This window comes from Pogona vitticeps, chromosome 6 (assembly GCF_051106095.1).
Source record: "Pogona vitticeps strain Pit_001003342236 chromosome 6, PviZW2.1, whole genome shotgun sequence".
Classification (NCBI taxonomy): domain Eukaryota; kingdom Metazoa; phylum Chordata; class Lepidosauria; order Squamata; family Agamidae; genus Pogona; species Pogona vitticeps.
This window is the reverse complement of record NC_135788.1, coordinates 99,633,372-99,705,115: the sequence shown is the minus strand read 5'-3', so window position 1 is coordinate 99,705,115 and position 71,744 is coordinate 99,633,372. Positions and strand designations below refer to the sequence as shown.

The 71,744-nt window shown below is 42.8% G+C and overlaps 2 protein-coding genes across 5 annotated transcripts in view; both read left to right on the top strand.

Moving 5' to 3' along the window:
- The first annotated feature begins 31,029 nt into the window (after positions 1-31,029).
- On the top strand, positions 31,030-63,697 carry ETV4 (ETS variant transcription factor 4). 3 transcript variants are annotated; one of them, XM_020794076.3, is made up of 15 exons: positions 31,030-31,189; positions 32,243-32,305; positions 32,504-32,605; positions 32,727-32,823; positions 35,600-35,647; positions 46,908-46,961; positions 48,546-48,672; positions 50,098-50,160; positions 53,851-53,925; positions 56,422-56,672; positions 59,711-59,785; positions 60,450-60,518; positions 62,230-62,396; positions 62,720-62,821; positions 63,180-63,697. In XM_020794076.3, exons 3-15 carry the CDS (start codon positions 32,546-32,548, stop codon positions 63,390-63,392), a joined length of 1,401 nt encoding a protein of 466 aa, XP_020649735.3. In that variant the 5' UTR covers positions 31,030-31,189; positions 32,243-32,305; positions 32,504-32,545; the 3' UTR covers positions 63,393-63,697. The 3 variants fall into 3 exon arrangements, with proteins under 3 accessions (XP_020649735.3, XP_078234089.1, XP_020649736.3); XM_020794077.3 differs by lacking the exon at positions 31,030-31,189 and adding an exon at positions 31,395-31,513; XM_078377963.1 differs by lacking the exon at positions 32,243-32,305 and having other exon boundaries at positions 31,058-31,189.
- A 5,368-nt stretch (positions 63,698-69,065) lies between these two features.
- Positions 69,066-71,744, top strand: part of TMEM101 (transmembrane protein 101) — a 6,856-nt gene continuing 4,177 nt past the window's right edge. The window contains exons 1-2 of one of the 2 annotated variants that reach the window (XM_020794058.3): positions 69,066-69,207; positions 70,555-70,735. In XM_020794058.3, the coding sequence (XP_020649717.3) occupies positions 69,107-69,207; positions 70,555-70,735 (282 nt within the window). In that variant the 5' untranslated portion in view covers positions 69,066-69,106. The other variant, XM_020794057.3, reaches the window with a different exon arrangement.

Below are 71,744 nucleotides of genomic sequence, written 5' to 3'. Positions count from 1 at the left end.
TGAAGACTTGCACGACTCACCTGGCAAGCCATTCAAAAAGGGGGAGATGAAATGCCACCTCTCACTGGGGAAATTAATGTGTTCAGCTTTGTTTCCATCTCCAGACAGAAGTTGGGGGGGGGGGGAGGTATGATCCAATGAGCTTCTGGATTGTCCATTATAGTGGTGTTCGGTGGGCTAGTTTTGAAAATATCTGATCTATACAGCTATGGTCAGCAAAATAGGTAGCTCACAAACTTGTCATACAGATAACTTAGAGGGAGACAAGTTTTTATAATATTGGTTCTTTGGAGAGGCATCAACAACACATCTCTTCTAAAGATGGAAAAAAAATATGAACACATGGGAAGCTGAATTGTACTGAATTAGACCAGTGGTTCCCAAACTTCTTTGGCTCACAGATTCCTTGACTTGTTGACCACTGGCTGTGGCTTCTCAGTATGATACTTTGGGTGAGAGGGGGAGATGGGAGGGAGGAAGCCTGGTCTGAGTAGTACTTCTATGGATTCTGCAGAAGTACACCTGAAAATTCTGTGGTGTCCCGGTTGGGTTTGATGGTGCCCCAGGGCACTGCAGTACACAGTTCAGGAACCACTGCATTAGACCATTGGCCCCTCTAGCTCAGTATTGTCAACTCTGACTGGCAGCTGCTCTCCAGAGTTGTGGGCAGGATTCTTTCCTAGTCATTCCCTCTCTCTCTCTCTCTCTCTCTCTCTCACACACACACACACACACACACACACAGAGAGAGAGAGAGAGAGAGAGAGAAAGAGAGAGAGAGAGAGAGAGAGAGAGAGAGAGAGAGAGAGGAGAGAGGGACATCCTTGATCATAACATGGATCTGAATAAAAACTGTAATTGCAGATTTGTGGATTAATGAGATGATGAAATTTATGTGGCAACACTGAAATGCATTCAGGAAATGTACACATTTGGAAAACCTTTTGTAAGCCGCCTTTGGTGCTTCTTGGCTAAAAGGTAGGGGATGAATGAAGTAAATGAATAGATACAAATAAAAATAACAACGTACAGTATACATCAGGCAAAAAGTGCACAAACATACATTAGTCAATGAGACAAAAGGCACACACTTTTACAATATGCTCAGAACAAGTACTGTATGTTTGAAAACACCTGAATAGGAAACTGCACAAATATCTCATGTGTTGAAAATGCTTGCACATACATTTTGCAGCGTCACACAATCCATTTCCACCTGCACTGTATAAGTTTGTACAACAGCTCTGAGCCAGACCTTGAAAAAATGCCTTTTTTGCATAACAACTTTCAAAATCCTCATGCAGGTCATGTAGTCAAAACAAAATGTCCCCCCCCCCCCCCATGTTTTGAGTTGAATTCATTGGCCATGTGCTACTTTGTCCTACACTGGATTCTGAAGCTGCAGTTTGGCTAGTCAGTACAGTATTCATAAACTCTGATTCCCTTTTATCTCCTACTCCAGAACCTGTAATGTTGCAAAACTGGATCTGGTTTTAACAAAAGATCTGCATTTCACAAAACGTCCCTTGCAATATTTACTATCTGGCTATTAGTAATTATGTGCTGTCAAGTCAATTCTGCCTGATGGAGACCCTTTTCAGGATTTTCTAGGTAGAGAGTCCCCGGAAGTGGTTTACCATTTCCTCCTTCTGGGGGCATCCTGGGATTGTGCAGCTTGCGAAGGACTGCACAGGCTGGTTTTCTGGGATGCGCCATGCAGAATTGAACTCCCAGGTTCTGGCTCCACAATCAGGGTCAGAGGTTGGGACCTAAATCACTGAGCTATCTAACTACTTGTCAATAAACAAAAGTTGAAGAACATGGACGCACTACTTTGTTGTGTTCCCTTTCCTCCGCTGTGCCCTCCCTCTAAATGAAGATGCATCCTCCCAGTATTTTTTGATGATATGCACATTCTCCTCTAACATACACATTCTGTGCACACTGTTTCCTTATCTATCCATAGCTCTCCACACTTTGTTTTGATTGTGCAGAAATTGAAGGTATACAAATGAGATCAATTCACATCAAGATGTCAATTGGATGACATTTCCCACATCCTCCCCCAGACCACATTGACTCTCTTTAGGAGACAAATGGCCAAGAAGAGGATGGGATCTTGTGTCTTCCAGCGACATCATTCGTTTTAGCAAGCACTGTCCCTCTTGCTGATGTCACTGGAGAGACTAAACTCCCCCTTCTCCCCTTAGATATGGATCTGTCTTATCATATGACTGTCAAAGGCTAATGTTTAGTTAAGGAGGGCAAAGGTTAATGTGCAACAGGTGCCCACATATTTCTAGAGAGAACTGATCCGCTCTAAGTATGCAAGGCTCAATGCCTGAGGCAAATATTAGTGCTGCCCTTGAGTAAGAGGAAAACCTGGCTGCAGATGAGACGGTCAGACCCGTTGTTGATCATCTCTCCCCCATACAGCTAACAGGACACTAGTCCTCTTTGTCCTCTTCAAAGAGATGCTTCTTTATACAAGCATTTTGGTCCTTCTTCTCAGCCATGCTCCTAACTTAACAGAGGTTGACTGAAGGCCTTTCTATTACCTGAGGTAAAGGACAAAATGGCGCCTCTCAGCCCATTCCAAGCAAAAAACCTGACTAGAAAGAAAAGTTAAATCTTACCAACATGGGGAATATCTTGCCACACCTAAGGCCTACTCAAACTCTCATGGGGAGAGTCCAGTAATATCTGGAGAGTAGTGTGATGTTTATCTCTGAGTTAAAGGGAAGGCTACATAGTTTGGCATCAGCTGAATTTGCTGAAGTACCTTCAGGATGGCCCTACGGAGAATATGTTACAACAACATCACACACTGGTTGTGAGCATCCTTATAGCATCTGGACTGGCTAACTGCAGCCAGAAATAGAGTGGTAGAACGGCTGGAATGATGAGCGTGGACTATCCTTATGTCCCAGTGAGTGGCAACAGCAAGATCCTTGGTTTTCAGCAGAGCTCAAAAATAACATGTTGCAAGTAATTTGATGTCCCTATGTGCTTTTAAGCCACTTTTTCCTTATGGTGACCTTATGAATTACTGACATTCCAAAGATCCTGCTGTTTACAGTCCTTTTCAGGTCTTGCAAACTAAAGGCTGTGGTATCATTTATTGAGTCAATCGATCTCATCTTTAGTTTTGGAACAACTTACCTCCTGAGATTCGCGCCGCTCCCTCACTGGGCATTTTCAAGAAACAATTAAAAACACTTAGTTATAGGCAGGCCTTCCCAACAGCTAACCCCTGACGATCTTTTTCTTTCTATATTCTTTTGACCTTTATCTTTGTTTATAATGCTTTTAGAATTTACTGTTGTCGGTTTGTAAGCCGCCTAGAGTGGTCAAACAAGACCAGATAGGCGGGATAGAAATGAAATAAATAAATAAATATAAAATTCCTCTTTTTCTGCTGCCCTCAATTTTTCCTAGCATTGTATTCTCAAAGGGTTTCACGGCCATGATCTAATGGTTGTGGGGTTTTTCAGGCTCTTTGGCTGTGTTCTGAAGGTTGTTCTTCCTAACGTTTCACCAGTCTCTGTGGCCGGCATCATTGTCTTTTCCAGTGAGTCTTGTTTTCTTATGTTAAACCAAAGTACAATAGATTCAGTTTAGTCATTATAACTTCTATTGGGAGTTTAGGCTTGAGATAATTTTGAATGAATATATTTTTCTTTTTTCAAAGTCCACAGTACCTGTAAGGCTTTCCTGCAGCACCACATTTCAAATAAATTGATTTCCCCCATTCAGCCTTTTTTCATTGTCTACCTCTCACATTCCCCAAGTAACAAAGAACTTAGTTACCTATCAAGCAAGTGATTTAGCAACGTATAAATCATTACCTTTTTCTTGTAATGAGTGTGAAACCAGGTTAAATTTCAAAATAAAGATTATGAGTGGGGTGCAGGGGTATAGCACGCAGTTGTTAGGCACATTTAAAGACCTTATGAATTAATTTTTTTCCAGAACTTATGCCATTCTCCTACAAATCTTAAACAGTTTTCTTTTTGAAAAGCAATGAGTAAGGTGATTTAGTAACATAACAATTTATGCACCTCCAGATGGCATATCTTTCCCAAGACTAGACTTCTGCAGATTTACGTATGTTTTTGGACTACAACTTCCAGAGTTCCCCAGGCAGGCTGGTCAGAAACCAAATCCCCAAAAACACACATCTGCATAGATCTACCTAAGAGTATTACTCCCCTCGGCATGCTACTGATACTCCCACTCTGAAACGATAGACGATTGCTCATGCCACAGCTTCATGGGTTTATTAACCAACGAGTCAGTTCCAGGACAGATGAAATGATAACTTGACTCTATATCCACTGGGAGATTCTGGGAGCTGTAGTTCAATATATATATCCATGACCTCCTGAAATCTTTGCTGAAGTTGAACCCCACAGAGCTGCAGTTGGACATGCTGAGAAGTGAACCCATGACCTTCTGCATGGGAGACATGGACTTTTGTTTAATGGCTAAGGTCTCTCCCCCCAAGACAACAGAACCCAGAGAGGACAGACATCCTGTGCATGAAGGGAGGGTTGTAAAGAGGCGATGCACCTGCACACAGATTCTCCTCCTGCCCCCATGATCCTGCCATGTGTGAGGGGGTTCAATTTCCTTACAAAACCGAACACCCTCTAGGTCGTGCTCCGGCACAGGTGCCGTGTGCTGGTTCTTCAAGAACCGATTGTGGCAGAATGACCTCATCTGAGACCCGTCAAAGCCTCTGTTTAAATCTGATACCCTGGGGGTGGTACTGGAAGATCTTGCCCATCTAGGCAAGCGATGGAATTTTCCACTACTCCTACCAATATTATTCTGCTGCTGAGGGAGAGACCCCTTTTTCCTTTCTCCCTGCATGTCTGGCCCCTGTTTTAATATGATGTCACCTGAAACACTAAATCATACTGGGACTATAATTCTTTGCCATATGTCCACCATCGCGTTTGGGGGTGGGGAGGAGATAAGGCCCTCTTGGGAAATATACGGCTTTTGTCTCTGCTGGCTGGCGGAGATCCCTGTAGCCCTGTGTAAGGCAGAGGCAGGAAATTCCTTTCTCTTCCTTCTTTTTCACAGCTCCACCAGTGGAGGGGTTTCTGTCTGACTCAAAATCACTGAAAATCCAACCCCACCACCTTCCCACCTCTGGACAGCTGCTCTGTGGGCAGAAAGGTCTGAATCATAGAGACAATATGGTGGGTATCCATTGCAAGGTTGAGCTGAGTCAGAGGCAAGTTACGATGTGTCATTTCCTTTCCTTACACAAAGACATTTTGTCTTATATTTCTCGGTGTGTGTGTGTGTGTGTGTGTGTGTGTGTGTGTGTGTGTGTGTGTGTGTGTGTGTGTGTGTGTGTGTGTGTGTGTGTGTGTGTGTGTGTGTGTGTGTGTGTGTGTGTGTGTGTGTGTGTGTGTGTGTAAGTAGCAGGTTCTTCACCCCTGGGTCAGGTTTCGGCTTCTCCCTGTTTCTCTTCTCTGCTGTTCCTGAACATTTCCTCTATCCTTTAGGAGACCTGGGTTTGAATCCTCACCAAGCCATGAAATTCACTAGGTGAACTTACACTCTTTAAGCCTGACCTTCCTTTCTGCATGTCTGGCCCATGTTTTCATACGATTTCACCTGAAACACAAAATCATACTGGGCTGTTGCAGGGAAGAAGAGAGCTATGCATGCTGCCTGGTGGTCATTTGAGGAAAGGCAAGATATAAACAAACAAATAAATACCCCCATACAGTGCTCTTTATGAAAGTCCTTTATCTGGAGACATCCTTTATTTCAGCAGTGGGCAACTTGTGGCCTTCCAGATATTGTACTGCAACTCTCCATGAACATGGAGGATCAAGAGTAGAAACAGAGAAGTCCAGGTCCCCTCTTATACCAGTGGTTCCCAACCTTTTCCAAATTGTAAGATAAAGGTAAAGGTTCCCCTTGACATTTTTAGTCCAGTGGTGTCCAACTCTAGGGGGCGGTGCTCATCCCGTTTTTCAAGCTGTAGAGCCAGCGCGTGTCCGAAGACAGTTTCCGTTGTCACGTGGCCAGCGTGACTAGGGAGCGCTGTTTTACCTTCCCACCGAGGTAGTACCTATTTTTCTACTCGCATTTACATGCTTTCGAACTGCTAGGTTGGCGAGGAGCTGGGACAAAGCAATGGGAGCTCACTCCATCTCGTGGATTCGATCTTACGACTGCTGGTCTTCTGACCCTGCAGCACAGGCTTCTAGCCAAATAACCTGCCACCCTCCTCTACCATGTTTGCGTTAAAAAGCCATTTTAATGGGGTAAAATCCTCCCTTATCAGAAAATACAGGCTTCTTTCTGTCCCAAAGGGTCTGTTTCTCATACATAAACATAAACTCTAACTTTAATATCGGGTTCCGAAAGGTAAAGGAAGAAATTATTTAACAAGGCCTACAACACAGGTAAGGTGATCTGCAACATCCCTCTCCCCCCCCAAAAAAAACATTTTGCGACCACCTTGGTGGGCATTATCACCAGGTTGAGAAACACTGCTTTATGAAAACAAAGTTTGCAGGTGTCTATTCTGGTCTTTCTTTCTACTAGTAAAGAATCAGAAGTTATTTTTAAAGACATTTCAACAGAAAAATGTAGAAATGTATCAATTAAAAAAAAAACCACCTTGCAATGTTGCCAAGATCTGATTCAGTGTGGAAAGTTAGCATCAGTCACTCTTTTCTTGGTTAAGACGTCTCATATGTCCGTGATAAATAGGGATGAAATTAAGGCTACAGACCTTAATCCCATACGTTGGGCAGGGGTCTAATCTCTGCTAGTCACCCGCAGATGGAGGAGAAGACCAGATGGAAGGGAGAAAGTAGGCAGGATCTCTGGAAAACCCAGAGCTCTTGGGCTTTAAAAAGCAGCAGCGTGTCCAGATGTTCACAGAGGCTGTTTGTTGTTCTGCCATCTCTCACATAAGCCAGGAAAAAAGAAAGGATGGAATGCAGCACTTGGAAAACAATGTCAAGTTTATAGCAATGGATTTGGACTCAGAGTGAAACCAAAACTTGGCAAGTGAAGCACATTCCTAGCCTGGAACAATTCAACAAGCATAATTCTAGCAGTGCGCAAAATCAGCTTGCTTTATCTAGTAATAAGACTGGAAGAAGGGAAGGGTTGTTCCGATGGGCCAGCATTCGTAATACAGTAAACAGTCAGACTGGAATATCCATGTGACCAGAGCTTAGCAAAGCATCCATCAACACTGGCTGGGAATATCTGGAGGTTGCTACCCAAGCAAGCAAACTTTTAAAAATTAACCTACCAATTAAATGATGTTCTTTTAAAACTTACTACTGCCTGCACTCTGATTGGCAGCAAGTTTCTAGAATCTTTTGACAGCCCTGCAAACAGACGACGGTCCTCTGTCAAACCGAACAACACAGAAAGCCCTAGCCATCCTAAGGGTGTGATTATATGTCAAAAGAAGAAGAAGAATAAGAATTCTGGGTTTGAATCAGGTTTAACACACTTGAAATCGATTTTAAAATATCTGTTTATATGACATACAGTTGAGCATGCATAGTTTTTTGCTGGTAAATGTGTTTGTTTTTTGAAAGTGAAGTATTTAAACAGACTTGGGGCTGTTTATTTTAACTTAATTGTAGACACAATTTATTTTGAATTGTTTTGGCACTTATGTTTGCCTGTGCTGGCATAAATTGTGTTTGTGGGGTTTGTCAAGTAGTAGATGCCAGGATCATGGGTTTTGGACTGCAGAGAAACCTTGCAATCTAATCTGTTACATACATATATTTCTGTCTGCAATACTGAAATAGCACTATCCCATTGGAAAGAAATGGAAAAAAAACAAATATTAAAAATTACACTGGCAATGGCGGCAGCAAGTGGATATGAGAGGCTGCCAGTATGAGGGTGAGGGGGACTGCAAACACCTTGCATTTGAGGTTTTGTTCTGCACCTGCCCACTGTCATGCTTGCTACCTCTCACAGCCAGTTCCTGCTGCCAGTGTTATTTTTAATATTTGTTTAATTTTTTATTTCTTTCAAAGTGGTATAGCACTATTTCAGTACTACAGATAGAAACATAAGGATTTCCTTGCAGAAGAAAACATATAATCCTGTCATCCATTACTTGATAAACCCCATCCAGATGAGCACAAATGCCAGTGCAAGGGCAGGCATAGGACAAAGCCTCAACTGCAATGTTTTTTAAGCCCAAGTGGCGCCCTTGACCAATATACAACACATCTGAAAAACAGATCAAAAGCTGTGCCAATTTGCAGGAACTCAAAGCAGTATCTTAAGGGTATGGTTACACAATTGAATAAATTGGATAATGGATTGGGGGTTTGAAGTTGCTTTAAAGTCATGGGGTAGTCACATGGGTTTTTGGGTTGCGCGTGCATGCAACCCTTAAGATACAGCTTTGCGTTCCTGCAAATGACATTAAAATCTGTATCCATTTCCTTTAGGTGCTGCATCTCTCCTTCTTCTTTGTCTTAATCTTCACCTTAAGGCATGAGTAGCTTTTCCAAATAGATGAGTGTGGGCTAGAGTTTTTGGACTACCGGTCCCAGATTTCCCTAAAGCAGCACCTAGACCAAATCTCAGCTGTCTATACTGGCAACACTCCTAAGCAAATTGAATTTATTTCCTTCCTGGCAGATGGCTGCAACTCATGTTCCAGGTGCTTGGAATACAGAGTAATGTTATATCAATGATTTCTACTACAGTATCATATATTTTTAAAAAGTTAGTGGGTTGGCTCATCGTCATCAAATCCCTGGCACTGAAAAGTAGCATGAGTTATATTTTTCCATAGAAGAATAAAGAGCAACATGTGATTTGGATTGCTTTGAATAGGAATTTTTTTAAAAAAAAAATAAAACATGTGTAACAATATCTCCATGTCATTCAGGCACAGAAGTACAACCTGATACTACCAGATAATTGTGTGCGTGTGTAAAACCTACTTTTTAAGACTACAACTCCCACAATTCCTAAGCTACCATGGTCAGAGGCCATACTATTTGTAGGATTCTGGGAGCTGTAGTTTGTTTAAAACTAAGTTTTCCAGGCATTGCTCATCTGGCAACAATCTAAACGGTGTATGTTTTGTCTACAAGTAACCCTGGTGTGATTCGAGACAGTGTGATATATCAGAAGCCAAACTTGAAGAGTTCCAGCTGCTGAATGTGCTAATAGATTCAAATCTGGGGTGTTTAAGCATCATGCATAAGAGCTCTGTGCGATCCAGGTGGGTGATCTGTAGCTTGGGAACATTGCTTTTCTGGACTACATGTCCCAGAATCCCCCAGCTAGCATGGCTGTTTGTGATTAGGATTCCTGGTGTTATCATCTAAAGAAGTAACTTTTCAGGTAAAGAGCTCACAATGAAAAGCATTAGCATTTGCTGCACATCATCCATCCCTCTGCAAATACAAACCAGCTGAAGGAGTGCAAAGGAAGGTCTTTGTCTGCCTCCCTCTGGCCTGAATCCCAGCTGCTCCCCCTCTCCCACCTCCATAATACCCCAAATCTCAATGGCCCATCATCTTTCCTGTTAGATTCTAGATGGATGACATTTTCCTGGCTGAAGCCACCAGTCCTGGCAGTAGCCGCAGCACCTCTTCTCTAAACAGCAGTAAATTGGGGTTTGAGGTTTGATTGACGGACGCCCACAGATCTTGATCTCTGACTGGGGAGGTTTCCATAAAAAGGAAAAGGGGGAAGGGGAGCGGTAAGGGGGAGCAAGTTGGCATCCACCAAAAGGAATGAGACCATGGCTGAAGCCCAGTAGTGAGTCACAACTAGAATGGGGCCATGGAATCAATGGGACACAAAGGGGAGTTGACTCGCCAAATCCCCACTGTTTCAATGGGCCTCCTCTAGTTGTGATTTACTACTGGGTTTCAGCCAATGACATCATTCCTAGTTGTACTGTATGGGGGAAAAAAAGATCTGGGCTCCATGTTCGTCCTGTGCAGAGCTTGGAAAAGTTTTCTTTTCCGGGTGCAATTCCTAGAATGTAACCTTTTCATGCTTATCATGTTCCAATAAGCTATTGGAACCAGCCAACTATCTCCTGACATGGCCCTATCCATGGCACTTACCCTATTTCCCCCTGCCCCCCTTTTTGCCAGGTGTGGGCAGCTGGAATTTTGATTTCCCCCAATGCCTTGGAGCAAAATTATCTAGATGTTCCTATCTACCTGCTGCTACTGGGATCAGCTGTAGTAGGAGAAAGCCTTCCAGAGCGCCCATGGCAAGGAAGGCTTTCATGCCTGTATTGGCTCTCATTATGGTAGGAAGAAAGGGACGTGGTGGTGCTGTGGGCTAAACCACAGAAGCCTCTGTGCTGCAGGGTCAGAAGACCAAGCAGTCGTAAGATCGAATCCACGCGACGGAGTGAGCGCCCGTCGCTTGTCCCAGCTCCCGCCAACCTAGCGGTTCGAAAGCATGCAAATGCAAGTAGATAAATAGGGACCACCTCGGTGGGAAGGTAACAGCGTTCCGTGTCTAAGTCGCACTGGCCATGTGACCACGGAAGATTGTCTTCGGACAAAATGCTGGCTCTATGGCTTAGAAACGGGGATGAGCACCGCCCCCTAGAGTCGAACACGACTGGACAAAAATTGTCAAGGGGAACCTTTACCTTTACTAATTGCATGCCACCAAGTAAATTCTGAATTATGGAAACCCTTTCCCAAGTTTTCTAGGTAGAAAGTACTCAGAAGTGGTTCACCATTCCCTTCTTCTGAGCGCTTGCACTGGGACTGTGCAACTTGCCCGAGGCCACACAGGTTGGCTCTACTTCCAAGAGGTACAGAGGGGATCTGAATTCTCAGATTCTGACTCTGCACCCAGATAGCCTAACTCAGTCACCTATCCAGTACATGGACATAGAAGACCCCGTTATGCCTGCCATTTATATAGTTTTAGAGATCAGAAGCCTGTTAGGAAAAAGAAAAGAAAAGTGTGTGTGTGTGTGTGGGGGGGTAGCAGTAGTCCTAATTCAGCACCACAAAAATGATCCTTATTTTTAAAAGACAGCCCTCTGCCTAGGTGGATGAATCAGTAAGTTTTGCTTTCTCTGTGTTAGTTTTTCCTCTCTTTTTCTTTCCATGTTAATTCAACTAATTTCCATTTAAAAAGAAACTTGCACATTTTGGAAAGTTCGTAGACATATACAGGAAGTGAAGAGAATTCTCAGATATTCCCAATTGCAGCTCATAAGTAAAGGGTATGCACAGTAGCACAAAGTGCATTTTGCATCGCTGAGAAAGCTCAGCCCACCCTTTCCGTTAAGAGGGCCACCCTGTGACCAGAATTAGGAAAAGAGGCTTGTGTGTCAGGACACACAGCCTCGTGGCCTTCTGCTTGGCAAGGATGTGTCCTGCTGCACCTACCACTGCTGTTGGCAGTACTAAACCATGGTAGCTATGACTGAGTAAGTGGTTTGTTTTGTATTACATTTGCTTTACTGTTGACCTAGAGGCATTAAACTGCCTTTCAGTGACTCTGTATGGCCACAATGTGCCGAATGCTGGACTAGACTGACATTTGATCTGTTAAAGCAGTGGTTTTTAACCTTTTTGAAAGAATCACCCCCTTGAGCCATTGAGGAAGTTATAATCGCCCCCCCCTCTCCCAACATAATAGCGGCACGGCGGCACCAGATCCGCTGCCAGCACCAGCTGCTCTCGATCCGCCTGCAGGATCCGCTGCCAGCACCGTGGCTGCAGCCACCTTTTCAGGTTTGGCTCACTCCATCGCCCCATCTCGCCCCCCTTCTGTTCCTTTGCCCCCACATCACCCCTTTTTGTTCCATCGCTCCTCTGAAAAATGAAATCGCCCCCTGGGGGGCGATATCACCCAGGTTGAGAACCACTGTAATACAGCATGGCTCTTAAATTCCTCATCAACAGAAGTAATTTGTGTAACATGTTAACTACACCAGAAGTAATTATTTATAAACAACCAGTTACTTGCAACTGATCCCTTGAGTGTTGCTTAGGGAAAGGGATTACTTCATTCCCTTTGTCTTGTAACTATAACTATAACTTTTAGTTACTTTTATATTTATGAGGATATGGCCTCAGTATGTGGTTCGGGAGGAATATCAAGGAGTTCATTTGTTGGCTTCTGCTATGGGGCTGGTATTGAACTGACAACGAATGGATTGAGAAGAGAGTCTGCTTTATCTCTCAGACCAGCAGCTTGTGGCATTTGGATTTATAAAAAGCAAATAAAAATAAGTTATTATTAGGGACAAGTTCCTAATATTAGGCCCTGTATAACAGTGGAATGGAGTGCCTTAGAAGGTGATGTTTTTTCCCCCCATTAGAGGTTTTTAAACAAAGAATGAATGGCTGAATGTCAGGGATTGTTTAGCTGTGGATTTCCTATTCTGACACAGGACTGAAAACTTATGATCCCTTTCAGCTCTATATCTCAGTGATTTAGGTATCCGGTTGTGGAGCCAGAGGCTGGGAGTTCAATTCCCCCACAGTGCCTCCTGTAAGAAGAGCCAGCCTGTATGACCTTTTGGGCAAGCTGCACAGTACCAGGACTCCTCCAGAGGAAGGGAATGGTAAACCACTTCTGTGTATTCTCTACCTAGAAAACCCTGAAAAGGATCGCCTGAAGTTGGAATCGCAATGACAGCGCACACAAGAGGCCAGAAATATATTAGTACTCTTAAGAAATGGGAAAGTAAATACCTTCAAGAATTGGGAACTAGAACAATTAAGTAACTGCTTTGGAACTATAAGCATAATAAATTACTTTCTATCAATTGGTTTCCAAACTTGTAATTAGCGATCTGTGAGAACAGGGGCTCTCCAGATGTTTGCACAGTGGAGGGACCCCGGTGGGGCTGTTTCTTTCTATATAATTAATCCCAAACTGCAGCCTCAGACAGAGACCTCCCTACCCCTGGAGGTCTCCTGCTGATGGAGCCCATCTGGTCTGTTTTCATAACTCCTTCAGTTCCACCTTGTGGCCCAGCACAGTTCAACTCAGCAGGCAGGAAGCCTATTTATTCAGCTGCTGACCAAGTGCCTATGCCCTGGCATCATTAATCATGTTGGTTTCCTTCTCAAGGGAACCTGAGAAATTGTGGGGATGGGCAGGGAAGTGTCGTACCGGCATCTTAAACACAGGTAAAAACTTACGTGTTTCCTTAATCTGTGCTCATTGGAAGTATCCCCTTAACAAGGTGGCTGAAATCCTGTTGCTTAATGCAGTAAGTCGCAACTGGAATAGGAACACCGAATCAGTGAGGATTTGGTGAATCAAGTCCCATGAATTCAATGAGTCGACTCTAGTTGTAATTAACTGTGCTAAATAACAGCATTTCATTGGATAACATAATGAAGCATGGCTCATGATGCCATCCAATGAAATTAAGAACTTCCTAGTCTTTCCCACAACCCATGTTCCAGGAGTCCCTAGGCTTATGCTTTGTCTCGGGAAAACCTTTGGGAGATGTGGAACAGGGTAGGGAATGATGTAAAGCTACAGAATTGCCACCACTGATCCTAGTCTGATCCCAGCAGTGATTTTTGCACCGTAAATTGTTCCCTACCCCACTCTGTGACTCCTGACGGCTTTTGCAGAGGATCCTGGAACCTAGGGAGAGAGAGAGGTCGTTTTTAATTCCCCCAGGACAAAGCATAGCCCTGGGGTTGTGTGGCATCTGTCTGTCTCTCTGTTGAGTTGTGTGGCATCTGTCAGCCAACAGGACTTCAGCCATTGTCTGCCTGTGTACGTTAAAATAATAAAATATTCTCCACAGAGCACATCCGCTTGCCTTCCACCCCCCTTAACACCTATGTTTCCCATCAGTCAGGGTAAGAAATGTTACTTTCTGAAACTACAACTCTGAGAATCCTCAGTATAATTAATGGTCTTGGTGGCTGTGGATTCTAGAAGTTGCCAAATCAAAAGGAATGTTCCCAATGTCTCATTTAGCCAAATAATCCCTCTAGAGCAGTGGTTCTTAACCTTTGTTACTCGGATGCTTTTGAACTGCAACTCCCAGAAACCCCAGCCAGCAGAGCTGATGGTGAAGGCTTCTGGGAGTTGCAGTCCAAAACTCCTGAGTAACTCAAGGTTAAGAACCAGTGCTCTAGAGCAGTGGTTTCCACCTTGGGTAATCCAGGTGTTCTTGGACTGCAACTCCCAGAAGTCTTCACCACCATATGTGCTCGCTGGGGTTTCTGGGAGCTGCAGTCCAAGAACACCTGGGTTACCTAGAGCTGGGAGCCACTGCTCTAGAGCCACATAGGTACATTCATCTACCCTCCAACGTTTCACATGGACATAGTTGTAACCCCTATAGTTTGTGAGTAACTCATTAGTTACAATGAGTTGCCTGTACTTAATTTCTTCCCCTTTTCTATTTTGCCAGTATGTTATGATTGTAAGGTAAAAGGACAGCTAACCACCCTCCTTCGAAATATAGGTGTAAATGTTTTAAAATTTCACTCATGCTTAAAAAATAGCATCACCATTTAGATGTGTCTTCTAGCAAAAACCATTAGCTTGCAGCATTCTAATTTTTTTATACAACTAACATTACATTCGAATAAGAAAAAAAAGTTTTCATTTTATAATTGCACTTATAATGATAGCCAAATATTTTTGAGTGTGTATGTGTGTGTGTGTGTGTGTGTGTGTGTGTGTGTGTGTGTGTTTGTGTGTGTGTGTATGTGAACTGTGATCCTAACAAATTCCTTTCCAAACTCTGATAGGAGCCAGGGCTAAGCCCAAGCAATTTTGCTGCCTGAAGGTAGAGCAGCAGTTTTGCACCCCCTGTTAAGTCAAGTGCATAGTACCTAGAATCAGTCAAGTTATTTTTCTACATTTTGTTCCTACCAGTAGACATTATCTTGCCCTGCCTAATGGTAGTCTCAGTTCTCTCCTAGCTCAAGTGGCCTGTAGTATGACCATGTCCCTCAGATAACCAAACAAGTCTAGAGGAAAACCATCACACACAGGCAAATATTTTTTAAAAAAACACTTCCTTTAAAAACTGCTTCCACTTGCTTCCAGAGCTGCCACCTACTGGCAACAGAACATATTGCTGGAATTAGAGCCATACTGATAGTTACGGTCTTCTTCAGTTACGCTTGGCGAGGGGTATTTTGCTTAGGTAGAACAGCAGATGGTACCTTAAACTCCTAAAATCAAGATATGTAGCTTATACAGATAGCATAGATGTTCTGCTCCAGCAGGTTGTAGTTGATCACAGTTTGGGGCAAATGCAGGCAGATCTGCATTTGTGAGCAAACCATACTGCAAAAAGACACAATTCTGAATTTGCTTCTCTTTAGGAACCCTTTAAAATATTTCTATAAAAGCCTTTGAAATCCCACTTCCTGCTGGATTTTTAATTCTAGAGTTTCTCTTTTTGGTTTCAGGTTTTTTGGCTACTCTGTTAGTTACTTGAAAGATTCTGATTGGGCTCCTCTCTGATGGAAAGAACTTCTGATTTAAAGTGCCATAGCATTAATTTTCCCCAGCCCCCTTGGCCAAACTTTGGAATGAAATAAGCCATTGGTTGGTAGGGAATAGAAAGGCAGGGGAACAGCCATTGCCTATATTGACCCAAGTATTGTGTTAACTGGAGGGGGGGAATACTAAAATACTGAAATAGTAAGATAAAACATTGTATTGCAATGGGGGAGACAACCCACAGATGACTTATGGATCTGCTCAGTTTTGGTTGCTGTTTCCCCCTGATGAGTACTTTCAAAAGCCCTGCCTGCTCTCCCCTCTGATGGCTCTTTATTTTTGTTTTTACCAGAGTTGGATTGGGTAGCCTTTTGAGATTAACTTTTAAGGACCCACCCTGAACAAAGCGCATAGGTCTCCAATCTACAAACCCTCATCATCCCCTCAGAAAAAAAGGTTTTATTTCTTTCAGCAACAGTTTCCCGAACTCCTCAGCTGTAAGAATGAAGTCATGTCTAAAATAACTAACAACTTTCCCAAGCTCTGAAACTGACTGAGGGACAAATGCCTTAATCGTGTCTCTTTCTGCCAATCGGGGTTTTCTTCCTTCTGTTTGAGGAGCCTCGTGGCACAGTGGTTAAACTGCAGTACTGCAGCCAAAACTCTGCTCACTACCCAGGTTCAGTCCCAGGTAACTGACTCAAAGCTCACTCAGCCTCCCATCCTTCCATGGCCAGTAAACTGAGAACTCAGCTTGCCGGAGGAGGGGCAATGTGTAGCCTGCATAATTAAATTGTTAAAACCACCCAGAGAGTACTTTAAGAGCTGTGAGGTGGTATATAAGTGGCACACTTTGCTTTACTTCTCTGAACTGAGGACTAGCCAACAGGGCATCCTGTGGTCTTCATATTTTCTTTAGAACAGAACATAAGCTTAGGATGCAAGCTTCCCCCTCCTCTTGGTATGAATTCTTTCCCCTCCTTCCATCTGAAAGAGAAAAGGATGTTGATAGATCCATGCTTAGAAAGAGTGAGAGTGAGCAAGCAGCATGAAACCATCATTGTTGGGACAGTGCCCTCTTCTGGACAAGGTGTGGCAGTGCAAAATCCCCAATTCTTTTTCTTGGTTCTGCCACAGAGCATATTTGGTTGTTTGTTTAAAATGTTTTTAACACACCTTTCTCCTTTAAAAGGACCCAAGGCAGCTTGCAACGCTTAAAAGACAGTATTTAATATTAGTAGCAATGAGTATATAATACTAAAATGATCAATGAATACAATGAAAACATAAGCAACACCAAAATACGTACAACAGTCCATTAAAAAAAAAACACCCACTCAGCAGCCATTCACATGTTTAGCACCCCATTCAGCTCTGGAAAAGAAAGATTAAAAACAAAATCTGGATTTAAACATGAGAGTTTCTGAGGTATGCAAGATATTCAAGGGTAATTTGCTCCTTGCCACCCACAACCCTAGTGAAATGCTATGGCTGAGCAAGGATTTGAATCCAGGTCTCCTGAGTCTTAGTTCCACATTCTATTCACTATTCTACACTAGTTCTCCTACTTTACGGTTTTCTATTTGAAGGTGTCCTGTGATGGAAAGGATGGAGGGCCAGAGTTGTTCGCCCATGATTTATACTGTGAACAGAGCCAGATGGTAGGAATCAGAGGCACTGCCTTCTAAGAAACGTGCTCCAGTTCTGAGAAAGCAGTGGGAAGAGCCTTCTTGTACTTTCTTGCCCAGCCATCATCTCTCTGGTTCTTAGAGAGTTAAAATCCTCCTGCACACAATTTGGTGGCTTCTTTCCAAAAAAGAAAAGAAAAAGAGAGAAAGGTTGCTGTTAAACCAAAGGTTCTTCCCCCCTCACCAATGGCTCACTCTCCTTAATAGATTTTTCCCATTGATTTCTCCCTTTTATTGACTATCACTTCCTTTTTCTGCAGGGGAGCTATTAGCTGGGTCACTGATCTGTTGCAACTTAAAAGGCAGTCCATTGATTAGGTTTTATTGGTGGCTCCTCCAGTGAGGAGGGGAAGCATAGTTGCTGGAAACTGGACTGCTCCTGGATCTTGTTAAAATGTCTGTCTCCCTGTGAAGGTGGCCAGGTGTCCTACTTTACAAAGAACAATCCTTGATTTTTCTTCTTCTTTAAAGCTCTCTATTTGAAGGGCTCAGTGCAACTTGCGATAAAGGTAAAGATCCATAGGAAAGGAGGCTTTGAAGTTGCCATCAATAGGTAAACACCTGGATATTAGATTAATCACAGTCTTTCCCACTGGCTGGGTGGAAGGAAGGTATATTCTGTTTAAACTTTAATCATTGTTCATTATTAAATTAGCATCTAAATTTTGCAAGCTTACAAGATTTCAGTTTTTACTTGCAGGGAGAACGGGATGAATTTGTTTGTTTTAATAACTGTTCCCAGCATGGCCACAAACAGGCGTAAATATAAATGTATTTGAAAATAATTACTATAATTTAAGCAGAAATGCAACACACACATCCTTTTCTTTTTAAGGTTCTTTATCTTAAAATGAAGATCCGAGCTGGAGACCCCTGCAAACAATGGATACCTTCAAGTATGATCTGGTAGCTTTTCAAAGAGAGGACTGGTATCCAGAAAGTAAGACACATGGCCTTTCATCGATTGGACATGTAAATATTTGCTTTGTCTCATTCTTGCATTATGAACGGGAAATCTCCATTTCTTTTTCCTGTCATATGGCAAGATTTTTTTAAATGCTCTTTCATTCATTTAAAATCTGATGACAGATTTTAAATTTGCAAGATCATTTTTTGTAAAAAAAAAAAAAAAAGGCGATCACCCCTTCCCCTAATGCAACAGTTGTTTCATTTTGTATGGTTATTTGAAAAGTAGAAGTACTAAATGGGTTGTTTGTGTCCTTTTGATTGTTCAACTTGCCTTTCTCTGCTTGCTCTTGGCATGTGTTTAATTTCACAAAGGGCAAAGACATTTGTTTTGCACAGGGACGTTTTTGACAAAATGTTCCTTGTGGAAGGTCCACAGGAATTGAAGAGTTTTGAAGGTGATGCCAATTCCTAACCAGGCCTGGACAGCATTTCTTAGCAAAGAACAAGAAATTTAGCAGTTCTGTATGTTTTACATACCTAACCTCGGTCCTGTCCAGAGTTTGCAAATGTTACTTGGCCTACGGCCATGTAGCTTGAGAAGTCTGCAAACTGTAGGCCAAAAAAGTCAGCAATTCCAATCACTGACCTTAACCATCCAAAAATCTTATCTACCTCCACCTATTGAGCAGTGAAAATCTATCTCTGATCCATCCACTGACGAGGTATTCTTAAAATCACCTGCTGGCATCTCTTGCTTTGGAGCAAGACTACATTCTTGACTAATACTATTGCTGCTGTTGTAAATTTCAACTCATATGCCACCCCATAGCATTTAAGGCACTCTCTTTGGAGTTTAATTATGCAGGCTACACATTGCCCTCACCCTGCTAACTGGGTACTCAATTTATCAACCTTGGAAGGATGGAAATTTGAGTCATCCTCAAGCTAGCTACTTGTGCCTGTCAGGATCAAACAGAGGTTGTGGGCAGAGGCTTGATTGGAGTACTGCAGTTTAATGACTACACTAACATTTGAGAAAGTACTTCCTTTCCTAGAAAGCTAATGATTTATGCTGCATTCAATATCCATGTACAAGTGAAATACAGGAAACTATCTAAGGCCAACCTTCATCAATCTGAAGCAGAGTTAGTTGTACCTTACTTTTTGGGAATACTCAGAAAAAGAGAGACAGGGGGGAAATCTTTAATTTCTAAAAATTGCCCCCACCCTCACTGGCAGTAGATCATTCAGTGGTGGTGTTTTTTGATAATAAAATATTTTGCCTTCCGTCTCTGAGCTCCCAACAGTTTCCCTGTGATGAAAGGGATCTCAAGACAGCCTCAAGACCTTTGGGATGGGGAGATCAGAGAATATTTAATGTATGAAGAAAAGCCAGGGTTGATGACATCCTCAGCCTTGCATGATGTAAGGTTGTGCAACAGGATTTCTTGCTATTGAACACAGAAGGATCCAAACATAGATTAAGCATCCAAGCGCTGGACCTGGATGGAAAAATCTGTCAATCTCCATTTCTTCCCACATTGGGATTTTCTAAATTTCCAATTCTTACATCTTTCCATCCCTAATATGATTTTTCCCATGTGTGCACATTTTGGCAAATTCTTATTAGAAAGGAGTGGAAATGAAATTCTCACCCAGCCTGAAATGGGGGTTATAGAAACCAGCCGACTTAGTACTTGGGATTTTGAGCCTCTCATTACATGTTTGCAAGGAAGAGAATGGAAGTCAGATTTGCCAATCACCTGATCAGATTTCATTTATTAGTTTTTGTTGTCAAGCTTCAGGTTGAGTTTGTAAATTGCAAAGACTTATAAAGACTAGAAATGCTACATGAGTGAATAAAGATTTAGGTTCAAAGGAATGGATCTCCTTTTGCACCTCCTGCCTTTACTCTCTGCCCCTCCTCCCCCAGCCGGGTAATGATCCAAGAGGTCATTTTCTAAAGACACTGGTTATTTTCTAGAGACTTGCTTCAATTTCCTTTTGTCTAATTAAGGAGGGCAGATCTAGGCAGTGCTTAATGAGTGCCAAGATTTCATTCAGAACAAACATTGCGTCAACATGCTACAGCCTAGAAACTGCATCTTGGTATTGTCCAGAGCTTGGAAGATGTAAATTTCGAGAGGATGCTAGCTGGCTCTATGCTGCCCAGTGGATTCTGAAAGCTGTAGTCTGAAAAGGTTTTGGCCAATCTGGCTGGGGGATTGGGGGAAAGTGAAAAAAGTAACTTTTTTCCAAGCTTTGATGGTGGATGGAATAGGCCCCAACCCCTCTGTCAACTTGTGGGCTTGCTGGAGTTCTCTGTAGGGCTGTTTAATAGTACGGGGTAACAGATTTACCTTTACTGAACTCAGGAGAACTGAGAATTATTGAGGATTGTCCTGTGATTGCATGTTTAAAAATTCACATATTTGGATGTAGATAAAACCACAGCTCCTTTTCTTTCTTTGGCATCCTAGCTTTGATTTTAGGCAAAGAATGTGTGTGATAAGATTATTGCCTTCCCTCTTCCACCTGTAAAAGCTGACAAAACGTGCTTCAAGAGTGGCCATAAGATAGCATCTTTCACAATATGCACAGCCAAGAAGCTGGCTGCCCAGAGCAGAACTTCAGCCCTTATTGGATAAATCACTTCTGGCAGACCTTTGTCAATTCTATTTATTTATTCATTACCATATTGCCGACTGCTTATTATTCTTTTATCCCTCCCATCAATTTCTGCTGTTACTCCTTTGTTTTTCATATTTTTTACATCAGTTCATATTTCATTTTTACTAATTCAGGTATATATTTTCAGAGTTCACATTTATAATTCTTCGTTGTTCTACAACTTCCCCGGGTGGCATCTGTTTAGATAGTCCTTCACAGAATGTTTTCAGGAACTCTTAATATTTCTTCCCTATCTCTGGTTTCATTTCCATCTTTATCCTTTATAACAACAATATTTCTCCCTAATGATCTTCTTGTGCTCTTCATATTTTTTATTCACTCTGATCACTGTTTCAATCATTTCTTCTGTTTTCTTTTTATCCTGTTGATTTATTTCAATGTTTTGTTAGTTCCAATATATTCTGTCATATTTTGTTTCCCTTGGCTGAGTAGTTCTCTTTTGTCAAACAAATATTTCATTTTAATGTTCTTTCCTCTCTTTCTTTTGGGAGCTACTGTATAGATAGCTACGTTTGGGCCTGTTTCTAACATTTTTTGTATTTAAAACACTGTTGGTGTAGTCTGTAGTGGCATGCTTGGAAATTTTTATTTTCTTTCTCAATTCACTTTCATATGCTACACTTTTATCCTGCATGATTTTCTTGCCCATTTTGTACATTGATTGTGTTTTTAATTTTCTTCTCTCAAATGTTGTGCTTATTTTACTTTTGTTTGTAACATTCTATGGTCATTTCCTCAACTAATGTCATTCAGTGCCCTACGCTCTTCTTAGTTCTTCTGCTTATGGACAGAATATAATCAATTTCATTTGCATGCTTACTCCCTATTGCAGCCCATTCATGTTTAGATTGATTTGTGTTCTTTTGAAAGAATATATTCATAGCATAAAGGTTTTGCTGCTTGAGAAATTGTATCATCCTATGTCCCCTTTCTCTTCTCAGTTACACAAAAATACAAGGGAAATGTCAGTTAAACATTGGGGGAGACCAGGAAACTCAACGAGCTGAAATCTGTTTTTAATAGCATTAGAAAATGTGTTTAAGAAATCTAGATTGGGAACATAAGGGAATCAATATCAATGTAAGACAATGATGCAGCAGTAATAGTAGATAACACTGATGACTTATGAAGTATGTTCAAAGAAACTGAAAACTGAATCAAAGAAAGTTGGCTTAAAGCTACATAAACAAACAACAAACATAATGTCAAATCAAGAAGAAAATATGAACGTTATAATTAATGGCCATCCTATAGAATATGTACAAGAATATATTTATCCAGGGCAAATAATACCATGTGTGAAATAAAATTAGAGAGCAGAAGTGGGGAAAAGAAAGTAAAATCCTTAAAACCAAAACAGATCTCTGAAATTAAAAAGAGCAGTTTGCCGTCAATGTGAGTTGGTAGTTTGTCCTATGCTGCTGCACAGACCTGAGCCCTAAAAATCCATAATGGAAAAGTGCACAACACTCAAAGAGCAATGGAAAGACAGATGCTAATAGACTAACAGATTAAGTGAGAAAATAGGATATTTGAGAAAAGACAAAAATAATAGATGGAAAAGAACATTCAACATTGTTAAAATGGAGACGGGCAAGCCACACCATGTGACAAGTAGACGGGTGATAGAATTGTTTTGTCTTTGGTCAGAAGAAGGAGTAGAAGAAGAGCGCAATCTAAATGCATGAATGACTTAAAACAATCAGCAGGACTGGCGTGGATCAGAACAGCACAAAGCAGAAATTTATGGAAGCAAAAATGGGAGGCTTCTCTCCAACAGTGGTCTGCCAATCTCTGGAGGGTTGCAGGTTTCCTTGCTTTCCCCCGCCCCCATCATTTTAGAATTGCTACTAACAAGGTATTTTGCAAATCTGAGAAACGAAATAAAATATCACATCATGTACAAGACAATACATTGACAACAGAGCAAAAGAGAACAGCACTGCTAAAACGTTTGCATCAATAGTCACACCAGGACATCCAGGTTAAAACAATTAACAAAAGACCTTCCTTTAAAACAGAAACATATGAAGAGCTGGCAATAAAATTGCAACTTATAGACTTATGGCATCTGTGTCTATTTTAATGAAAAAGCATGTCACTGTTGCACAAATTCCAAAAGCAAGGGTGGGTAATATCTTTTTTGAACTAATAAAGTAAGAGTTTTCAAGCCAATCAGAGTTTTAGACTCTCTTGGACCATTAGAATTTCAGTAGTGCAATGAACTTATTATCCACTCTTGCATTTGGAATTTCTATTTTAATTACAGTACTTTTGAAATACAGGAATACAATCATTCGACTACAAATTTTGTCGGGGTGCCTTGGTACTATAAGTGTAACTAATTATCTTAAATGTAACTTTCCAAGTTCTGGGAAGAAAATGCTATTGTTGTTCTGTGTCACTTTCTATCTATGGTGACTCAATGAAATATTCACTCACTCACTCACTCACTCACTCACTCACTCACTCACTCACTCACTCACTCACTCACTCACTCACTCACTCACTCACTCACTCACTCACTCACTCACTTTTTTCGTTTAGTCGTTTAGTCGTTTAGTCGTGTCCGACTCTTCGTGACCCCATGGACCAGAGCACGCCAGGCCCTCCTATCCTCCACTGCCTCCCGGAGTTGTGTCAATTTCATGTTGGTTGCCTCGCAGACACTGTCCAACCATCTCATCCTCGGTCGTCCCCTTCTCCTCTTGCCGTCACACTTTCCTAACATCAAGGTTTTTTCCGAGGAGTCTTCACTTACTTACTTACTTACTTACTTACTTACTTACTTACTTACTTACTTACTTACTTACTTACTTACTTACTTACTTACTTACTTACTTACTTACTTACTTACTTACTGCCCATCTAGCCAGAGACCACTCTGGGTGGTTCACAACATGGCACAGAACAAAAAACAAACAACAAACAAAAAACACAACTTCACTATTAATTGAAAAGTAAATTCAACATAATAAAACATAATGAAATATCACAACATTTGCATATTTAAGCATTTGAGCATTTAAAGAGGTGGTGCAATAATTTTGCGGGCTGATAGTTTCATCAGAATTCTGTGGATGGAACAGAATAAAATACTGGTTGGAACAGCCACTGTTTTAAAAGCTTTTTAAAAGTAACCAGTAAGGGGGCCAGGTGGATAGCTTGAGGTAGTGGGTTCCAGAGTTGGGGTGCAACCACCGAGAAGGCCCGGCTCCAAGTTTTCTCCCTCCAGGCTTCTCTAGAGATTAGCACCCATAGACATTCAACCTGGGATGAGAACAGTTTTCACTGGAAGAAGGTGTTCTGCCAACTCCTGACTACTTAGGGCTTTATATGTTAGAACCATCACCTTGAAGCCAGCATGGAAGTGGACAGGTAACCAGTATAATGTAGCCAGAACTGGGGAGTTATGCTGATATTTACTAACTCCATCCAATAGTCTGTCCGTCATACTCTGGACTTGCTGATGCTTCTGTATCAGCTTCAAGAGAAGCCCCACGTAGAGGGCATTACAGTAGTCTATTCTTGAGACTACTGGTGCATGGATCAATGTGATGAGTGACTGCATGTTCAGGAATGGGTGCAGCTAATCCAACCAAGATGAAAATAGGCGGACCAGTCCACAGAGGTTATCTGGTTGTCCATTGACAGAGTTTAGGGTCAGCTCCATTACTAGCAGAGAGAGTAACCCCACCAAAGGAGAGGGAGGCACCCAATCTGCAGACACCAGGTGTACCCACCTGGAGGACCTCCATCTTTTCCTTCTTCAGCCTCAGCACCTCCAGGAGAGAGGACAGAATGCATAAAAGTGAAGGATGGCTATCTGTGGTCTCATGGATTTTTTTTTCTGTGCATGTTCAGAGGACATATGACAACTTTACCTGATTCTAAATATGGAAGAAACTCCTGGGAGCCAGGCCCTGTATATAAATATCTTCAAGTAATATTTATCAGAATATTGAGTATGGTGTAGCGGATAGAATAATGGACTAGGATTCAGGAGACCTGGCCTGGATTCCCCATCTCTCTCATGGAAACTGACTGGAAGGAGGAACTGGTAAAACCTTCAATATCTCACCTACGTTGAAAACCCTATTAAAGGTAAAGGTAAAGGTTCCCCTTGACAATTTTTGTCCAGTCGTGTTCGACTCTAGGGGGCATTGTTCATCCCCATTTCCAAGCTGTAGAGCCAGCGTTTTGTCCGAAGACAATCTCCCATGGTCACATGGCCAGTGCGACTTAGACACGGATTGCTGTTACCTTCCCACCGAGGTGGTCCCTATTAATCTACTCGCATTTGCATGCTTTCCAACCGCTAGGTTGGCGGGAGCTGGGACAAGTGATGGGTGCTCACTCCGTCACGTGGATTCGATCTTACAACTGCTTGATCTTCTGACCCTGCAGCACAGGCTTCTGCGGTTTAGCCCACAGCGCCACCACGTCCCTGTGAAAACCCTATTAGGACCATTTTAAGTCAGTTGTAACTCAATGGCACCTAACAACAAGATTTGCCCATCAGGGTGGGCACCCAGTGCTCCAGCTTTGGTGAGTAACCTCACCATGTACCTCAGACATGCCAAGATTCAGGTGGTGGTTAATTAATTTGACTCCCATAGGGTGAAAGTTAGATAAGGAGTGTGGAATCTAGAAAGCATGCATAAAGCAGGAAAAATCCACAGCAAGATACAAGAAATGAAAAGGATGACCCTTCAGGTTCTTGAAGTAAATGATGTTTATCTGCTAGGATCTGGCCATGTACAGACGGGCACTAAGCTATCCTACTTCTAGTCTCTGACACAGAGTAGACCTATTGGGCCAATTGTTTAATGATAAGTCAACAGTACTGTAAATTCCACTAGGTCAACAGTCTGGTTGGGATTAGCAATAGGATAGTGGACTATGTCTTGTGAGATCCTGATAAAATCCAGTGTACTCCCACCTCCAGTAAGACAGCAACAAGAAAAAGAAGAAATAGGACCTGGCAATGGAAATGTTTGATCCTGAATTTCTTATGGTTCCTTGTTGAACTAAAACTCCCACAATGTCCTCAGCCAGAAGAAGTAAGTTTTACAAGGTCTGGTTTGACCTGTTATCTGTCCAGTTAGTCTCCTAATGATGGTGTTTTAACAAGATGCACCCTTTCCCTTTAATCTCAGTATGTATCTTACTTTCTACACCACCCTCTGTCATCAAACACGGAGACACACACACATACCAGTGATGGTTCTTTGCGCTTCCTGAGCGATTGTCATTCACCGCTCTGCGTCTCTAGCCCAAGCTTACAAGACGGCAATCAATTAACTGTGCACTCCATCACAATAAAACTATTGCCCACCCTTAGATAACTCTTTTTAATTGTTTTCTTACATTATAACATTTTGCAGAAACTTCAGCGGCCGTAAGTTATGGCATTTAATCTCTCAAAGTGCTAAGACATTTAATGGCTTCCTTCCTGCAGGGAAAGTGCCTCGGGCGACTCCCACTCAGAATATGATTTTTAAAAGGTCTGGCAAGGAATACCAAGAGAGGTTGTCCTGCAATGAAAGGTGGGAGGCTGGGATGCAAGGATGGCGGTGGTCAGGATATATGACTAGGCTGCCCTTTGGGGGCACTGAAGTCATGTCTTGGTGGCAGAGTTCTGCTTCTCTTGATGCCAATGGTGAAGAGCTGTCAACTGCCTTAATGGGGGACCGATGGAGGGGGATGTCATTCAGTGATACAGAACTTGTTTTGCACTTCGAGTTCTTGATAGGGCTAGAAATCCTGGACAGCTGTTGCCAGGTGGAGTCCAAGAGCATGCCAAGGGCTACATTCGCTTGTGAGTCTGCACAATAATTTTGCTAAGGTTCTGAACTGGTCGTTTGTGCAGATATTTGGAAACTGGGTTTAGACAGGGACACAAGTGGACTGAGGGCTGTAGGATGTCTGCCCCTGGCAACAACAGTATCAGGGCCTTCCCCAGTCTTCAAGAGCTTTAGGCTTCCAATCCCAATAGCCACACCAACTATGACCAATGGCTAGAGAGGATGGAGCTGTAATGCAGGACATCTGCAGAATACCCGGGGGGGGGGAACATCTCAGCTAGAGGCATGAATCTCAGTAAAGTTGAAAGGAGCCGGAGATAGAACAGGGGATAAATGATGGTAAGGTCCCTGACTTAGGCCCCGACTATATGGTCAAAGACTGTGGGAATTGCTGCGGGTGTAAAATAGATGAATTCACATTTTTTAAGCAGATGACATGATGCAAAAACCCATTCAAGTCAATCTGGCCCTTTTTGCTTCTGACACAAAGTTTATTTCCCTGCTGCTGGGGGCTTCCACTTTTTTCAAGCTGGAATGTTCCAAACAGACTTTTTCTCCAGTGAATTCATTCTTCAAAAGAATGGGTAGGTGTGTGGGTGTGATGTTCTGGACAGCAGGAACAAAGTACAGTAGTGATAACTCAGAGTAAAATTTAATAGCTACTTTTCATTATTAACTGACCCCAAAGCTTATTAGCAAAATCTGAGCAAACACAGCACCACCATTTTAATAGACCCATCCCAACATGCACATTTTAATAGACCTCTGTTCCTTGCTCTCTCTCTGTCGCCCACCCCAGTCTGAAGACAAGCATTGGCTCAGTGCTAAAGCAGATGAAGAGGGGCCCAGGTTCAAACTGCAGGTAGCGCTGTGGATAACTTCCATCTGAAACCCTAGAGCCGTGGTTCCCAACCATGGGTCCTCCGATGTTCTTGGACTACAACTCCCAGAAATCCTGGCCAGCTCAGCTAGTGGTGAAGGCTTCTTGGAGCTTTGGTCCAAGAATACCTGGGGACCCAAGATTGGGAATCACTGCTCATGCTCAATAATACTGGGTTACTCATAAAAACAATTCATGAACAAAACAAAACACTGGGCTAGAGGGACTGCTAGTCTGAAACGGAATAAACAGCATTCTATATTCATTAACAAATCACTCTAAAGTTTAGCAATAATAGTACAAAGGCTGCTAAAAATCCCTGTTGTATCCTCAGGGGACATGGAAGGTAATTTTGAGATGTTTGGGAAGTCCCAGCACCCTCTCCCTTCTTCCACTGAAAAATGTTTTTTGGGGCACTGAAGGGCATGAGTAGCCTTTTTAGTTGTTTTTTTAAAAAACCTTTTAAAAAGAAGATTATTTTTGGGATGTGCAGGGAACAGTAGGGGATGTAGCTTTCCAAGGTCTTGGATTGGGTGTGTAGGCAACAATTGTTCCTCAGAGGCTACTCATGTCTGATCCAATGTTGGGAGGAAAATACCTTACTTACAGATCGTACAAGAACAACAGTGCTGGGAGGAGAAACCCAGGAAGCATCTGGCTATACATGTGACCCTGGCACCCACCTGAGCAACTTACGAAGGCCAGACATTGTCATGCTGATTAATTTATCCACTGAGTCACTTCTCCACTGCTTGAAAATATTAAATAAAAACCCCAGAAATATGTATTTATATGTATTTCGATAGGATATTTACTAGAACTAGGCACTAGAAAGAGCCAGAGAAAATGCTATATACTGTATAGTGTTCACTACCTCTGCCTTTTTTGGTGTCTGTGGGGGAGGGGCACACTTGGAACTGATCCCCCATGGATACTGTGGTCCTATTGTATTGTGATCACAGGAAGAATGAGAGCAAAATATTCCACCTTAGCCTGAATCTTAGCCTAGAAAACAATATGCTGCCATGCAGAATGACCGAGAAAGAGGATCTGATGAAACCAGATCCTTTTCTAAAATGCAATTAATTTATTATTTGGCTTTTTACTTTGTTCCTTTTAAATGCTGTAAGCTGCTTTGGATCTTTCAGGCGAAAGGTAGCGTATGAATATTATAAACAAACAAACAAACAAATAATGCACACACCATGTTGGTCTGATTTACTGATTCTTTTCTCCTGTGTTTTCATCTGTCCCCTCTGACTGGATGTTCTTCTTGAGGGATGGCTCAAGACATTTTGCTGCCTGAGGCAAAGGACTAGATGGCACCCGTTTCCCATTGGAAGTACAGAAGTGGATACATTGGGGGTTTGAATTTTACTTCAGACCTGGTGATGGGAGCGTGTCCTCCAGGGCATGGAAATAGCTACTTACAATATAGATACTTGTAACTAATTGCACTGAAGTAACAAGTAATGTACATAAAAAGTTACTTTGTAGACATAAAGACTTAACTGTAATGAGCAGCACCTAATAACTTTTTTTAAAAAGGTAATTTTGGTGCATTCTAGATACCGTTCAACATGTGTTTTTCCCCGGTATAATGCCATTGTCTTAACAATCATAAGCAGCAATGGAAATATTAGCACATTTAGTTAGGTCTCTGGCTGTAGAACCAAAGGCTGGGAGTTCGATTCCCCGCTTGACTCAGTGATCCGCAGAGTCCCTTCCAGCTCTGCAGTTTGAAGATTATTATTAATGAACTGCGGGATGGCTCAGTGGTTTAGGCATTTGGCTGCAGAGCCAGAGGTTGGGAGTTCAATTCTCCACTGTGCTTCCTTGACAGGTGTTGGACTTGATGATCCATAGCAGTGGTTCTTAACCTTGGGTTACTCAGGAGTTTTGGACTGCAACTCCCAGAAGCCTTCACCACCAACTGTGCTGGCTGGGGTTTCTGGGAGTTGCAGTTCAAAAACATCTGAGTAACAAAGGTTAAGAACCACTGATCCATAGGGTCCCTTCCAGCTTTGCAGTCCTAAGATTCTAAAATCCTAAGATTCTTTAGCGCTGTCTTTCCATAACTAATTCCAAGGCGTAATATCAGAACCGGCCAATAGAGGGAATCAGAGAGAACTTCCCCTCTTTTTCTGCCCTGCTGGTGACTAGACAACGTGCTAATAATGTGCAACATAACTGGTTACTGTATTGTGACCATAATGTAGTAAGGTGATAAGAAACCTAATGGAGTTATTTTCAAAATGTAACCTTTCAAATGGTGCGGTCTTTCACCATACCAGAGGGCAATAAGATGGTCTAGGGCAGGGATTTTAAACTCAATTTACCAGGGGGCCACTAGAGACAGAGTCTGGGTGAGGCTGGGCCGCATCAGATTTTCCGCCAAGCGGAGCAAGAGCCCAAGGAAGCCGCCCAGGAGTTTCCTTAGCCGACAGACAGGTGGGCTGGCTGGTAGGCTGCAGTTCTGGATGGAGGGTGCAAGAGGTGCTGTCTTGGAAGAGAGCCAGCGAGCAAGGCAAGGCTTTTTCTTTACTCTTGACATAAGAGGATGTGTGGGCGCTTTGGGGGGGCAGGCAAGGCGAGGGCCACAAACTATCATCTGGGGGGGTCGCGAATGGCCCCCAGGCCGCATGTTTGAGACCCCTGGTCTAGGGGGTGTGGGTCAGGCTGTGTGGCCGAGGGCAAGAGCTGTGCCGTCCAGGAATAAAGGCAGGAGACTGAGCTTGCTGCCTCCTAGAATCCGCTGCCAGAGTTTGATTGCCGTTAAATACAGTTAAATATTGGCTTCTGTACCTAGCGTGTGTGCAGGAGTGTCAAACAAATGCAAAAGTAATTCGTTGTAAAAAAAAAAAAAACACCCAGTAACAAAACCCTACAGGGCATACAACGAAACTGTAGCTAAAAAGCATTCGTAACGATATTAGTAGTAATCATTCATAATTATGTGCATCCAACAGAAAAACACTCGTTTAAACCTAGCTGACGTTCTTGCCCCAACCTGTGAAATCTGAAATGGGGCCTCTAAATATAACCTATTTAAATAAAAAAAAAATGGAGGGGCGTCGTCTTGTTATAGACGTCTTGTTTGTTTTCTAAAATACCTAAACACACTGCACAAGGAGTGGTTTTGTACTCCGCTGCGCGCCCCCACCTTTAACTGCTGATGGCAGGAGGAGAAGAGGAGGCGAATGGTACGAACGCCCTTGTAAACCGAGCAGCAGCACAACCCGTTTGAGGCCCGGAGGAAAGGAGGGAGTAGTAGAGTGTGTTTAGAAGCCGAGCCATCGTGTCTACAACCCGTGACACCTTCCCTCCCTCGGAAGTCTTTTATGAATGAATTTTGGGCGCTCTTGGTTTTTTTTTATGAATGGGTAGTTTCAGAGGTGAATGAATCTCCGAGCTCTTTGTGAGGATTGGCTCAGAGCACAGAAACCACGCCTTACCCCGAGTGGGTGAGAGCCATTCTAAACTTTGATTGGTTGGGCATGTCCCGGCGAGCCGAGGGAATTTCCCCCCTCCTTCTTTTCCTCCATTCACAAAGTCAATGAAACAAAGAGAAACAGAATAGAGTCTGTTTTCTGTGAAAGAGGAAACGAGCCCGGGCTGGAGGCGGGAGCAACCCTGCCCGGCTCAGTCCCACGAGAAGCAGCGTATCCCTGGTATCTGCAATCAGCTGCCTTGGTGGAGGCGGCGGCGGCCGACCAGGAAGACCTGAATTAACCCCCCTTTTCCCTCCCCACTCTCAGGTGAGGAGGAAAGAGAAGTTTTCATGGAAACGGGACTATCATTTTCACTACTTACTGCAGAAGTTTAAGCGGGCATTTTGGGCGGGGGAAAAAAGACTATTAGGAAGAGTTATGGGGCCTAGTTAGTGGTGGGGAATTAATCTTGGATGAGGATCAAGAAATGGGAATGGAGGGAAGAGCAGAGGTAGAAGGGCTTAAGTTTTGGGGTGGAGGTTCAGTGTGGACAACAGAAACCAAGAGAGCATCGTGAGGGCTGATAGGCTTGTACAGCCCATGTTATTCATGTCTACTCAGAAGTGAGAGCCGAGTGGGACCTACTCCTACGTAAGTATGCATAAGATTGCAGCATTTATTCAGGGCAAGGAAGGGATTGAGTGGTGGTGGAAGGGAAGTATTAAGCAAAGCTACATTTTGGGCCAGAGAGTGATCCATGCAGAGGTCAGCAAAAGTCACCAGGAATTAACTTAGAATTCCCCGAGGTGTGAAACTGATAGGCGGTGTAAAAAGAAGAGAGTGAGGAAATCGTGCAGGGAGGAAGCTACATTTAGGGGTTGGGAGACTGGGCACCAAAGCTGGAGGAGAGAGAAAAACCTGAAACATGATTGTGGGAGAGAGAAAAGAAGAGGGAAATGGCAATGGTGGATAATATCCAGGAAAGGGCATCAAAGAAACTGGTTTGAGAGGAGAGGGTGAGGTTGCAGAGGACTTAAATGGGAACAAAAAAAATTGCAAAGGGGGAGCGGGGCCAAGATCCAGAAAGGAAACCAAAGGAGGGGAGGTGGTATTCCAACAAATAAGTTGGGCCTGTACTAAAAGGGGATCTGTGTGACTAGGCTGGGGGGGGGGAATGTTTTGATAGTAACCTTTTCCTCTTAAGAGATCATCCTTGTGATGTGTGTGTGTGTGTGAGAGACAGAAACTCTCCAGCTCCTGAGCATAAACCCTACTTGGAGGTGCAATGAAATGGACCAGTGCCTTAATTCTTCCCTTGCTTGTCCCTGCTCAGACATCGACCTAAAACTTCTGTCTTACATGTGATTCTCTTTTGCACAGGGTGCGTCAACTGCAGTGAATAAACACAAAAAGCAAGGGCCTGAAAATCTATTCCAGTTGTATGTAAGTAGAATGGTGTAATTTAAAAAAAAATCTGAATTATATGGTTCCTTTTTCTTATGAATATGCTTATCTCATAAGTTATTGGCTTCTTGCTTTTTTGCTTTTGCTCTTCCTTATGAAGCCATGTCCCTTCACTTTCAGTGAAATTCCTTCACTTTCATTTAATCATTTTCCTTCCTCCCCCCCTTCCTCCTTTAGCATCTACTGCCTGCCCTCCATGCCTGTGAGGAATTCACACCCATGACTGATGGGAGGATGAAAAGCTATTTGGACCAGCAAGTGCCTTACACTTCTGCACAGGTGGGTGGCCAAAGAGAGACAACCTATGTTACTTCTCTTTTTCCTGCTGTTCAGTTTTCCCTTTTTGTTTTGCCCTCCAACAAAGCACCATATTGTTGATTTCTGTGGTTTTTTTTAACAGAAATTATCAGGGAATGGAACCCTGGATTGTAGAGCTATGATGGCAGCACGGAGGAAATCCATGGATCCCGGCGTGCCCCATGTCCCAGACTCAGAAGGTGTGTATGGGGGAGTAGGTATCAGAGAAAGATGTATTGCATGCTCCGTGATACCCTCCCTACGTCTGGAATGTTTTGTGTCCTTTGCACTACAGCTCCCATCACTCCAATAATGGTGTGGGGAATAATGTCAGCATCCTGTAGGAATCATGCAGCATCACTAAGCAGTCACACAAGCAACCCTACCTCTGCAGCTGCCTGCCCATCATTCTGACCTTCCTGGTCTGGTTGGGAAAGCAATTGTGCGCCTGTCTGCAAGATCAATGAGCTTTGTAGTCCAGCACTTCTGTCTAGAAGGCACCAGATTGTACCAAAGACTGGTCTGAGGAGAACATTGGAACAGAGCAGTATGATGCATGCCCTTGCTGGCTGACAGAAGCTTGACATGAAATCTTATGTATGAACAGGATGATATTTTATTGTAGCCATTATGAAACTGAGGAACTAAGACTTAAAAAGAATCCTTTATATTGTGGCCAAGTACATTGCCATAGGTTACGTTTGCTTGACTTCAGTGTCCAGTGCTCCATCGATAAGACCAGCATTTTCTAATCTTGGGCCATCAAACGATGTTGGACTAAGACTCCCATCCTCCCCCACCAGCATGTTTATGGAACAGAACACAGGGAAAGCAGCAGGCTGGGGAAGACTACACTGCTAAACAGGATTGCCCTCCAGATCTGATGGAATATAGTTCCCACTGTTAACCAGGTTGGCTGGGGATGATGGGGGTTGGAGTCCAAAATATTATTGGAGGAAGCTGACTAGATATCTCAATGGTTTAGATATCTAAGCCAGAGTTTGGGAGTCTGATTCCCCACTGTGCCTCCTGCGAGTAGAGCCAGCCTGTGTGGCCTCGGGCAAGCTGCACAGTCCCAGTGCGTGCGCTCAGAAGAAGGGAATGGTGAACCACTTCTGAGTATTCTCTACCTGGAAAAACTCTGAAAAGAGTCTTCATAAGTCAGAATTGATTTGATGCCACATGATTGTTATTACATATTGGAGAAGGCTAGTGCGATGGTCTTTTTTTCTTCTTTTTTCTTTTGGCATTGATGAATCAGTTTTCATTACTTGAAGACGAATGCTTCCTGAGCTTTTTCTTGCTGTCTTTTCACATCCCTTGGATTTGTGTGCAGTGTTGTACCCCACCAAGAAGAGCTGCTAGAGGTGGCTGCACTGTTTTTTGCAGCCTTCTGCAACCTGGGGGTCTTCAAATATTTGGGATGGCAAGTCCCATGAGTGCTCCCTCCTTGTTCGCTGGGGCTGATGGAGGAGGAGTACATCCAAAATACAGGGCAGGTACTTGGTTGGAGGTAAATAATATTTGATTATTTTGTTTTACCTAGGGAGAAAAATACTGTAAGGGGATAGCTCTCCTTTCAGAATGCTCCTGCCCCAGCGTAAATATCTCTTACCTCATAAATGTCTATAAACTGATCGCCATGCCTAACCTTAATGAACTCCACTTTTACTCAGAGCACTTGGTGTTCTCCAAGAAATACTTTTAAAAAGTTTGATCTCCTTTGCATGCCTTGCTCCAAAAATGAAGGGTAGTTTTGATTCCCTGACAGGGCTGTCTGCGCATAAGCTGCACCCTGACGTCTTGTCTTCAAGTAGTATCGTATCTGTCATGTTACACAACTCGAAGAGCATCTGTGGGAAGAGAGCATGAAAATTGCCCATTGGGACTCCAGATTCTAGAATCCTCTAGTCAGCATGGCTGTATCATTGGGGGAATGATGGGAGCTGTAGTCCAAACAAAGAAACAAACAAAAAAAGATGCCTCTCCCAGCTTTCTTTTGAAATTCTACAGTCTCTACAGGTGAATGTCTCTTATAGATTTGACAAGAAAGATGACCTGTTCTGGGCTGGCCATGGTCTGCAAAGCTGGATTCCTGCTTTGCTGTGTGGCATTACATGGGGCAGGTGCCATGGATACAGCATTTTGTTAGGCAGTTGGCATCCCATTCTTAAGCACATTTTGGCAGCCAAGAAAGCCATCAGTTCTGTTCCACCCTCGTTTTATTTTCACGCCACTCACTGAATCTCATGGCTGAGCTGGGACTTGACCTTAGATTGGCCCTGCACTGCAACCACTACATCACACTGGCTTCCCACATAGGAATGAGAGCACCGGTAGCTTCCCTCTATGTTTTCTCTTGGGAATGTCCTTCCTTCATAAGCTGGGTAGTTTCAGTTGCTCTCTGCCATACTCTATCCCAGATGCACATACAATGCTACTCTTCTGTTGCCATAGAATGCTGTGCTTCTCACTTCAAATCCAGTGTATTTCATCTTCATGAAGAGGAAAACAAAAGAGTGGAGGATGGGGAGAAATAGAAAAGCTTACAGTGGTGTAGAACAGGGATTTGCATTTCAAAGTAAGGAAAATTAAAGCCAGCCAGGTGTTATCGGATTCCAACACACACCAGATCCGCATTAGTGACAAACTGATGGGAGTTGTAGTCCAACCATATAAAGAAAGTCATGAGTCTCATCCTTGTTGGGTCCCCCATTGCTTTTTTCTTTTCTTTTTTTCTTTTTGCATGAAATGGGGTTGAAGATTATGCAGTTGGAGGACATTGTTCTGGATATGACAAGGTGGGGGTGATGGGATGTGCCACTTCTGTGGTTTTAAACCTCCCTAGTCAATCTGCTGTATTTGATGATTTTAATCAGTCTTTAACCTGTTCCCCCAATTCCTGCCTTCTGCTCTCTCTGTGGTTCTCACCACTGTGAATCTGTGGTCATCACAGCCCACCGTATTCTCTTGCAGATCTATTCCATGACCTGAACCTGTTTCAGGAAACCTGGCTGACCGAAGGTAAGGCAAGGTTTTGTTAGCTTTCCTCCTCTTTTGGGTGTTGCCTTTAATCTGTCTTTTTCCGACTCTCCTTTTTTCCTCTTTCTCCCCCTCTTGCTTCTCCGTGTTTTGCGTGCACATAGCTGAGTCTCTAGGCTTAGGTAAACTCAAGAATATGAATCGTATCATTGTGTCGATATTTGCTTATGAAAGGAACTTGGTGTGGGGCCTTTCCAGCATGGTGGGCTTGGGGGGTGTTTGGTGCACCCCTTGGAAATCTGTAGGTCTACCACTTCGTCTCAAATTTTGGAAACAAACACTTCATTCATTATTTATTTTAGAAAGGCTTTGCCATCTTCTCTCTCTTTTTACGGGAGGCTTGTTCAGTTTTGGTGTTTCTCAGCTGTTTCTTCACTGCTCTCTCAACTGTCATCAGCGGGGGAAGGGAAACTTGCGAATTCCCAAGAGACCAATTAATATAAATGGTAGTTAATTGCAGTTTTGAAGTGGGCTTTGTATTTTTGTGCCTAGAGACGTGGCGTTTTGAAAGGTTAAGGAGTCTCTCTGTCTTATTTACTTTCATTCAGAAGGTTAATTGTGCTTAGCTGGAGAGTGAAAGAAAGATCATGAGCCCCAGCAAAGATGAAATAATTGTAGACACTTAATGGCACGGATGGCACATTTTAAAAAAAGAAAGCGGATCATAAGCTGAAGTGGGGAATTCCACAGCAATGACTCAGAAATATATGCATGCCTGAGTTGGCCTTTTATCTGAACTAGAAATTTGTCAGCCTAGTTTGATAATACAGTAGAATTTATGGTTCGCTTTCAGTCAAGTGGCTGGTTCGCGTCTTACTTGGATAAGTGCAAAAAAAAACAATTTTGAGTCTTACGGCACTGCACTTGTTGAGATACAGCTTCCACTTTTTTCTTTAAAAACTAAGCTATTAGACTGCATTGTTTTGGAGAAACATTTTTATAAGCTCTATAACCCATTGTTTCCCTCCAAAATTGAAAGACTGGGAAGGCATTTTTCAAAAGGTTCCAGACGGCAAGTCTTCTTCCTAGAAACAGAATACATTATGGAAAATTATGTAACATTGAACTGCATGATTTATTCTAGTGATATAATTTTATTTTTTTAATTTAAGTCAGGCTTAATGAAGACTTCAAACTAAGGTTTACATCCTAGAAAGAGAATACATTATACACCACTGAGTCAATGCATGCAAGGATATTTAATTTGCATAATGTATTCTGGTGATATAATTTTATTTTGCAGTTTTACTACAGTCTAAAGAACACACTACTATAGGCAGTGGCTTGTCAGTTATATTTTAAGAACTATAAGGATGAGGTTTGGAGGAGTTATTTTAAAATGATATTTTGCCATAATTCAGTTCCTGATATTGGTCAAGATATTTTTGAAAAGTGGTGAATTCCTAAATTAGGGGTACACACAAAAATAGATTGGCTTGCACAGAATAGAGAAAAAATAGGAAGGGATTTAGAAAACTTTATTTGCAAAGCATGAGTTCTTACAGTTGAAAGTGCATACTAGTAGGTTTAAGTGTTTTAAGCACTATATTTTGGTGTCCTGTGATTTTGAATCCTTAACATGGTAATTTCACCTCCTTGCATTTGGAACGTAAATAAATATGATTTCTGGCTGCCAAACGCACATTCTAGGAGGACCTTATCTTAATGTGCTGCTCTCAAACTAGTGTCTAAAAAACTCAGTTGGAGAATGATAGATATTGTGCTTAATTTAGGTTATTATTCTATCCAGGTTTACCCGGGAATAAGCCTCAATGAATATAGAAAGTAAATAGGCGCTGCACAAGCTTTAGCAAAGGTTTTCAGAATGTGGAGTCATGTTAGGGCTAGTAACGAGAGTTTCCAATATTCACCTCATCTTTGAGCATAGGGGTCCCAGGGACCTCCAGCAACAACTCATGATACTATCAATAGGCTGTACTTTGCCCACATCTGCTCTCTTGAAGCAGATGTGGGCAAAGTACAGCCCCTTGACAGGAGCATGCTTGTAAAAGCCACTTGAGAGGCCATAACAGTGGCTGAGGAGAATTGCGCCTGAATCCTGTGTGTAGGCTTCTCGCACACAGTGTGGTTCTTATAATTATTAGAATCTGGGGTTTTGCTGAGAAACTGAACAGTGGGAAATTAAGCCTTAAGGAGAAACAAAAGGAGTAACAGTTTACACTGGACAGACAGAGTTAAACAGAAGAATTGTTTACCTTCGTGGTTGTCATGGCTGCCAGCTCAGATGTTGTCATGGCTGCCATCTTAGATAGCTTTAAAAGTGGGATTAGTCTGAATCGTGGAAGATAAGGCTGCTGATGGCAGCTAGTCATGACGGCACATTGCCTCCAAAGCACATTGCCATCTACTGAAGACCAGACAACCCAGAGGCATGTGGCCAGGTCTTGGAGGCAGTAGGCCTTTTGCTATAAGTTTGGTGGGGAAAGTAAGAGGAAAGGCGGTGTTGCACTCATGTTGCATTCATTTTGTGGGCTTGTCTAAGGAATCTGGTTGTTCACTCAGGCAAACTGAAAGCTGGGTGAGAGGTGGGCAGAGTTTTCTTTCTTTCTTTCTTTCTTTCTTTCTTTCTTTCTTTCTTTCTTTCTTTCTTTCTTTCTTTCTTTCTTTCTTTCTTTCTTTCTTTCCTTCCTTCCTTCCTTCCTTCCTTCCTTCCTTCCTTCCTTCCTTCCTTCCTTCCTTCCTTCCTTCCTTCCTTCCTTCCTTCCTTCCTTCCTTCCTTCCTTCCTTCCTTCCTTCCTTCCTTCCTTCCTTCCTTCCTTCCTTCCTTCCTTCCTTCCTTCCTTCCTTCCTTCCTTCCTTCCTTCCTTTCTTTCGGACTACCAATCCCAGAATTCCCCAGTGTCCAAATCCTTTGCTGGACTAATCAGTCTTCTATTCTGACCAGACCTTGGCAAAGGTCTTTCTTTTTTTCCCCCTTCAAAACTGGAACTCTTAGAATTCCAACCCATGTCTATAAAAGTTTTTATATCAACGTTCATGTATAAACCCATGCATGAGCGTTTTATCTGTGTGTCTGAGGAAGTGGAGTGAAATAAATCTGTTAGTCTTTAAGGTGCCGCTAATGCTTTTGCTTTATTTTTCACTTCTGTTTGGGTTTTTATATGTGATGAAACAGACTCATGTGGCTGCCTCTTTGAAGTCCTGTTGTTCAGCAAGCAAGACTTCGAGTTGCGATGCTGTTTGACTCCCAAGCTGAACTCAGCAAATTCCTAGGGTGTATTCTGTGATCCAGACTTACTTCCAGGGTGGGTGGTAGATTGTACAGGAGTTTTTAATCTAAGACTGTAATTGCTGATAATAATTTAGGGCATCACAAAACTGATGTTTGATTCTTTATTTGAAAGTCGGGCGTGCGTTGAAGACTCTTGAGGTTTTCTTTACATGATAATCAGAGATCTGTTGTCCGTAGCAGGGAATAAGGATGAAAGCAAATAATAATGTAGAGATACCACTTTCTTGGCTTGATTGAATGAAAGATGTATCTAGCCTTATCCAGCACCCTCTCTACACAAATAACCCAAGTCATATGCCTCTGAAAGCTTACATACAAGGTATGAGACGAGAAAACAGTTCCTTCATTGCCTGCCTACAGCATCTTGTATACTGCCCTTGTTTTCGGATGCTCAATTTGGGCTGTGAGACAGGGATGGATTTCTAAAGTCATACACTCTTGATCCCAGTTTATCTCTTTCGACTGAAAAAAGACAGTGTTAAGGTGGTGTGCTCAGCATACAATTGTGGATTCAGTTTCAAGATATCATGAGAGTCTGACATATGTGACTATAATACATTCAACCATAAATTTTTAAATCAGATTATTCTTATACATAATCTAAGTAAATGTGATTTTTAAAGAAATGAACTAAACGTTCAATATAGGCTAGAATCCTATTGCCAATGTATGTTTGTATAAGGGGAATCATGTAAGTCTTGGTAACAAACTGCCACTCTTTAACAAGATGCTTGTTGCATTCCTGACTGCACACCTAACTGGGTACATGCACAGAAATGCAACTAGCTGTTAATGAGTGGCAATTTGCTGCCAAAACTTCACACAATTTCCCTTATACTTGTGTAAGCCTGCAATAGGATTCTGGCCATATTCTTTCCTTTAACCATTCTGAAAGGAAGCTTGGCTTGAAAAGAGACACGAAACCTAATATAGGGAGTCGGGGAAAGCATCCCATTTGCTCAGAGCCTGGCATCTGCAGGCTTTGGGCTTTATTCCCCCCCCCCAACTATTGCAGCAGAAAAACAAACAATGCCTAGAATAAAGGCTTTGGCAGACACTGGGATCTATTGGAAATCATGCGAGGAGCTTCCTGGAACCCTCTTGGAAGTACACAACTCCTTTGAGAAATAATGCCTGCTCTTTGTGTACCATGTTTTGAAACGGAGGTGCAGTGTGTGTGTGTCTGTGTGTGTGTGTGTGTGTGTGTGTGTGTGTGTGTGTGTGTGAGAGAGAGAGAGAGAGAGAGAGAGAGAGAGAGAGAGAGAGAGAGAGCGAGCGCACCCTGATGTATTCCAGAATGGATTAAATTGCTTCCCACCCCTCCAAAGGCTAAGGGAGTAGCCTGGGGTTGGCTTTATCATTGAGTAAACTGAGACGGCTACCTGAAGCATCAGATTTTGGCAATACCATTTTAGATACTTATTGTCTATTATCACTCTTTTACTTTCAGGGCAAAATAGGGGGTTTCGGAGGTTATTGGTCTCACATGTCAATATCATGTAGTTTGACTTGGGTTCCATTGACTGTTCCATCTTAGGAGCAAAATGCTTTGAGCCAACCCAGGCTGCTGCTGGAGTTTGGAAAGTTATTTTTGGAAAGGAATTCTTTACAGTTTTAATACTAAAGATTCCGAAGTTGTTAGTGCCATTATAACTGCAATTTTTCAAAATTCTCTTTATTTTCTTCTTTTTCAAAAGTAGCTGCTATTACTTAATATTTTTTTAAAAATCAAAATGTTGCAATCCACTGGCTTATGATAAGAACATACCTAATTAGTGAGGCCACGAGTAGCATAAGTAGCTTTAAAAATAGTTATACTTCAAAAAATATGGTGTTATCCCATCGTATGATACAGTGTAATTTAAGGTCTTCCAGATAGTACGGTATTTTTGTTCTTTTTGTCACTTGGTGATGGAGGATCGTGGGACTTATGAAGACTCGTAGCCTAGCTCTTAATTGTCTGACACTAAAGAGATTAAGCACAATAGTTGCTGCTCAAAGGTTTGTGGCCCACCAACTTTGCAACATAACTGCATTTGCCAGTCTCCAGCAAAGTTCTTCACTATGATGTGTCTCAAACTCACATGGCTAATCTCTGCCTCTCAGTATAAAGTGGCACCAAAAAACATCACAAATCAAACCCCTTGTTTTGAGGCTGGAGAGAACACCCAGGAATGTACGTGTGTACTGTACACGTGTGTGTGTGTGTGTGTGTGTGTGTGTGTGTGTGTGTGTGTGTGTGTGTGTGTGTGTGTGTGTGTGTGTGTGTGTAAAACAGTACACAAAGAAAAAGACCACCATTTGGGTATTGATGACATTTATGCTAAGAACAGTGGAACAAATGGTACATCTGAAGGAGTCCTTAGTTATGCTGTATGCACTTACTCTTTCGCTGTGCCGTTAGCTTCTCAGTTCAACCCACTGATCTTCTACTCACCCAGCTTTGATCAAAAAAGGGCAATTCTGAACTCTGTGGCTGGTTGCCAACCAACCTTAAGTGTGTGCAATGTGTGCTAGTGGAGGAATTTCACTGTCTGCGGAGGAACTGTTGAGCATTCACATTATCTGGCCTCATTCAACTCTCCGATCCAAGTTGGATTATAAAACAGGGCAGGTAAATACATCTTCAGCTTTCTTGGCTTAAGGATGTCCAGAGATGGTGAGTTTTTAACAAAATCAATTGTTATCAATTAAAAGAAAAACAAGGAGCCAGGGTTTTGATTTTTCAGCTGGACTATAAAGCTGTGATTCTATGCATGCTTGCTTAGAAACAAGCCCTCTTGAATTCAGTGGGACTTTCTCAATAAAAATGCTTAGGATTGAAAAACACTAGCTTGATGATTATTTTTGAAGGAGATCCATGACCATAAATATGATTGATAGTCGGGACAAGCTTTTCTGCTGTGGTCTAGCAGATGATTCACAGGATCCCTATCATTAAATCTACATTATAGTATTAGATACAACCACTGCATTTCTATTTTCCCAGATCTTCAAAAATCTCCTGATACAAAATCAAAACAACTAAAATTTTTAATGCAAAATGATGATCTCAAGCTATAACAAATAGCTCCCAGTTTGAAAAGAAATCAGTTATTGTATCCATATTATTCCTGCTGTATGCTGCCTTTGTTAAATTATCCACCCATGCAATTTCTAATATTTTAAGTTGCCATGTTGTTACAGGAGTTAAACTCCTTCATTTTGTTTGAAATAATAATATGACAACAGTAAAAGTGCTAGAATTGCCGAGCCAAACTGGTTCCTTTTAGAAAAGGTCACTCAAGCAAGAGATGAGAAGCCTCCCAGTCATGGCTCTCAACATTAATCCTGAAAAACAGGCACGGATATTCATTACAAATCTTCTCTAGTATTTATTCCTGCCTAGGGTGCCTTCCCAAAGCCAGTGCCATGAAGAAAGACATTGCACGAAGAGAGACTTTTGGATTCGTACAACATGTGGCTGGTTTTTTTTTTTGCTTTCCCTCAGAGTATCATTTTTTTAAGCAAAATAAAATTAATATGATTTAAGATGTTCTCTATCTACCAAGGGACCTATTGATTTTGCCTCTGGATAGAGAGGGCTCGAACATCGCAGCTGGACACTATGTTTGGGTGTACATGTTGGGGTGAGGGGAAGAAGATGGCTCAACCATTTGTTTTGTTTCTTAGGAGTCCCAGGGATAGACCTTGATGTAACCAAAACCATCACAACACGCAGCAGAATCTAATTTAAATTACTGCTACAGCCCCCGGTAACCTGAAGCCTTCTGGATCTTTAGACAACAATATTTGTCACACACCCTGCCCTCCACTGGTGGAATAGATAGGAATTGCCCTCCAAAACCTCTTGAGGACATGGTGAGGGGAGAGGCTAGACCGAGTTCCTCTTACATTACATCCTAAGACTGTAGTCACAGAGTGTTGTTGTTAGGTGTCCAGTATCACAGACTACATGGCGGTGCTGGATAGCTCAGTGGGTTTAGAGGTTGGGAGTTTGATTCCCCACTGCACCTCCTTGACAAGGGCTGGACTCCATGATCCCTTCCAGCTCTGCAGTTCTAAGATTATGTTATATTATAATTATCAGTTGGTATTTCTGCCCCTTGCTTTAATTCCTATTTATTCTGGCCAAATTGAAAGCTTACACACTATTTTATGATATTTTGATTGAGCCAATAAAACTGTTGCCCAGGTATGGATAGTTTGGGGCTTATGGCTACATCAGTTAGTGTCCGTCCCCCCCGGAATGATGTAAGAACTATGAGGACTGGCTTGGGGTGTTTTTCTCCTCAGAGTCTTCAATGCCTCACTAGTTGTAAACTGCATACAGATGTGAACACTTCTGGTCAGAATGTAAATGCCAGTTGCCATCCTATACTCACACGAGAGTAAGCCCCACTGAATTCAATAGGGCTTATTTCTAAGTAGATATTCAGAGGATTGCACCGTTTGTTTGAAAACAGCTCTTTTGAAAACCTACACCATTGTTTCTTTGCAAGGTTCAGAAATGACATGATATCTTGGAACAATATAAGCATTTGTGGTTTTGCTTCTGTTTGATTCATCTGTGCTGGTAGGAGGTGGCTTTGCTCCTGGATTTCTTGGTTTCTAGAGTTTTGTTGAATATTTTTTCATGTTTACTCCAAAGATGGCAACTTCATAGTCTTATCCTGTTATTGACTTGTCCTCGTTCCATGAGGAGTGGATGCCGAAGCCTCCCCTTTTTATCCTGTAATAATCCTGTGAGGTATCTTAGACGGCAAGGGAGCAATTGTCTTGCGTTCACAGCCAGTGGGCTTTAGATAGGAGTTTGCAGTGGGAATCTATGGATCAAATTCGGCTCCCTGTTCTACTGTGCCATGCTGGCTATCAGAATGAATAACATGCAATGTTGAATGCTCAAGGATACTGACTCAAATTATTTTGGAGAAGTGTTTGTACCTCCAGTCAGGAATTGTAGCCAGTGTACACAGGGCAAAGTTTAGATCTCTCCACCATCTGATTTTAATCTTTAAAATGGTCTCTCCCTCGTGGGGGGGGGGGGAAGTCTTCCAGCTAGCACTTTAAAATGCACTCAGCCTTGCAACAATTTTAGTGTTGTTTCAGTCATCACTGTGTTTTTTTTGTAACTGCAGTAGAAATCTTTCTGTGTTTTCCGGGCACTTCTGCTTTCCACCTCCCTCCCCCACTGCAAATTGCAGCCTAGGCCATTCTCTCTTTTTATTTCAATAACCGTGAATTTCTATCTTCGTGCTTCCATGAAATGGCAATCCTGGAGTCATCAGCTTCCATCTGTGGGACAACTTTAGCAAATAGCTGCGTGTACATAAAGATGGTGAACAGGTGCTGTTGCTCAAATTCAGCACTTTCTTTATGTTTTGTTTGTTTTCAAAGGAAATGACAAACATTCTGATTATGGAAGAAGATGTTCAGGAGGTGAAAGGCCAGAAGATGCCTTCCTTTTGCTCCAGTTGTGAGAGCACTTTAGGAGTTGTAGTGTGAGATTTAGAGTCTAGAAAATTTTCGTCTTTGGGCAGAGGCGGGTGGGTTTGAATGTCATTTTCTTTTTTTCTTTTTTTTTTGTAATTCTGCACTTCTGTAAGTTGAGGGATTTGGGGGAACACTGCCACCCCCTCACAAAAAAGCAATTTTTTCTATTTCTGGAATGCTTGTTTATCATAGACTGAATGGCTATCATGGTGTTGTTGTTAGTTCAGGAAGACTGTTGTTTGAATCCCCACTCAGGTATGGATTTTTCTATTTGAGGTGACATTGTGAAGAGTTCCATCTCTCAGTCTAACTACTGCAAATTTAGTTCTTAATAGTCTGGTTATCCTAAGTCTCTCCATAATGACTAGTCAACTGCCATACTCTCTAGTCAGTGGACTAGTGGTTGCAAATGATGGAAGTTGTAGTCCATCACATCTGGCAAGAATCGAGCTATGGAAGGTTGATCTAATCTTTCCTGAAATCTGCCTAAGCCATGACTGCTTCTGGTGGCAGTAAGTTCCATATATTCATAATGTGTTATTCCATGTTTTTGTGATCACCACCCTTAGCTCAGCAAACAAATGAGATGGGGGGAGCTGGTCTGGGGGTGATGGGAATTGTAGTCCAGCATAAATGTAGCCCTGGGCCCCTTGCCTCAAGAAGGCATTATGTACTCAAAGCCTGGCAAAATTTCCTTTTTACATTTTTTTTTTGGCCTCCATATCAAAATATGTCATTGCTGCCTATTTTTGCTCCTTAACTTTCAAGGCAGTAGCTCTAGGCATATGTAACTGAAAGTAAATGGTTTGCATTCAGTAAGATTTACTTCTCAGAGGATCTGTCTAAGATTGCATTGTGGACTCCCTAACCATCTTCCTAGTAATTTTGCACATTATTCCTTGCTAGTCCTTACACCTGAGTTTCCCTTTTTCCCAATTTCTAGAAAAACCTTGAGCCACAGTGAAGCCACTGTAAACGTCTACAGCCTGAAACAGAGATCTAAAAAGAGGCTGGGGCTTTTTAGCACATACACATGGTATAACTGGCTTGATGGCTCAGTGGATTACAGCGCCTGCCAGCAGTTGGAAGTCTGATTCTCTACAGTGTCTTCTTGGAAAAAAGCCAGCCCTTTGCATCCTTGGGCAAGTTGCACTGCCAGAAGGAGGGACTGACAACCCTAACTCTAGAAACAACTGATAAGGATAAGCATAAGTCAGAAGTGGCTCAATGGCACATTGCTTGTGTGTTTACACAGGCACATTAATAAGCTAATTTTCTCTATATCAATATGCCTATTAATCAGTTGATTATTTCTATAATTTCAGTTCAGATAGAAAGTTATTTTCTGGCTTCATCCCAGCCAACGCCTTCCTGAAAGCAAAAGTCTTTGCATCAAAACTTCCAAGACAGTAAGGCCATTGTGTGCCTGACAAAAACGTACACTAGCCTATTATTGCCAGTATATTTATGCTATCATTATGTTCATTACTTGTAATAGCTGTCGCTTTGAAAGTTCATTACCCAGGTCAGTATCCTATTTCAATGGGTCCACACACACCCCCAACACACACACACCTCTCTGTGGCCTAAATAATGTACATACTCTTATCTGTCTGAGAAGCAGGATTGTAATCCATACAAGCTCACACTGAAATAAATCAATTAACCTTAAAGGTGTCCCAATATTTTTGTTTTTTTGTTACATATGCTCGGTTGCAGTCTCTGGTCACATTATTTTCTGGAGCGGCCGAAGACAGCCAGCGTGGCTGGATTTCGGAGGGAGCAATGGCTTTGTCAGAGATTTCTAAGATAGGAGAAGTTCTGGCAACTCTGAAAAGGATTTGGAAGAGAGCTACAGCGATGATTCAAGTCCCTGAATACGCATCTTGCGAAGGCAATAAAAGCTGTGGTTTGGCTCCTTTGCTCAAGTTTTCTGCATCTTATGTCATCTGTGGCCGCTGTGGCCTGGTTGGTTGGTTTGTTTGTTTTTGGGTCTCTCGGCGTGTATTTTGCTGTGGCTGGCAGTGTTTGGCTTGATCCCTGAAGGCTAGTGACTTACCCAGTCTTGTCTTTTCATCTGGGTTTCCAGCTTGGAGGCCCTTTGCTCCTTTCCCCACTTGATCTGAATGTTTAAGCAACTGGTGTTGTACGGTCAGTAAAAGCAAAAGGAGAAATATTGCCAAGTATGTGCGATCTCTTTCTTTCCTTCCAATGTTTCAGAGAAGTGAGGAAAGAGACAGCCTTGCTCCTGAGCAAATCTCCTAGGGAAAAGACTATGTCAAAGTGGTTGCAGTTCCAAGGGAGGGGTGAACCTGCTTTTGTTTCTTGGCTGTAATCTGCTCTGAACTCATAGGCATCTAGATTTCCTTTTCTTTTTCCTTTTTTCTCCCCCCCCCCCCCCCCGCTGAACCTCATATTTCTTTTAGTGCCTGTTTTTAATAAATGCCTTGCGAGGGATGCCAAATGTTACTTGCCCTTCTTTCTTGCACTTTGCAGCTCAGGTTCCAGACAGTGATGAGCAATTTGTTCCTGACTTTCATTCAGAAAACTGTAAGTACTGCGACTGGGGAGATGGCAGGCGTTGGGGAAGGTAGGGCTTTAGTGGGGAAGACCGGAAGGATACGATATGACTGCTGGAGTATGATGTCAATGTCTGGAACTCTAGCAGCCTGATCCATTCCACTGAAGTCAGCAGTTCAGCGCTCTGGCAGCTTGGGTTCTTAAAAATACTTCTGCCCTAAGCCTCAGCGCTCTTCAAATGGCCGAGCTTTCGAGAATACACAGATCCTACTTCATTTCTCTATTTAACAGTGGTAATTTCTTATGTCCATGTCATGATTAAAGCTTGAAGCCTTTTTTTGGGGGGGGGGGAATCCCTACACCAATAAATGCCTGTTCCTAGAAGCCTCTGGAAACATTCCCCCCCCCCAAAAAAAACAGGTCAACTCCACACCCAATCTCTCTCTCTCTCTCTCTCTCTCACACACACACACACACACACAAACACACACACACGTGCGCGCGCCTCTAGGTTTTCCTACTAAATTTTAGAAAGCACCTCATTTACTTTGCAAATATCTAACCTTGGAAATACCAGTCTTGCCTTAATGGATCACAAATCCCAGAATACTTGGCTAGCACCATAGCCAGGAATTCTAAGAATCATAGTCCTTGTAGTTCCCAAGCTCCTGCAGAGATATAAATTAAAATAACCAGCATCATACACAGTTATTCCTTAGGGAGAATAATGATTCCCACCTTCCATTGTTCTCTAATGAGAGCAATGACTCTGACCTGACTGACCAGTAGGACAGCCCCATGAAATGGAGAACAGGGATCCCGTCCCTTTAATCGTTGTGTAGAAGGATTAGTTTCAGCCTGTGTAGCTTGTTATGCAAGATACACCTGTTAAAATTTCCTCTTGCGCACATATTAAAGAGCAAGGAGACCTGTCCTTTGTTTGAAGTGGCCACCCTTGTGACAACCCCAAGGCTAGGGTGGGCAACATGTGGCCCTCCAGATGTTTTGGACCTTGAACTCCCTTCAGCCCTTTCCAGTATACTTAATAATGTGAGTATCACAGGCATCTGGAAGACCAGTAATCTCTGCTCTTTATCTAAGCCAGTGGTTCCCAACCTTGGGTCCCCAGATGTTCTTGGATTACAACTCCCAGAAATCCTGGCCAGCACAGCTAGTAGTGAAGGCTTCTGGGAGTTAGTCTAAGAACATCTGGGGGCCCAAGACTGGGAATGACTGTTTTAAACATTTTTTTTTAACCTTCCATACAGTCATATAAAGAAAAATAAATGTGACTCTATGTAGAGTGAAGAGCATGAGGGGGGCAGATTCACATGGGGGGTAGCTTTGGGGACACTTTGAGAGTCAGATCAGACTGCTGATGGGTCATTTGAGGTCTGCTGTGTACAGGATCCTGTTTTTTTGGCTTAATGGCACAGCTAGCCCTGAACCTCACTGACATAAACTGACTGTATGTGTACATGGAATGAATCTGCTTTGATGACTCACATTTGCATGGTGGTGGTGATGATGGTGATGATGGCAAAGCAAAGCGTGCTATAGTCCTATATAGTCCGACATGACAAGGACTATAACTGTTACTATTTTGCTTCTCAGTGGCCCTTCACAGCCCCCCAGCTAAGATCAAAAAGGAGCAGCAGAGCCCGTGTTCAGAAGCCTGCGGGTCCCGCAGGCAGAGGCAGCCTTTCCAGTACCACCATGGAGAACAGTGCCTTTACGCCAGGTAAACACTGGAGGAGACAGAAGCCATGTTAAGCCAAGCTTTCTTGTTTGGTAAAGTGTATTCAGAAATACCATGCTAGTTCAGACCCAGAACACAGAAAAGAAACTGAACTACGTCTCCCTGGAGTCCCCTGGGGGGTTAGAAAATTTACGGGAAATATTCTCCAAAAAGTTACTTTTCCACACTTTGCTAAATGTTCTCCTCATTATAGAATGAGAAGGTCCCTGGTTACTCTGAAAGGGAAAGAGAATTGAGAGGACAATGGATGAGCTGGCTGCCTAAGGACTTTATTCTGTGTAACAGCCAAGGGAGTCTGAGTCCATAGATCTGTTGCTGGGTCCTTTTCAACAACCCGCAGGATTCTACATCTAACATAGCCAGTAGCTGTGCAGAGTGGTTCTAGGACTTGTGATTAGGAAAAGTAACTTTTCCAAGTTTTAGTTCATTCATTATATAAATCATTTTCTCTTTAAGACATGTTGGCTCTCATTTTCAGTGGATGGTCCCAAATATTTGTACTGTGATGGTGATTGTAAAATAAATGTGTGTGCATGTGTAAAATTCACATAGTGTATTAGATCTCATTACTCTCTCGATTGTTCTTTGTGCCCATGGACCATGTTCCTCTAACCAACCTGCTGTCCTGTCTTGGCTTATCGTGGGTTCTTCTGTCTCCAGATGAATATATGGAACAATGTGCCACCAGGCTGTTTAACTTCTCTCTCTGGACCCGGGCAATAACTAACTAAAAATAGTATTTTTTTTAAATTGGCCCTTCCTCTCCATCCATTGCTTTATTTTCTGAAGACTGAAGAGCTTCATGGCACAGTGGCTAACAGCTGTACTGCAGCCAAAACTCTGCTCATGCTCTGGGTTCAATCCCAGGTAGCTGGCTTAATGTTCAATTGGCTTTCCATCTCCCTAAGTTGGTGAATTGAGTACCCAGCTTGCCAGGGGGTGGGGGCAATGTGTAGACTGCATAATTAAATCGTAAACTGCCCAAAGAGTGCTTTAAGTGCTATGGGATGGTATATAAGGAGGACATTTTGCTTATTACTTTGGTTTGTAATGTTCCTCTCTGGTTTTCTTCATCTTTGCTTAGACTCCCTGCTGCAATCTTGTTAAGATAGCTTAAACTATCTTAACCATTCCTCAGTGTTCTGTGCTAACTAGTGCTTGCAAAAGTTACTTTTTCAGACTATAATTCTCAGAATCCTCCAGCCAGTATGACAGCCATGTCATGGTAGCCATGCTGGTTCTTGGCTTTGGGGAATTGTAATCCAAAAAGTAACTTCTCCAAACTCTGGTCCAAATCTTTTTTTCTGAAATCTTTCATTTCTCACATTACCAAGAATGCATAATACCTTAAATCTCTATATTTATTGATTTCTTTGTTCCATTTATGTCCTGTCCTTTTCCTTCAAGGAGTTCAAGCAGCAGCTATGGCTCTCCTCCTCCCCATTTTCGTCCTCATGACAACCATATGAGGTAGGTTAAGTGAAGAGTAAGAGTGAGGTTACAGTGAACTGAATAGTAAAGTGTGGATTTGAAACCGAGTCATTCTAGGTTCCAGTGCTCTAAATGGAGTATGATCTGCTTAGCATCCATATTTTATAGCTGTACACACAAATTGCCTTTCATAGCTCTCCATTGTATCTGTGGGCAGCAAATTGTGTAATCTATTTCATCACATTTATCCAAAAGAAGGATAAATTCTTTTACCATTTATCAGAAATTCTTTGACCACTTCTGCTCACCATTAGCAGTGCTGCACCATAGGTTCGTTTGTTTATTTACTGTAAGGATGGTCATTTTTCTGCACTTCCACTGCAAGTGGTGATAATGGTAGTTGTGTGGTCCCTGGGCTGCCATTTTGTATTCTCCCCCCCCCCCCCCGTTGCTGCCCACCTCATGTCTTCTAGGACATGGTGAGGGAGGTATTAGGGTTTCAACTGGCAAAATAAAAATAAAAATAAATGGTGCAGAGAAATTGGAGATAATTCTGCAAAATGACTTTCTTTTCCTGGAGGAATAAGAGCAAGAAAAATCTCAAAATGCTTCCCTGCAAAAAAGTATTTTCTGAAGAATTTTGGCTCAATGCTTCCCATTCTTCAGAGTCAAGAACTTTCCAAATGTTATATAGTAGGACTCCCAAAGGACGAGATGGTTGGACAGCATCATCAAAGCTACCAACGTGAATTTGACCCAACTCCGGGAGGCAGTGGAAGACAGGAGGGCCTGGCATGCTCTGGTCCATGGGGTCACAAAGAGTTGGACATGACAACGACTAAACAACAACAAAGGACTCCCATATCCACAGTATCGGTATCCACAGTTTCACTTATCGGTGGTTTGCCACAGCATTATATACAATGTGTAAGGTCGCTGCCTTGTGACCTATGTCCCACCTCCTTGTATGTTGTTTATAGGGTTCCGTCATACCTGCAAGTTTAAGACATCACAGCAGATACTGGGTCCTTCTGTATTTTGGAGGATTTCACTATATAGTATGACCCCATATATGGAGGAAGAGCAAAGTTCTTTTCAGCTGCAGAAAAGAGTTACTTCTATGGCAAAAAAGCCCTCCCATTCCAAAAACTTTTAGTTTCCTATGAAAGAATCTTTATTTCCCCATTTCTATGCTTTGTGCTTAACAACCCTCCTGAATTTCTTTTGGTTTTACTTTGAGGATGTGAAGAAATTTCAGCAATTATTTTGTTTGTAGTCAAGGCAAGCCATCTTGACACAGCTAGACATTCTGTCAAAGATTCTCAAGCTCCCACAAGAGAGCTCACCTCAAACATGAGACCAAGATAAGTCCAAAGAATGAACACAACAATGTGACATCTGATTGCTGTTAAGAGCATGCAACAACATAGCAAGTTTTTAATTTTAGTGCATTTACCACCAGAATCTCCTAGCCAATCTTTTGCCCTAATTCTCTCCCCAGACAACCATTCCCTCCAATATTTAACACCCACCCAGATTTTCTCTCATCTCATTAACAGACACAATTATGACTACTTCTGAGTAACCAAAAACTCTTAATAGACTTTAAGGAAATAAACTTTTCAGGCCCACCCAAGAAAAGAGAATTAAGCTCTATTTTCTGTTGCTGCTTAAGGTGAAACAAAAGTGAATCACAATTTTATTTGCGTAGGTTTGGTATTTCCTACTAATCAGACCTAAACATGATTTCATAACTTGTTTTGGATTAATATGTGCATTTGCTATATTTTACCTTCCTGTTTTCAAATGAATAAAATATATCTGCCTGTGTGTACATGCTCCTTAGGGATAATAACCTGAAAAAACATCAATTCCAATTTTGAAACTGCCAAGCTTGCATTATATTCTGCTGGCATCTATTTCTCTTAATGAACTTTATGAAACAATATATTTTTAAAAGAAAGGAACATGGAAACACCTGTGTTTTGGAAAATGTTCTGCTCCCATCACTGGTCCTACCCTCTACACCACGTTGACTTCCTTTTGCTATGCCTTCTTCTGATATTTTCCCCTCCTATATGACCAGCTTGTGGCCCCTGAGATGTTTCACCAGAGGAAACACATTGCTTGACAGGAAAGAAAAAGGTTCATGAATCCTGGTCTGAAAACATCTATATAGTGCCACTGCTGTGTCTGTTCCATTAAACCCTCCTTCCAAATTCTTCTTTCCCATAAAAGCTTGACAGCTTAGGAGGAAGTGTGGCCCTCCAGATGTTCTTGGGTTCTAATGCCTGCCTGCTGTAGATGCTCTAGACACGGACTGATAACCAAGAGCTGGAGTGCCACATGTTTTCCACTCCTGAGATGGATGAGGCTGATCTATATCAAGGGTGGGGAGTGTATGGCCTTCCAGATGTTGTTGGACAGCAGTTCCCAACAGCCTTGTCAGCAAAGTCAAGGCAGAGGGTTGGTGGGAGTTGCAGTTCAACTGGATATGAAGGGTTGGACTTTCCACATCCCTGCCTGAAAGCAAAACCACACATAGTGTGTGGGAGGTTATGATGGGATCTTCTGGCTGGAAACAAGAGAAGAACACCTTTACATCAGTGCAGGGAATGTGATTCTGATTCTCACAGGAGCACTGGAGAAGGGGGCATTCAACTACAGCTTGGAAAAGTTACTTTTGGGGACTATACCTCCCACAGTATAGCAGCCAGCATACCCCTGTGGCCGTGCTGCTTGCTAAATTCTGGGAACTCTCACTCAAAAAGTAACTTTTCCAAGCTGTTCATTTTCCTACTTCAAATTCCTTCCAAATCTATTTCTAGTCTTCCCACCCCCCCACCTTGCTTTTTTTTCTCTATAGGCCTAGGATTGCCAGAAAGATTTAGAGCATTGCAGGGTGGAGAGGGGCACAGAAGCCACCATGCCCGTTTTGAGACGTGACAGCTTGAGAGGTATCTCAATCAAAGGCCAGGAAACCCGATGGTGATCTGCCATTTTCATGTTTGTAGTTTCTTTCCCTGATGGGAATGAGGACTAAAGCTGTAGTCCTAGAAATGCTTACCTTTTACGTAAGTTCCATTGAACTCAGTGGGGCTTATTTTTGAGTAGACAGATATAAGAACATTTCAGTTTGGAAGCAATTCATTTTTCTCACCTGCTTCTCTCTTCTTCCTCCTTTCTACTCTTTGGCATAACAACAACAACAACAACAACAACAACAACAACAACAACAACAACAACAACAATGTGCCTTTGTCAATTCTGACATATGGCAATGCTTTTCAGGATTTTCCAGCTAGAGAATACTCAGCAGTTGTTTACCTGTCCCTTCCTCGGGGGAAACCTGGGACTGAGCAGCTTGCCCAAGGTCACACAGGCTTTTTCTTCTCCTGGGAGGCACAGTGGGGAATCAAACAGGCAACCTCTGGCTCTAAACCACTGAGATATCCAGCCAATGGTCTGTTATTAGCTGTCCACTATCAGAATTTAGGCTGGTAGCTTTGTTCTTTGTTGTATGGATGATGCTGTTTCAGTTACATAAACATCCACATGTGGAATGGAGTTTATTGTCAGCTCATGTCTGACGATGTTTATATAAAAGATTGAACAGCCAATTCAGAACCAATCTGCTATCCAAAGGTGTGCTAGGTTTAGTGCAGGTTGTTGATAAGAGTAAAGAGGGCTATGTATTCTGCCATAACTGATGCCTGCACATTTCTCCAGGCAGGATACAAACTTTGCGAGCCCTCATGGTCCAGCCCAAGCAGCATCCAGCCGGGCGTACCTTATGGAACCCAGGTAAGCTACAGTGGGGTCTTGACTTGAGAATTTAATCCGTATTGGAAGGCGGTTCTCAAGTCAAAAAGTCTGTAGGTCAAGTCTCCATTCACCTACAGTGCATTGAAAACTGATTAATCCCGTAACAGGCCGTTTTTGTTCCATTTTGGTTTTTTTCTGGTCTGTAAGTCAATTCTCAGGCTGCAAGTCAAACCTAAATTTTGCGGCCAGAGAAGTCTGTAACTCAAAAAGTCTGGAAGTCAAGCCGTCTGTAAGTCAAGGATCCACTGTATTGTAGTGAATGGGCAGATATAATTTGAAAAGTTTTGCTTCCCTATCCACCAGTTCTTGGAAATGCAGAGTAGATTACAATGTATTGACTTAAAACAGGAAGAAATTGCCTCATCCGAGAAATCTGCCTGTTAAGCATTATTTATTGTTATGTGCCATCAAGTCGGAACCAACTTATAGTGGCTCTATAGGGCTTTCAAATAAGTGAGGTATTTAAGGAGTGGTTTTACCAATTCCACTTCCCCAGTGAGGTTCCACGGAGATTCAAACTCAGGCCTCCTGAGTCCTCATCCATCATTGTGTCCACTACACCAGAGGTCATCAACCCCTGGTCCGCGGCCTGGTGCCAGTCCATGGCCTGAGCCAGACCGGGCCATGAAGACAGACCTCCCGCCCCCTGCACGTGCTCCCCTCCCCACAGCTGCTTTGAGCACATGCATGTGCCAATGCTGGCGTGAGCACTCCCCCATCCCTTCGCGCATGTGCAGGGGGGCATGCCCACCCGCTCCCCCACCTGTTCACGCATGTGCCCAAGTGCCCGTGTGTGCAGGGGCCCCTGTGCATGCACAAAGGGGTGGAGGAGCACTCATGCTGGTGCCAGCAGGTGGGTGGGCACTCCCCCACCGCTTCATGCATGCGCCCAGGAGCGCATGTGCGTGCACTGACGCACACCTATGGGGACTCCCCCCTGTGCCTTTCTCAAAGGCTCAGCTGGTCCAAGGTCCCAAAAAGGTTGGGGACCGCTGCACTACACCATACTGGGTATAGTGGTTATTATGACCCCTGAATGCTCATATTCTGCACAAAAATTGAATTCTGCCTCTATGGCATATACACAGGTTAGGGCTCTGGCAAACTTATAACGGATAGGCAAAGTCTGGGGATGTTACTTTCTTAAGGACCTAGGCTTTTTCAGCAAAATATTCTTTTTTTAAAGAAAAAAAGGGAGTGGTGTAGGTACAGCCCAGATCAGAGATGCCCATGGGTGGCGTATAGACCTCTGGAAATTGTCCACCTGAGCAAAAGAAAGAGAGATGAAAAGAACTCCAGATTGGAAAAGAGGGAATAAGCATTGCTTTTTAAAATTTTTGCTCTAAATACAACACTATTTTAGGAACATAGGAAGTCCCTCTAGCCTAGTATTGTCTGTCAACTTAAACTGGCAGAAATATTGCAGAGTTTCAGGCAATATTCTTTCTGAACCCTACTTAGCAATGCCTGGTATTCCTGGAAGTCACTCATTCAAGTTATAATGAGTCCTTTCCAGGCTTCTCTTTTTCTTCTCTCTTTTTGCTGGAGTGTAGTTCAGTGTCAAATCCTCCCACTCTCTGTGCTTCCAACCTACGGCACCTTCTCAGCACAGCATGACTGAGATCAGAAATATGTCCTCACTATGTGCTTGGATTCTAACGCCCATCAGTGTGAGACGGCATGCCCAAGGGTGGAGGGATGGTAGCAGTTGCAGTCCAAAAATATCTGGAAGGCTGTGCATTTCCCTTCTTGTGACTTCCTGAAAAGTTCAGTCGTGCATAGCAGAGACCTAAGTTTGTCTTTCAAAAACTTGGTTCAACTTGAGTAGAGAGAAAGTTAATAAACAGAGGAAGTTAAATGGACATTAATTATTGAATTAAATTACTAACTATAAATAAATAAATATTGGAAGTCTATATATATATAAATTAAATTACTTATTTGTTCCATATATACAGTATTCTGCCACAGTGAGCTGAAGGTTGCATATGTCGGACTTTTTTTCTCATGTTCACAGTCCTTGTGAACTAGCTCAGGTTGAGAGATGAGGACTATTCAAGATCAGCCCATGAGTTTTGTGGCTCAGAATGGAACAGAATCTAGATCTAGAACCCAGTCCTAGTCCAACATTCTGACCCAGTGGCTCCCAACCTTGGTTCCCCAGACATTCTTGGACTGCAACTCCCAGAAATCCTTGCCAGTACAACTAGTGGTGAAGACCTCTGGGAGTTGCAGTCCAAGACCACTTCAGGACCCAAGGTTGGGAACCACTGTTCTAACCACACAACCCGTCTAGCATTTTTGAATTCTTTCTTTGCTGATTCAAGATCTATGCTGAGAAAAAAAGAGAGGATGCTGTGTGTAAATTCCTCTTCCTAAACTCCTTCATTTGGGGGATGATCATCAGGCTGTTGGTCATTTCTATGTTATTTAGTTGGCCCCTGAAACAACACACTCTTTCTGTCTTTTTCCTAGCTCTTTGTACCAGGTCCATCCTGAAACAGGCCAGTCCTTCTCTGCCTCTCAAGCCATGGGATCAGACAACTCACCTGCTTACCAGCGCCCATTATCTGCCCCATGCCTGCCTTATCCCCCACAGGGCTTCAAGCAGGAGTTCCATGATCCTATGTATGATCAGGCAAATGTACTGGGGACCACAGGCAGCTCCCAGTACACAGCAGGAGTGGTGATAAAACAAGAGCAGATGGACTATGCATTTGATACAGGTAGGGCCAAGAAGTGTCTCATTCAGGTGTGTGTATGAGATTTTGTTTTGTTTAGTTGATAACAAGCTGTGCAAACTTCATTAGCTTTGGGATGGAAAAAGCAAGATTCAAAAAAATAAACAAGCAATTCAATTCTAAAAAGTTGAGCATATGGAGGTGAGGAACAACATACAGGTCTGCCTATCTGGGTCCGTGGCTTGGAATGCTCAACTTTTCAAAATCTGAACTGGTCACATTAGGGTTGCTATCCCCCCCTTTCCCCCTCTGGCAAGGGGAACACTTGTGTGGCAGGCACAGTTCTCTCCAGTTGAATTTGGTTTGTGCTAATAGGGGAGAACTGTGTTTTCCTGTACTTTGAAAATGGCAGCCTGGATGGTGTAGTAGTAGTCCCTTAAAAAAAACAACACACAAAACAAAATAAAAATATGTACAGTATTCTCAAAGGCTTTCACGCCGGGTTCCAATGGTTGTTGTAGGTTCCAAACACAGCCAAACAGCCCGAAAAACCTACACCGACCAAAATAAAAATACACAGGGTTAATCTTTAAAGTCCTATGAGGCCCTTTGCTATTTATCCTGCAACAGGCTAACAATACGAACTACCCTCCTCAACATTTGGACGACAGCTGTAGAAATGAATGAGGGTCTTAATATTTGTTTAGACATCCTTTAGGTGCCTGCATGTGCTCACTCTTTTCAATATGGCTTTATGGGGGTGGGGGGGGTACACAGAAGTATTAATTTAATGCTCCTACATCTTGTTAGAGACTCCCCCCCCCCCCGTAGGAACGTATCTTACTGTCTTCCTTTGAGCAGAACTCTTTGTTTTCACGGCGGCTTCTGTTTTCTGCCACTCAATCCGATCCAGGCATGCTGCTGTGGGAGCAGAGAGAGGGTCAGGATTCTATCACCTTTACCTTCTAGGAGTGGTGGGTGTCAATTTTGGTAAGGAGGGTGGAAAAAAGATGGGTGGTGCTGAAGTGACAGGCACTGCCATGAGCAAAATTGTGTCTTGAGAAAGAGAGAGAGAGAGAGAGAGAGAGAGAGAGAGAGAGCTAGTTGTATGGCTTCCCGGGGCTTGGCCTGGCATTGCATAACCTTGAACCTCCACCCACCTCTTTTGGCCTTGAGCCAGCCTGTTGCTGAATGAAGCAGAAAGGAATTTCATTCACAAAATGGAGGCCCAGGAACTGGGCTGGCGGGGGGGGGGAGGGGAAGGTGTCAGATTACCCCCGCCCCACTCATGCTTTCCTTGTGGGACAGCTTACGTCACCCCCGCTGGCTGGTAACAGGGAAGCCAGCTTTTGGCTGGCCGCCCAGAGAGAAAATAAAGGCATGAGGAGAAAGTGACAGCTTCTGAACTGTATGGAAAGGACATCTTAGTGTCTCATTGAAACCACCGTCCCTCTGGCTGCTTTCCAGAAACCCCCCCCCGTACAGCCCCCCCCCCCACAGTTTCTTTCCTCAGCGCCACACATGGCCAACTGCTGAAGACTTTTCTTGTTTTTCCCCTTCTTTGAATAAACGTCCCAAACGCTCAGCTCTTGGACAAAAAAGAAACAGGGAGCTTGTCTGACTTTAAAACTTTTAGGCCAGGAATACACACATTAGTGTCTCTTTATTTCCACCACCACTAATTGGGATGGGGAGGGTGGGAAGAGCCTAGTGGGAAGTAGAGCTTTTGCTTCTTAAGACGTGGACTTTTCTTTGCCAGGCTGGGACTAGTACCATGTTTCCCTGAAAATAAGACAGGGTCTTATATTAGTTTTTGCTGCAAAAAACGCATTAGGGCTTATTTTCAGGGGATGTTTTATTTTACAGTCATGTCATCTTCTTCTGGATGTTGCACAATGCTCCACCAAGGTGGAGGGCAGAGTTTCACTTTAGTAGGGCTTATTTTTGGGCTTGGGCTTATATTACGAGCATCCTGAAAATCATACTAGGGTTTATTTTCAGGTTAGGTCTTATTTTCGGGGAAACAGGGTAAGAGGAAGGAAGAAAAGTCCATTACTTCTTGCTACCATTTTTCCTAAATTTATTTGGGCCATTGTAACACTTTTTAAAATTCTGTGGGGCTGTTTGCTTAGTGTTGATGAATCTAGCAAATACAATTTTGCAAAATAAGTCTCTTCTTATTTTCATTCAAATAACAGACAACATGAACCGTTACAACAAGAAAATGCTAGAGTTTGTGCACCCAATTCCTTGGGAACAGCATCGATGCAGGAATTGCTTATAGCTTCTGCAGCGTTCAAGTGTCCTTTTGCTTTCAAAGTCAGACACAGAAACCCAGGATATCTTCCTCAACTGGGTTCAGTATCTATAACATAGGACAGTCTTCAAACCCCTAAAATAAAATGTCAATACAATTCATGAATTTAAAATTCATGAATTTACTAGGTAGCTTCACCCCTCCAACATAAACATATAAAAACGATACCTAAACTAAGCTGGCAAGGGCCTTAGTAGTCCAACTGGCAACAGCAGTTGCAGCCTCTTCTGCTCTCCCGCCTTTTCTGAGATTCAAACCTTTTACTCACAGCCCTGCTCTCTTATCCCCACTCCCTTTAGGCTGAATCAATATTTCATAGGAGTTATTATATTACACCTTAAAATAAAAATCCCCCAAGATGAGTGAGTGAATGAATGAGCAAATAAGTGCTCACCTCATTTTTATATTGCTTGATCTCATGGAATCTCTAGGGAGTTTACACCAAAATGAGTATATAATATATATTACAAAAACAAGGTAAAGCCTTCTAAAATAATTGTAATGTAATCATAAAAAAAACCAAAGCAATTCTATCTGCCTTTTTATCCAAATACAGTACCACCACCAATAATAACTGATCGAACTGGTGATATAATAGCAAGATGCCAGGAAAATGAATAAGAAACAATTGTATAGAAAAATCACACTTTTCAGAGTGTAGGGATAGGAGGAGCTAAATTATTCTTCTAGGAAGAGTATTCTGTAGCTTTTTGCCTCTGAAGAGAGCCTCGTTCTATTCAATCCTATGCTTTGTATCTGTCTACAGATGTTCCAAGCTGCCATTCAATGTATCTGAATGTGGAGGGATTTCCAGGTCATTCCAACCCTGATGGCACATTAGGTGAGAAACCTTTTTAGGATCTTTTCTTTGTTCACAAGGGCACCTAAACTGTGCAGTTATACATATACCGTATGTGACAGTTAAACTTTCATAGTTCCATTGTATGGAATACTGTGATTTTCTAGTGAGCTACTGAGAATTACATTTCAAGGAATGCATTAGCATTCTCTAACATAGAATTCAAAGTACCCCCACCAAATGATAAATCTCAGGACTCCATAGATTGGAGTCAAAAAAGTTAGTGGTATTAAATACTGTTAATTATACCTCAGGCAGCAAAACCCCATGGACAAGCCTCAGGGAAGACTGCTCTGGAACTCTTTTTCAGTGTTGTGAGGTCAGTCCTGGTGCACATAAAATGGCAATTAAAAATGTATCACCCCAGACAGCTATAGAGTTTCTGTACTGCTGAACAAGTATAGCCCACGAGAGACTGGAAGCTTTTATAGGACTGAAAAATAATCATGGGACCAATTCTAGCTAATCTGAGATTTGGGAGGAGCAATGGCTGCATTAGCCAAGATGGAAATTTGGGAGGAGCAATTGTCACATTTAACTGATCTGGAGGTTCAAATAGATGTTTTGGTAGCCAATCTGAGTGATAATTTGCTCACTTCTCCCAAAGGCAACACAAAACATCTCTGATACTTTCTCATTTTTACAGGGTACAATTATGAGAAACAGATGCAACCTTTCCCTGATGACGTTTGTGTTGTCCCTGAGAAGTTTGAAGGTCAGAGACACAACTGAACTGTTCTTTCAACTGCATCAGTAGTTATCTTGCCCTGACCTGCGTATTTAAGCTAAACAGCAAAGGGAGGGATAATATCTCAACCCGCTAGAAGCTGTATCCAGTGTTCATTCATAAAAAGTTCTATTTCTTCTGCAACACCGTCTGCAAGAACATGAGTTGGCAGAAATCCATTCTGTCTTATGTTCAAAGTTAGTCTATAATTTACATTGTCCTGTAGTATGTCTGTATACAAATACCTTACCTCCAAAGATCAGACAACAACCAATATGACAGAAAAGAAAAATTTAGTTGATTCAAGTCTCATCAAAAACTGGGTACTTCTAGGTTGTGTTATCATGTCTTGCTAAGCCATGGTTTATGTTAGCCATGGTTTGTTGCTTTAGACACTATATTTTATACAGAGGACTAAATAAAACATGGTTTGTTTGCAGCAACAGGATAGGGCCCAACAAGAGGTCAGAATTAGGGATCAGCATGAATCTTGGAGTACTATGCATTTCCTTCCCCCATCTCCCTTGCCAATGATCTATGCCAAGTACTGTATAGATCAGAGGTTCACTTAGTTTATGGTTTATGACTATCCAGATATTGTTGAATTCTAACTCCCATCAGCCCCAGAGACTATGCTGATCACTAATGCTGATGGAAGATTAATTAATTAGGTTTTTTAATCCCACCTTTCTATTAACAGATAACATTTAAGCCAGCTAACAGTCAACTAAACACAATTTAAACATGAAAAATAAATAAATAATTGTAATAATAAAAACTGAAAGGCCAGGTTTAGAAGATACTCCCTTTCCGAAAGCACTAGGAGTGGGAACTGGTTGGATTTTTGATGTGACTGCATTCTACATGATGGGAGTTGTAGTCAACAATATCTGGAGGGTAACAGATTCCCCATCTCTTTTGAACCAGCGTGCTTGTTCCTACAAAGTCTGGCCAGATCCTCTCAGTGAGCCTTCCAAGTGGAAAAACAAGGGCATATTTCTAGCTTCAAATTCCACTGTCTCACTAACAAGACTGATCCTTTGGTTACTTAAGCTGTTTCCCCTGAACTCACAAAAGTTACTTTTTTTAAAAAATGTTACTTTTCTGAGTTCTTTGTCCTCCAGAATGCTCATCTCATCCTAGGCTGTCCCCCTATTTTAATCTCACAACAATCCTGTGAAGCAGGTTGACAGAGCATGGCTGACTCAAGTTGGCTGAGGAGAGATCCGAACCCAGGTCCCCCGGGTTCCCTCAAAGCATGCTGTTTCTTCCATGAACTCTGAGCATCCCTCAGGTTTCTCTGAGGGCCCTGTTTTCGCCTATACAAGCCTTGACCACTCATCACCTGGGTTTGTTGTTACTGTACTGGATGCAGTGATAGATATCCAATGTTTTGACCATTTACAGGCCTTTCTCATACTACTCTAGGAAAATTAAAGTCTAGAAATTAAGTTTTGATTTCCAGGCACATTGAAGTGATTGCTTGTCTCACTGAGACTGAGTACGGGGAGGATTTGTAAGAAAAAGTAGCGATGGATAGTTCAATGGTTTAGGGTCTCTGGCTGCGGAGCCAGAGGTTGGGAGTTCGATTCCCCACTGTGACTCCTTGAGAGGAGCTGGACTCGATGATCCATAGGATCCCTTCCAGCTCTGCAGTTTTAAGATGATGATGATGATGATATTTGCTGTATTTTGTTAGACCTCAAGCAAGAAGGTGGTGGGTACCGTGAAGGACCCCCTTATCAACGCCGTGGGTCTCTGCAGCTTTGGCAGTTCTTAGTGGCTTTGCTGGATGACCCCAGCAATTCCCATTTTATTGCCTGGACTGGCCGGGGAATGGAATTCAAGCTCATTGAGCCAGAGGAGGTGAGACACTCCTTTTCTTCTTTCTTTTAAAGCAACCCTACAGCAATGTTTATTCATTTGAATTTTTAAAAATAGAATAAAATTATCTTTTTTTCCAAGGCAATCCCAGAACTGCATAATGTGCAACGGGACATTGCTGAAAGGAGGAGGGCACTCTGCACATACACAGAGGCTGCCTCCTCCTCAGCCTTACTCTCCAGCTTGCAGGCCCAGAAAAAGGCCCAATTAGGGTTTAAAAGAAAAACGATACCAAGGTCTTAACGTGGCTTCCCCACATTCTCTCTTCCTGTCTCTCCTCTCTACACATGTGATGGATCTTCCAGGTGGCACGACTTTGGGGCATCCAGAAGAACCGCCCAGCCATGAACTATGACAAGTTGAGCCGTTCTCTTCGTTACTACTATGAAAAAGGCATCATGCAAAAGGTGATTTTTGCTAGGATTTAGAGCAGAGGTTACTAAATTATTTTTCTGGACTACAGCTCCCAGAACTGTTAGTCAAAACTCAAATGGGCTATGTTGCAGTGTTTTTGAATTGCTGTTAAAATTCCTTTTGCTATCCAGTAGAACTAACAGAGATTTGCAGTAGAAGTACAGAGATATGCAGAAGAGAATAGCTTCAAGTACCCCAGATAGTCCACCCCTTTCTCATTAACTGGCACTTAAGATGAAGAAATCACAGACTGTTCAGGCTGTTTCCATCATGTTACATCATAACCCTGGTCCTGGTGGTCATCCAGAGGGGAGTTTTGCTGAACAAACTTGTGTTTCTTCCTGTTTCCAGGTGGCTGGTGAGCGTTACGTGTACAAGTTTGTCTGCGAGCCTGAAGCGCTGTTCTCCCTTGCCTTCCCTGACAATCAGCGCCCATCCCTCAAGGCAGAGCTTGAGTGGCACATCAGTGAAGAAGATACAGTGCCTCTCTCCCACCTGGATGAAGGTGTGGCTTACCTGCAAGATGCTGGGGGGCAACCTTATGGGAAAGGCTACACGTACTGACTGACAAGAAGGAGAGACAGATCAGAGATGAGTGCTATATTTGTATATATCTGGAGACGGTTGTTAGCAATGACCAATGTAGGCCATGACCTCAGCTCTCCTAGGGTTGAAACAGATTATAAAGGTGGTGAAAGGTGCCAGGGCCTAGAAACCCAAGCTCAGATCAGAGTTCAAATTCTACCATAGCCATGGATACTCTAGGTGAACTTTGGACACTTCCCCCCCTTTCATTCCCAAGGAGTACTGACCTACCTCACAGGGATGTTGTGAGGACAGATGAGATAAAGATTGTAAAGCGCTTTGTACATGTTGTCATTTTTTTGTAATGCTTTCTTCGTGATGATGTGGGAACCAGGGACAGGCAAGATTAAATGGGATTTCTATGTAAGTGGAACTCTACCAAAACTAATAAGTTATTTTTTTGGACTACAACTCTTAGACGACATGGAATAACTGCTCTGTGCTCTGGATTTTACCAGGTTAGGACTGTTGGACTCTGCAGAGCCCACATTAAGAGTAGCATTTTGAGGGCCAAATGAGTATCTGTGCTTGGAGTGCAAACTTGTTTTTAAAGGTTACACTGGGAGTTATGCTGAAAAGTGAACAAACCCCCACCACTTTGCTAAGCAGCCAATAGGGAAGAGAGGACAAACATGTTATAACACTGCAATGTAATATCAGGCGGTCTGGTACCCTACCAAGGTTTTGGACTACAAACCCTATCATCCAGTGTTTAGGCTTCATGGGAGTTGTACTCTAAGATATCTGTAGGCCTTTAAGTTACTAGAGGCTGCCATACTGCAATGGTATTCAGTCCTGACCTTTCACTATGGAAGGGGTCAGCAGGTGTGTTCTCCAGATGTTGTTGGTATCCAGGTCCTCACCATTGGCTATGTTGGCTGAAGCTGATAGGAACTGTAATCCTGTGACATCTGGAGAGCTGAAACTGCCACTTCTTCATCTTCCCAGAACTTTATGCTCCTGAATCCATACTTCCTGACAAAGGCTGTAGTGCCTGGCCATGGAACAAACACCAGCGAGGCCATGTCATGGGAAGCGACGTCTCTCTCCCTCCAGATGTTCTCCCTCCAGTTGATGGGAATGGCAGTCCAAGAGCATCTGAAGGAACAGAAGCTGCCCACCTCTCCATTAGGAGGACATGCTTTCCTTCTGTGCTCTATGTTTGCCACTAGAGTGAATTCCCAAGAGAATGAAAATCTGAGGGGGGATTTCATGCCTCTTTTCTTAGAAGTAGCCAATGTTACAGGAGCTATTGGCATCCAGGGACTGCTGGCTCCTGTAATGAGCCACTGAACTGCAGGTGGTGGTAGCCCTTCACATCTGGGACTGAGGCTGCCCACTCAAGAAGGCTACTGGAGAACCTCCTGGATGGGATAGTGTTGTAAGCAAAACCTACAAAGTTTTAAGTAATTATTTCTTATTTCTCTTCCTAATGTTTTTACAGTAATTAATTTCCATTACCTGCTACAGTGCTCATCGAACATTTGTTGTCACTACAATTTTTTTTAAAATGAAAAGAGACTGGCATAAAAATTGACTTTTCAGAAGTGATTGAAGCCATTGCACATCCACACCAATAAAATAACTTTGTTCCTACTTATGCTGCTTTTGAAGAGTGACCTGGAATCATACAATTGTAGAGCTAAAACGGGTAACGGGAGGTCATCCAGTCAACCCCCTCTGAAGCAGGACATCGACCACTAAGGCATCCCCACAGATGGCCACAGTCTCTCTCTTTAAAAACCTGATGGAGAGACAACTGCCTTCCTTCATTATGCCCTTGTTCCTCCACCTTCAGTAACTCACTACAGATACCTATATTATTAAGACTTCCTTTATTGAGCTTGTCTACTTCATATTTGGTCTTCAATTTCTCCTAGCATTTTTGTCCTTTTCTGTTACGCTTACCAATTTCCAAAAAGAAATGGAATATCTTAGGAAGCAAATTTCTGGCTTGCCTGTTATTTCTGCTAGTTTGTTTCTTTCGTCAGCTCATTTGTACTAGCTTCTAGATCACTTGTCGGTCTTGGCCTCTTCTTCAGTCTGGACTTCTGGCTAAGGTGGCCTCTGCTCCATGGGCAGAAAGGAGGACAAGGGATACCAAAACAGAGGGGATTTTGCACACAAAAAGACAGTTTTGCATTAAACCTGCAAATGCTAAGCCAAACTAATACATGCAAATATCACAATCCAACATTATTACTGTTATTTAAGTGGAAGTACAGTATACTACTTCTCTCCATATTGCACAAGACCGTGACTAAGTAACCACCTTGGGACACAACACTGAGAGAAAGGGGTAATGAATGGATAAGGCATAGAATTCAATAACTTCTTAAAACGCCCTATGCCCTGTATTTCCTGAAATTTATTGAAAATAAATATATAGGGAAAGAAAATAAACAGAGGTAGCTGTAGTTTTGTTGAAATATCTTGCTTTAAAACAACTACCGTGTTTTCCTGAAAATAAGACAGGGTCTTATATTAATTTTTGCTCCAAAAACCGCATTAGGGCTTATTTTCAGAGGATGTTTTATTTTATAGTCATGTCATCTTCTGGTTGCTGCACAATGGTGGAGGGCGGGGTTTCACTTCAGTGAGGCTTATTTTTGGGGTAGGGCTTATATTACGAGCATCCTGAAAAATCATACTAGGGTTTATTTTTCAGGTTAGGTCTTATTTTGGGGAAAACAGGGTACTAGTTGTTTCAGAGGAATGGTTTAAAAGTTTCTTTCAAAATGTCCTCTTATGGACATTCTCCTCACATCTGATGTTCATCTAGAATTGCTATGTCATATCCTGCCTGCTATTCATCAGTAGTGTGGCTTGCACCTTTTCTTACAAAATGACAACCTCTGACATTTTGCTGAAAACATGAGCGGGCTGAGTAGATCCATGTTGTTGTTGTTTAGTTGTGTCCGACTCTTCATGACCCCCATGGACCAGAGCACGCCAGGCCCTCCTGTCTTCCACTGCCTTCCAGAGTTGGGTCAAATTCATGCTGGTTGCTTCGGTGACACTGTCCAACCATCTCATCTTCTGTCATCCCCTTCTCCTCTTGCCTTCACACTTTCCTAACATCAGCATCTTTTCCAGGGAGTCTTTTTTTCTCATGAGAGTATTGGAGCCTCAGTTTCAGGATCTGGCCTTCCAATGAACACTCAGGCTTGATTTACTTCAGAATGGAGATCCATGTACTACCAATCAAAGTCTCTACTCATAGGTTAAGGTAGTGTGGCCACTTACAAGTCACCAAAAAGGAGGATAGCTTCTTCCTATGGAGGACTGTCCTCACTATAGAATAATATATGGCCACCCTACTTCTTGTGTACCCCTTGACCTTCCCTCCTGGTTTGCCCTTTCATGTTCTGCTCATTCACTTTGCCCCACAAACCCAGAAGTGGTTTGTGATTCACCTCAAGACTGCTGCCTGAGTCCCTGTTCTGATACTGAGCAACTTTGGTATTGCTAAGTACAAACAGGGTGAGTCCCTTTTAAATTTACCTAGCACTTAGAGGAAATTGCTATGCTGACTGGGTTCATTCTGGGAGTTGTAATCCTCCAAAGTAATTTTTCCATTCACTGAGGAAGAGCCGTTCAAATACAAAGCTACATTTGATGATGCACAAAGGTGCACTGTGAAAGCACAAAGGGGCTTTTATTGAGTAAACAGTGGAGGTTCAGGTATTCAAACAGCAGTTATATTCACACTTAAGACATCTCTCTCTTAAACAGGGACACAGACTTCAGACTAAACATGTCAGAGGTCAGGTTGTCTATGTCCCTCAAGAAGAGGCTACATTTCTTTTCTTGTCGCACTTCTACTCCTCTGTCCATGTGAACTGGCACATGAGTTAAGAGTAGCAAATGCATTAGACAGCTGAAGGAATTCACTGTATGAATGTGACCAACAGAAGTCCTAATGTTAGATACCCTGTTTTCCATCTCAGAAGAATTGTCAATTGGATCATACACTTTAGAGCTTTGTTTGGTTGAAGGTTGAAAAGGATGATGATACTTTTAGTGCAACATGCTCTTTTATACAGAGAATTGTAAGAAAGTTCAGTTGCATTTAGCTGTGGCTTTGGCTGCTTGGATAGCTCAGTGGTTAAGATATTCACGGTGGACCCAGAGGTTGGGAGTTTGATTTCCCATTGTGCTTCCTGCAAGTGGAGCCAGCCTGTATAGCCTTGGGCAAGCTGCACAATCTCAGGGCACCCTCAAAAGAAGTGAATGGTAAACCACATCTGGGTAGTCTCTACTTAGGAAAACCTGAAAAGAGCCACCAGAAGTCAGAATTGACTTGACAGCACATGCTTATTGTGCTTTATTTATTTGTACTTACGTATATGCTTTATTTATTTATTTGTGCTTATATGCTTTAATTATTTTTCCATTTGTTAGATTCATTTAGTAGATTGCCTTTCCTTCAATGAGCTCATAGTGGTGAATGTCTCTTTCACCCCCACTGTATTCTCACAACAGCCCTGTGGGGCAGGTCAGGCTGGCAGCCAGGGCTAGATCAAGATCATCTCTCCCAACCTCATGGCTCAGTGATAATTTGAACCTAGATCTCCCAAGTCCCACTCCAAAACTGGCATCCCAAGCTGTTTTCCCTCTAAAACGTTTATTACTCAAGGGGGGGGGTCTTTACAGCACCAGCAGCTGCAAACCTGGCTTGGCACATCATTCTCATCTACTTTAATGTGGTGCATGAATTTTGGTGACTTCAGATGAGCCTCTGGTGTGCAAAGATTCTTACTTGAACTGGAAAAAAATGGGCTTCATCAGCAAATGGGTTAATAAAATTTTAATCCTTTATCTACAAAATATCGTTCTCTGAAGTGTCATAACATATCCCACGTTATTATTATCATTTTAAAATGTTGCAGCTTGTACAGGCACCGATGCAATGTGTACAGCAAACAAACGCAGAGATGAGCCAAGCTAAGGAAGGCAAACAGGAATGAAAAACTAGAATGGAACATTTTTTTTTAAAAAAAATTGGCTTTTCTGAAGAAAGTGTTGAGTGTTATAGGAATGTGTACTGCTTTTCAAATGATTTCAGTTGTTGTGAGAAAGGGGATATCAAACTAATGCATGTGCATCTAAAGCTTATTATTAAGTGCTCTTAGAACGCTGAAGCAAATAATCACAGTGCTAATTATTACTTCCTAGGGTTTTGTTTTGTTTGTTTTTGTTCCTCTGGAGGAAGAGGATGCGATTGTGGAACCTTTTCCCATCAACTTTCCTCGTTCCCTAAGAGCTCGCCGCCCTTTTTGTGAAGCATCCATTGTGATCCCAAAGGCACGATTCCAACCTATTCTGAACCTTTCCGTGCCTGCCCGTGTTGTTTCCACTGTTGTTGTTGTTTAGTCCCGGAGTTTGGTCAAAATACCACTATATTTGCCCGTAAATGTGGAAGCTCGTGGAGGCAGGGACTTTGTACTCTGCACGCAACACAGTTATTACAAGAGAATGACAAAAGTTTGTGCCTTTCGAGGATCACGTAACTGGTGAAACCTCTCTCGCTGCAGCTTTCCCGGTCGTAACTCAGACGCTGCACTGTAAACGGCACAAAAGTTTTGAGAGAGGTCAAAAAAATAATTGTGAGGCGGCAGCTTCAAATGGCGGACACAAGGTGTCGCTGTTACGGGTAAGGTAAGGCGTATAGAAGAGTCGAGGAACCCTTCATGCCGTGCGATGAGTTCCAGACGGAAAACTATGGGAGCAGGACGTCAGCGGGAGCGACGCAGCGACGGACCAGGAGCAGACCGGCCAGTGGCAGTGAAAGGTGCCACTAGTTCCGCCCTCCAGGAAGATGGCGGCAGGTAATGGGGGGTTCGGGCGGCGTCGGCGCGGGGCGCTGCGCCTGCTAATGCGGGTTGGGTCGGTGCTGCTCACACGTTTCCCGTTCTGGCACTGCCTCAGCGGCCTCCTCCTCAATGCAGAGCGTGCCGAGGCCCGCCGGTGAGTGGGATCAGCGCGTTTGCAGGGGAGGGAGGGCGCCTCTGCGCACGTGCAGAGGGGCGTTTGTCTTCAGTCCCCCCCCCCCCCCCAGTTTCTCATATACGTGGAAAAGACTAGTCATCGGGGGTGGAAGGATCCCTTGTAAGGAGGCCGCAGGCCAGGGATCTTCCTCTTGGGGGAAGAGAGACTAGGTGGAGGAGAAACCTTAGGGCCCAGGGCTTGTAACCTTGAGGGAAGGGATAGTGGTATGGGAGGTCTGTGTCACAAGTGTGTGTGTGTGGGGGGGGGGGGCATAAGCACAGAGGCTGTGTAAGAATTTGGGGAGCTTTTTAGGAATGAGAGATGGCTGAGGTGGCATATGAAAGATGTACAGGGGATGTTGGAAAAATAGGGAAGGGGGGACTTGAATGCAGTGAAAGAAGCCCAGGGTTAGACAGGGTGCCTCTGTGAGAGAATGGATATGCAAACCGGAAGGGGATTATGGATGGGAAAGGAATTAAGGATAGGGTAAAGGGACAGGGATATCTGGAGAGCCACAGTAGCGTAGTAGATTAGGAGACTGGTGGAGTCTTGCTCTGGGTAGGTGAATGGGTCAGTAGCAGCTCTAGGGCAGAGGGGAACAACCTTGGGCCCTCCAGATTTTGCTGGGCTGCGGCTCCTGACATTCCTCCCCATTGACTAGGCTGGGGGTTGCAACATTAAAGCTGGCTGAAAGCCATACTCGCAGATCCAGAAACCCCCACCCCTCCTTTAGCATGCCTGAAGGGTTGTTGCATTTTGTGGACTTTACCTTTGGAGGCCCCCAAACCATGGGAGGTCCAGCTGGGGGACTACCAGAGACAGGGCCTTTTCCAGAGTGGCTCCTAAATTGTGTTTGCCTGGCACTCCTCTCTTAGCATTGGCCTTGCCACTTGGGGTTCCTGGAAGCTGAAACGAAAGAACGTTTGGAGCGTTGAAGTATTTTCATTCGTGCTTTATAACTTTCTCTGCTCTCTGTGGCAGGATGATTAAATCTTCAGAGGTTTTTAAATGTTGCTTTTAAAAACTTTCAGCTGTTAGGGGAACATTACCTGCAATTACCTTTGTACCCTGGTTGATTTATGGTTTTTAGAAATACTGCAATGCTTGGGAACCATAAAGAATAATTCTCTGTGTTTATTTCTTTGATCAGAAAACCAGACATCCCTGTCCCCTTTCTCTACTTCGACATGGCCGCAGCGGTGCTGTGCGCCAGCTTCATGTCCTTTGGGGTGAAACGTCGGTGGTTTGCCATAGGGGCAGCCCTACAACTTGCTGTCAGCACATATGCAGCATATGTTGGAGGCTATGCACACTATGGAGATTGGCTGAAGGTGAGAAACTCATTTCTTGCCACTTCTTAAAGGCTGTTGTAGAGATGGAAGGAGTTATTGCTGGGTGTGCGAGGACCTGCTATGAATGTTAGAGATCTTGGGTCCAGTCCCAAGTGTCTCCATGTCAAAAGAATCAAATAGCACGTGTTGGGAAGGCATAGTGGAGATTCTGCCCATCAGAATAAAAAGTACTGGTTTAGAGGGACCCTAAGGTGACTGAACAGCTCAGTGGCTTAGGTATCTGGCTATGGAGCCAGAGGCTGGCCCCACTGTGTTTCATGTCAGTGCAGCCAGCCTGTGTGGCCTTGGGCAAGCTGCACAGTCCTAGGATGCCCCCAGAAGAAGGGAATGATAGAGAAAGGGCAGCCCTAAATCAAAATTGACTTGACAGCATGCAATCATTATTACTGACCTGGTATAAGGCAGTTTCCATGATCCTAGAGCAGTGGTAGGAAGATTTCAGGCCTGTGAAATATAATTAAAGAGCACAGAATCTCCCACAGTCTGGCAGTAAGCCTATCAGTGATCTAGGTTCATAGAAATCTGGTGTCATCATTGACTGAAGTCTGATGCAAAACTCCAACACTGTCTCATGCTGTGTGTTCCCTCCTCTGGGCACCAAGATTAATCCTGTAAGTTTTGCATTTCTGTCATGTTTTGGCTATGGTCTAAGACAGAAGTAGGCAAGTGGTGGCCCTTCAGATGTTGCTGGACTGCTACCTCCATCATCCTTCATTGCTGGCCAGGCTGGCAGATGTGTCCAGCACTTGGTTTATGGTCTTGCACTGTTCTGGAGCCATCTGCTTGTAATTTCACAGATCAGAAATGAATGGGGAAAAAATAGAGGAAGATGTCCTAGTTTAATCCAGGTGCCGAGGAGGGAAGGAGTGGGGTAAGGAAGGAAATCTCTGTAGAAGTTTCTGCTGAATCATAAGCTGAACATTGTATGTCCAAATGGAAATCTGAAAGTTCAGAAAAATGAATACTAGTCGATACTAGACCACAGTGG

Coding starts and splice junctions, on each gene's coding strand:
- ETV4 (XM_020794076.3), top strand. CDS start 32,546: ATGACTGATGGGAGGATGAAAAGCTATTTGGACCAGCAAGTGCCTTAC. Junction 32,606..32,726: donor TGCCTTACACTTCTGCACAG/GTGGGTGGCCAA, acceptor TTTTTTTAACAG/AAATTATCAGGGAATGGAAC. Junction 62,822..63,179: donor AAAAAGGCATCATGCAAAAG/GTGATTTTTGCT, acceptor TCCTGTTTCCAG/GTGGCTGGTGAGCGTTACGT.